Here is a 69,877-nt window from a genome sequence, read left to right on the forward strand (position 1 = left end):
AAATGTAAAACCAAGGTTGGGCCTTGCCGGAAGAGTTTTATTCAAAGCGAACTATCAAGGGGGTCCCATAAATCACCCAACCGCGTTAGGAAGGCAAAATCAAGGAACATAACACCGGTATGACGGAACTAGGGCGGCAAGAGTGGAACAAAACACCAGGCATAAGGCCGAGCCTTCCACCCTTTACCAAATATATAGATGCATTAATTAAATAAGAGATATTGTGATATCCCAACATAAACATAATCCAACATGGAGCAATCTTCATCTTCACCTGCAACTAGCAACGCTATAAGAGGGGCTGAGCAAAAGCGGTAACATAGCCAAACAACGGTTTGCTAGGAAGGGTGACAAAGGTTAGAGGTTCATGGCAATATGGGAGGCATGAAATAGCAAGTGGTAGGTAGCGCTGCATAGCAAAAGAGTGAACAACTAGCAAGCAAAGATAGAAGTGATTTCGCGGGTATGGTCGTCTTGCCTGAAATCCCGCTAGGAAGAAGAACGAGTCCATGAAGAAGACAAACAGACGAAGTCGAACGAATCCTCACAACTCCGGAACGAAACCGAAGCTAACGAGAGAAGCAACCCGGAAAGAAACAAACAACATAGTAAACACACAATCATAAACATGGCATGATGCACAAACAAGTATGATGCATGTCCGGTTTAAAGAGGCATGGCATGGCAAAGTGCACAAACGAAACTACAAGTTAAGTGGAGCTCAATATGCAACGAGTTGCATATTGACGAAACACCACATCAATTGTTTAGTTCTCTCCCGTTTATGTACCCAACAATATTAAATGTTGATTAACATGGCAAGAGGTGAAGCATAAATAAACTAACTATCTAGGCAATTTAAATGAAGCCGGAACAAAACAACAATTCCGGAAAAATCCTCAGTCAAAAAGCAATTTAAAGCAAACAACAATTTTAAACATTTAAATGTTGTTATCATGATGCGGATGACAATGCAAGTTTTTAGCAATTTTATGAAAATGTTGACATGAGCATGATATGAAGCATTTATCGCCGTGGTGGAAGAAAAAGGGTGCCACGGCGGTGAAACGGAAATGGTGCCACGGCAACATTTCGATGATCCGATAACTCACGGAGATACCGGTGCAAAAGAAGTGGGCGTGAGCGTGTCAAGCTAGAGATGGTGGGGTGCTCCCGGATTCCGGGTTCCCACGGTACGGCGGCATGGCAAACGAGGAACGTGCAAAGACCTCTCTCGGACACGGTAAATGTTTATTATTCATGCTAGAATTGTATTAACCAGAAACATAATACATGTGTGAATACATAGACAAACAAAGTGTCACTAGTATGCCTCTACTTGACTAGCTCGTTAATCAAAGATGGTTATGTTTCCTAGCCATAGACATGAGTTGTCATTTGATTAACGGGATCACCTCATTAGGAGAATGACGTGATTGACTTGACCCATTCCGTTAGCTTAGCACCCGATCGTTTAGTATGTTGCTATTGCTTTCTTCATGACTTATACATGTTCCTATGACTATGAGATTATGCAACTCCCGTTTACCGGAGGAACACTTTGTGTGCTACCAAACGTCACAACGTAAATGGGTGATTATAAAGGTGCTCTACAGGTGTCACCAAAGGTACTTGTTGGGTTGGCGTATTTCGAGATTAGGATTTGTCACTCCAATTGTCGGAGAGGTATCTCTGGGCCCACTCGGTAATGCACATCACTATAAGCCTTGCAAGCATTGTGACTAATGAGTTAGTTGCGGGATGATGTATTACGGAACGAGTAAAGAGACTTGCAAGTAACGAGATTGAACTAGGTATCGAGATACCGACGATCGAATCTCGGGCAAGTAACATACCGATGACAAAGGGAACAACGTATGTTGTTATGCGGTCTCCGATAAAGATCTTCGTAGAATATGTGGGAGCCAATATGGGCATCTAGGTCCCGCTATTGGTTATTGACCGGAGACGTGTCTCGGTCATGTCTACATAGTTCTCGAACCCGTAGGGTCCGCACGCTTAACGTTACGATGACAGTTTTATTGAGTTTTGATGTACTGAAGGAGGTCGGAGTCCCGGATGATATCGGGGATATGACGAGGAGTCTCGAAATGGTCGATACGTAAAGATCGATATATTGGACGACTATATTCGGACTTCGGAAAGGTTCCGAGTGATTCGGGTATTTTTCGGAGTACCGGAGAGTTACGGGAATACGTATTGGGCCTTATTGGGCCATACGGGAAAGAAGGAAAAGGGCCTCAAGGGTGGCCGCACCCCTCCCCTTGGTCTAGTCCGAATTGGACTAGGGAAGGGGGGCGCTGTTGGGGAACGTAGCAGAAATTCAAAATTTTCTACGCATCACCAAGATCAATCTATGGAGTAATCTAGCAACGAGGGGAAGGGGAGTGCATCTACATACCATTGTAGATCGCGATGCGGAAGCGTTGCAAGAACGCGGATGAAGGAGTCGTACTCGTAGCGATTCAGATCGCGGTTGATTCCGATCTAAGCGCCGAACCACGGCGCCTCCGCGTTCAACACACGTGCAGCCCGGTGACGTCTCCCACGCCTTGATCCAGCAAGGAGAGAGGGAGAGGTTGGGGAAGACTCCATCCAGCAGCAGCACGACGGCGTGGTGGTGATGGAGGAGCGTGGCAATCCCGCAGGGCTTCGCCATGCACCGCGGGAGAGGAGGAGGAGGAGGTAGGGCTGCGCCAGGGAGAGGAAAACTCATGTGTTTGCAGCCCCCAATACCTCAACTATATATAGGGGAGAGGGAGGGGGCTGCGCCCCCTCTAGGGTTTCCACCCCAAGGGGTGCGGCAGCCCCAAAACCCATCTAGGGTGGCGGCCAAGTGGGGGGGAGAGGGAGGCGCACCAGGCATGGGCCTTTAGGGCCCATCTGCCCTAGGGTTTGCCCCCTCTTCTCTCCAGGCGCATGGGCCTTGGTGGGGAGGCGCCCCAGCCCACCTAGGGGCTGGTCCCTTCTCACACTTGGCCCATGTATGCCTCCGGGGCCCCGTGGCCCCTCCCGGTGGACCCCCGGACACCTCCGGTGGTCCCGGTACACTACCGGTGATGCCCGGAACACTTCCGGTGGCCAAAACCATACTTCCTATATATAAATCTTTACCTCCGAACCATTTCGGAACTCCTCGTGACGTCCGGGATCTCATCCGGGACTCCGAACAACATTCGGTAACCACGTACATACTTTCCCTTTAACCCTAGCGTCATCGAACCTTAAGTGTGTAGACCCTACGGGTTCGGGAACCATGCAGACATGACCAAGACGTTCTCCGGTCAATAACCAACAGCGGGATCTGGATACCCATGTTGGATCCCACATGTTCCACGATGATCTCATCGGATGAACCACGATGTCGGGGATTCAATCCATCCCGTATACAATTCCCTTTGTCTATCGATATGTTACTTGCCCGAGATTCGATCGTCGGTATCCCTATACCTTGTTCAATCTCGTTACCGGCAAGTCTCTTTACTCGTTCCGTAACTCACATCATCCCGTGATCAACTCCTTGGTCACATTGTGCACATTATGATGATGTCCTACCGAGTGGGCCCAGAGATACCTCTCCGTTTACACGGAGTGACAAATCCCAGTCTCGATTCGTGCCAACCCAACAGACACTTTCGGAGATACCTGTAGTGCACCTTTATAGCCACCCAGTTACGTTGTGACGTTTGGTACACCCAAAGCATTCCTACGGTATCCGGGAGTTGCACAATCTCATGGTCTAAGGAAATGATACTTGACATTAGAAAAGCTCTGAGCAAACGAACTACACGATCTTGTGCTAGGCTTAGGATTGGGTCTTGTCCATCACATCATTCTCCTAATGATGTGATCCCGTTATCAACGACATCCAATGTCCATGGTCAGGAAACCGTAACCATCTATTGATCAACGAGCTAGTCAACTAGAGGCTTACTAGGGACATGGTGTTGTCTATGTATCCACACATGTATCTGAGTTTCCTATCAATACAATTCTAGCATGGATAATAAACGATTATCATGAACAAGGAAATATAATAATAACCTATTTATTATTGCCTCTAGGGCATATTTCCAACAGTCTCCCACTTGCACTAGAGTCAATAATCTAGTTCACATCACCATGTGATTAACACTCACTGGTCACATCACCATGTGACCAACATCTAAAGAGTTTACTAGAGTCAACAATCTAGTTTACATCACTATGTGATTAACACTCAATGTGTTCTGGTTTGATCATGTTATGCTTGTGAGAGAGGTCATTAGTCAACGGGTCTGAACCTTTCAGAACCGTGTGCTTTACGAATATCTATGTCATCTTGTGGATGCTACCACGCGCTATTTGGAGCCAGTTCAAATAATTGCTCGACTATACGAATCCGGTTTACTACTCAGAGTCATCCGGATTAGTGTCAAAGTTCACATCGACGTAACCCTTTACGAAGAACTCCTTTTCACCTCCATAATTGAGAAAATTCCTTAGTCCACTAGGTACTAAGGATAAGTTCGACCGCTGTCATGTGATCCATTCCCGGATCACTATTGTACCCCTTGACCAACTCATGGCAAGGCACACTACATGTGCGGTACACAACATAGCATACTATAGAGCCTACGTCTAAAGCATAGGGGACGACCTTCGTCCTTTCTCTCTCTTCTGCTGTGGTCAGGTCTTGAGTCTTACTCAATACTCACACCTTGTAACACAGCCAAGAACTCCTTCTTTGCTGATCTATTTTGAACTCTTTCAAAATCATGTCAAGGTGTGCGTTCTTTGAAAGTATCATCAGGCGTCTTGATCTATCTCTATAGATCTTGATGCCCAATATGTAAGCAGCTTTATCCAGGTCTTCCTTTGAAAAACTCCTTTCAAACAACCCTTTATGCTTTCCAGAAATTCTACATCATTTCGGATCAACAATATGTCATTCACATATACTTATCAGAAATGTTGTAGTGCTCCCACTCACTTTATTGGAAATACAAGTTTCTAACAAACTTTGTATAAACCCAAAAACATTGATCACTCCATCAAAGTGTATATTCTGACTCCGAGATGCTTGCTCTAATCCATGGAAGGATCGCTGGAGCTAGCATACCTTTTAGCATCCTTAGGATAGACAAAACCTTTCTGATTGTATCACATACAACCTTTCCTTACGAAAACTGGTAAGGAAACTTGTTTTGACATCCGTCTGCCAGATTTCATAAATGCAGCTAATGCTAACATGATTCCGACGGACTTAAGCATCGCTACGGATGAGAAAAATCTCATCGTAGTCAACTCCTTGAACTTGTGGAAATACTCTTAGCCACAAGTCGAGCTTCATAGATGGTAACATTACCGTCCACGTCCGTCTTCTTCTTAAAGATCCATTTATCTCGGATTTCATGGCTTCTAACCATTTGTCGGAATATGGGCCCACCATCGCTTCTCCATAGCTCGTAGGTTCAGTATTGACCAACAACATGATATCTCAGACAGGATTACGTACCACTTTGAAGTAGCACGCATCCTCGTCGTCCTACGAGGTTTGGTGGTGACTTGATCCGAAGTTTCATGATCACTATCATAAGCTTCCACTTCAATTGGTGTAGGTGCCACAGGAACAACTTCCTGTGCCTGCTACACACTAGTTGAAGTGACGGTTCAATAACCTTATCAAGTCTCCACCATCCTCCCACTCAATTCTTTCGAGAGAAACTTTTCCTCGAGAAAGGACCCGTTTCTAGAAGCAATTACTTTTGCTTCCAGATCTGAAATAGGAGGTATACCCAACTGTTTTGGGTTTTCTATGAAGATGCATTTATCCGCTTTGGGTTCGAGCTTATCAGCCTGAAACTTTTTCACATAAGCATCGCAGCCCCAAACTTTTAAGAAACGACAACTCAGGTTTCTCTAAACGGTGTTGTCTCAACGGAATTGCGTGGTGCCCCTTTTAAAGTGAATGCGGTTGTCTCTAATGCCTAACCCATAAACGATAGTAGTAATTCGATAAGAGACATCATGGTATGCACCATATCCAATAGGGTGCAGTTATGATGTTCGGACACACCATCACACTATGGTGTTCCAAGCGGTATTACTTGTGAAACACTTTCCACAATGTCTTAATTGTGTGCCAAACTCGTAACTCAGATACTCATCTCTATGATCATATCACAGACATTTTATCCTCTTGTCACGACGATCTTCAACTTCACTCTGAAATTACTTGAACCTTTCAATAATTCAAACTTGTGTTTCATCAAGTAAATACACTCAGCATCTACTCAAATCATCTGTGAAGTAAGAACATAACGATATCCACTGCTTGCCTCAGCACTCATTGGACTGCATACATCAAAATGTATTACTTCCAATAAGTTGCTCTCTTGTTCCATCTTACTGAAAACGAGGCCTTTCAGTCATCTTGCCCATGTGGTATGATTTGCATGTCTCAAGTGATTCAAAATCAAGTGAGTCCAAACGATCCATCTGCATGGAGTTTCTTCATGCATATATACCAATAGACATGGTTCGCATGTCTCAATCTTTTCAAAAACGACTGAGTCCAAAGATCCATCTACATGGAGCTTCTTCATGCGTTCTATACTAATATGACTCAAATAGCAGTGCCACAAGTATGTGGTACTATCATTACTATTTTGGCATGAACATGTGTATCACTACGATCGAGATTCATTTTAGGTGCAAGACCATTGAAGGTATTATTCAAATAAACAGAGTAACAATTATTCTCCTTAAATGAATAACCGTATTGCGATAAACATAATCCAATCATGTTTGTGCTCAATGCAAACACCAATCTCGATGGTAGAGGGAGCATGCGATGCTTGATCACATCAACCTTGGAAATACTTCCGACACATATCGTCATCTCACCTTTAGCTAGTCTCCGTTTATTCCACAGCTTTTATTTCGAGTTACCAACACTTAGCAACCGAACCGGTATCTAATACCCTGGTGCTGCTAGGAGTACTAGTAAAGTACACATTCATATAATGTATATCCAATATAATTCTGTCGACCTTGCCCGCCTTCTCATCTACCAAGTATCTAGGGTAGTTCCGCTTTAGTGACCGTTCCCCTCATTACAGAAGCACTTAGTCTCGGGTTTGGGTTCAACCTTGGGATTCTTCACTAGAGCAGCAAACGACTTACTGTTTCATGAAGTATCCCTTTTGCCCTTGCCCTTCTAGAAACTAGTGGTCTTACTAACCATCAACAATTGATGCTCCTTATTGATTTCTACTTTTGCGGTGTCAAACATCGCGAATAGCTCAAGGATCATCATAACTATCCCTGATATGTTATAGTTCATCACGAAGCTCTACTAGCTTGGTGGCAGTGACTATGGAGAGCTATCACTATCTCATCTGGGAGATTAACTCCCACTCGATTCAAGCGATTGTGGTACTCAGACAATCTGAGCACATGCTCAACGATTGAGCTTTTCTCCCTTTAGTTTGCAGGCTTAAGAAACTTGTCAGAGGTCTCATACCTCTTGACGTGGGCACTAGTCTGAAATCCCAATTTCAGTTTTCGGAACATCTCATATGTTCTGCGACGTTTCAAAAACGTCTTTGGTGCCACAATTCTAAACCGTCAGCATTACGCACTGAACTATCACGTAGTCATCAAAACATGTATGTCAGATGTTCCGCAACATCTACAGACGACGCTGAGGTTCAGCACACCGAGCGGTGCATTAAGGACATAAGCCTTCTGTGCAGCAATGAGGACAATCCTCAGTTAACGGACCCAGTCCACATAATTGCTACTACCAGCTTTCAACTAAATTTTCTCTAGGAACGTATTTTAAACAGTAGAACTAAAGCGCAAGCTATGACATAATTTGTAAAGACCTTTTGACTATGTTCATAATAATGAAGTTCATCTGATTATTGAACTCCCACTCACATAGACATCCCTCTAGTCATCTAAGTGATACATGATCCGAGTCAAACTAGGCCGTGTCCGGTCATCACGTGAGACGGACTAGTCATCATCGGTGAACATCTCCATGTTGATCGTATCTGCTATACGACTCATGTTCGACCTTTCGGTCTCTTGTGTTCTGAGGCCATGTCTGTACATGCTAGGCTTGTCAAGTCAACCTAAGTGTTTTGCATGTGTTCCGAGGCCATGTCTGTACATGCTAGGCTCGTCAACACCCGTTGTATTCGAACGTTAGAATCTATCACACCCGATCATCACGTGGTGCTTCGAAACAACGAACCTTCGCAACGGTGCACAATTAGGGGGAACACGTCTCTTGAAATTTTAGTGAGGGATCATCTTACTTACTACCGTCGTTCTAAGAAAATAAGATGCATAACATGATAAACATCACATGCAATCAAATAGTGACATGATATGGCCAATATCATTTTGCTCCTTTGATCTCCATCTTCGGGGCACCATGATCATCTTTGTCACCGGCATGACACCATGATCTCCATCATAATGATCTCCATCATTGTGTCTTCATGAAGTTGTCACGCCAACGATTACTTCCACTTCTATGGCTAACGCGCTTAGCAATAAAGTAAAGTAATTTACATGGCGTTATTCAATGACACGCAGGTCATACAAAAAAATAAAGACAACTCCTATGGCTCCTGCCGGTTGTCATACTCATCGACATGCAAGTCGTGATTCCTATTACAAGAATATGATCAATCTCATACATCACATATATCATTCATCACATCTTCTGGCCATATCACATCACAAGGCACATGCTGCAAAAACAAGTTAGACGTCCTCTAATTGTTGTTGCAAGTTTTTACGTGGTTTGTATAGGTTTCTCGTAAGAACGTTTCTTACCTACGTAAGACCACAACGTGATATGCCAATTTCTATTTACCCTTCATAAGGACCCTTTTCATCGAATCCGTTCCGACTAAAGTGGGAGAGACAGACACCCGCTAGCCACCTTATGCATCTAGTGCATGTCAGTCGGTGGAACCTGTCTCACGTAAGCGTACGTGTAAGGTCGGTCCGTGCCGCTTCATCCCACAATGCCGCCGAAACAAGATAAGACTAGTAGCGGCAAGAAGAATTGGCAACATCTACGCCCACAACTTCTTTGTGTTCTACTCGTGCATAGAAACTACGCATAAACCTAGCTCATGATGCCACTGTTGGAGAACGTAGCAGAAATTCAAAATTTTCTACGCATCACCAAGATCAATCTATGGAGTAATCTAGCAACGAGGGGAAGGGGAGTGCATCTACATACCATTGTAGATCGCGATGCGGAAGCTTTGCAAGAACGCGGATGAAGGAGTCGTACTCGTAGCGATTCAGATCGCGGTTGATTCCGATCTAAGCGCCGAACCACGGCGCCTCCGCGTTCAACACACGTGCAGCCCGGTGACGTCTCCCACGCCTTGATCCAGCAAGGAGAGAGGGAGAGGTTGGGGAAGACTCCATCCAGCAGCAGCACGACGACGTGGTGGTGATGGAGGAGCGTGGCAATCCCGCAGGGCTTCGCCATGCACCGCGGGAGAGGAGGAGGAGGAGGTAGGGCTGCGCCAGGGAGAGGAAAACTCATGTGTTTGCAGCCCCCAATACCTCAACTATATATAGGGGAGAGGGAGGGGGCTGCGCCCCCTCTAGGGTTTCCCCCCAAGGGGTGCGGCAGCCCCAAAACCCATCTAGGGTGGCGGCCAAGTGGGGGGAGAGGGAGGCGCACCAGGCATGGGCCTTTAGGGCCCATCTGCCCTAGGGTTTGCCCCCTCTTCTCTCCAGGCGCATGGGCCTTGGTGGGGAGGCGCCCCAGCCCACCTAGGGGCTGGTCCCTTCTCACACTTGGCCCATGTATGCCTCCGGGGCCCCGTGGCCCCTCCCGGTGGACCCCCGGACCCCTCCGGTGGTCCCGGTACACTACCGGTGATGCCCGGAACACTTCCGGAGGCCAAAACCATACTTCCTATATATAAATATTTACCTCCGAACCATTCGGGAACTCCTCGTGACGTCCGGGATCTCATCCGGGACTCTGAACAACATTCGGTAACCACGTACATACTTTCCCTATATCCCTAGCGTCATCGAACCTTAAGTGTGTAGACCCTACGGGTTCGGGAACCATGCAGACATGACCAAGACGTTCTCCGGTCAATAACCAACAGCGGGATCTGGATACCCATGTTGGCTCCCACATGTTCCACGATGATCTCATCGGATGAACCACGATGTCGGGGATTCAATCAATCCCGTATACAATTCCCTTTGTCTATCGATATGTTACTTGCCCGAGATTCGATCGTCGGTATCCCTATACCTTGTTCAATCTCGTTACCGGCAAGTCTCTTTACTCGTTCCGTAACAAACATCATCCCGTGATAAACTCCTTGGTCACATTGTGCACATTATGATGATGTCCTACCGAGTGGGCCCAGAGATACCTCTCCGTTTACACGGAGTGACAAATCCCAGTCTCGATTCGTGCCAACCCAACAGACACATTCGGAGATACCTGTAGTGCACCTTTATAGCCACCCAGTTACGTTGTGACGTTTGGTACACCCAAAGCATTCCTACGGTATCTGGGAGTTGCACAATCTCATGGTCTAAGGAAATGATACTTGACATTAGAAAAGCTTTGAGCAAACGAACTACACGATATTGTGCTAGGCTTAGGATTGGGTCTTGTCCATCACATCATTCTCCTAATGATGTGATCCCGTTATCAACGACATCCAATGTCCATGGTCAGGAAACCGTAACCATCTATTGATCAACGAGCTAGTCAACTAGAGGCTTACTAGGGACATGGTGTTGTCTATGTATCCACACATGTATCTGAGTTTCCTATCAATACAATTCTAGCATGGATAATAAACGATTATCACGAACAAGGAAATATAATAATAACCTATTTATTATTGCCTCTAGGGCATATTTCCAACAGGCGCCCCCTTCCTTCCTTCTCTTTTTCCCTTCCTCTTTTCCTATTCCATATGGGAGGTGGAATCCTACTAGGACTAGGGAGTCCTAGTAGGACTCCACACTTGGTGCGCCCCCTCCTAGGGCCGGCCTCCTCCTCCCTTGCTCCTTTATATACGGGGGCAGGGGGGCACCCCAGAGAGACAACAATTGATCCTTGAGATCTCTTAGCCGTGTGCGGTGCCCCCCTCCACCATATTACACCTCGATAATACCGTTGCGGAGCTTAGGCGAAGCCCTGCGTCGGTGGAACATCATCATCGTCACGACGCCGTCGTGCTGACGAAACTCTCCCTCAACACTCGGCTGGATCGGAGTTCGAGGGACGTCATCGAGCTGAACGTGTGTAGAACTCGGAGGTGCCGTACGTTCGGTACTTGATCGGTCGGATCGTGAAGACGTACGACTACATCAACCGCGTTGTGATAACGCTTCCGCTGTCGGTCTACGAGGGTACGTGGACAACACTCTCCCCTCTCGTTGCTATGCATCACCATGATCTTGCGTGTGCGTAGGAATTTTTTTGAAATTACTACGTTCCCCAACAACAACACATGCATTCGTACACGAGCGTCGCCTCGGAGTTATACCTTCGAAGCGTGCGTTTTCGGGGCGGATCGAGTCGGTGCGATGTAGAGGAAGTAGTTGTTTATGGGGTCATCGTGGAAGTAGTGGTTCTCGCGACGGTAGTGGTACACGGTCGTCGTGGAAGTAGTGGTTCTCGTGACGGTAGTGGTACACGGTCGTCGTGGAAGTAGTGGTACACATTGTCTTGTCGAATCCACGGCGACGGTAGTGGTTCACTCGACGGTCTTTGGCAATGTTCGTCGTACACGGTTCATAGACGTTCGTGTCTTCCGTAGAGGTACTGGACGCATCCCGGATGTGTAGTCGTACACGCACGTAGATGAACTTGACGGGTCCCGTGAGTAGTCGTACTCGGTGTCCTCGGGGCATCGGCTGTAGTCGAAGTACTTGGCGTGCATCAACTGTTGACCAACAGTGTACAAGAGGCAGCAAGGCATGGCCGACTTGGTGTGCAACCAAAGATGTACTCCGGGCGTCTGGGTTGACTTGGCCACGACAAAGGCAGCAGGGCCAACGGGGCAGCCAGCTCGTCTTGGAAGGGAGCCCTATCGGACAGAGCAGCTCGCGAGGACATCGGCGGCTCGCGAGGCACCCACAGCAGCAGGACGAGGCATAAAAAACCGACAGCACGGCAACCATGAAGGAGGCGCACGTGGTCGTGGTGGTTCGGGCAGAAGGCCATGGAGGTGAGGCGCGGGGCGTGTGTGTGCGGCGCAGGAGGAGGGCGGAGAGGACGGCTCGGGCAGCGGGGCATTGCGAGGTCGTGGGGGAGGCGAGCGACGGAGCAAGGTGGTGGTGGTGGCAGCAGCAGCGGCTTGTCCTTGCAGAGGAGGTCGATGCAGTCGGTCACCAGGGAGACGAAGGCGAGCTTGATGACGAGGCAGCCATGGTCGCGGGCGCGCGAGGAAGAGAAGAAGGAGGCGAGCGGGAGGGAGCGGCCGATGGCGGCCGGACCAGTAGTCGAGGCGGCGGAGCTCCTGCTCGGCGACAGACGAAGCAGCAAGGAGGAGGAGCTCGGGGACGGCTCGGGCTCTAGGAGCTCGGGTGCGGGACGAGGAAGGGAGACGCCAGGACGACGGACGCGGACGCAGGTGCTCGAGGAGCTCCTCTCCTCGAGCGCTCGGACGACGGGGACTGGGTGAGGAGGAGGCGCGGGAGCATCGGTTCCCTCCGGGAATGAGGCGGGGCGAGCTGGGCGGCCTGGACTCGCCGGCCGGAGTGGCGACGGGGCATGGCTTCTGGCGCCGTAGGAGGCAAGGCGTGGGCGAGAGAGGGATGGCGGCGCGCGTGGGAAAGGGGAGGAGGAGGAGATGGATCGGGGTGAGGCTAGGGTTACTGGGAGGAAGGATGGGCCTTAGAGGCCGGCCCAGTAGAGAGGGAAGTGGCCAGAGGCCTGGCGGCTGGGCTCTCTCTTCTCTCTCTCTCTCTTTTTCTTTAACAGAAAAGAATTAGAGAGAAGAAAAGAAAGAGAGGGTTAGGGAAAAAAGTTGGACATGGGGATTATTTTCCCGGACTCACAAAAAATGCGCTTGATCCAGGAAAAATAGAAGTGGCCTGATTGGACGATATAAATTCAAATGCATTTGAATTAATTCAAATGATTTGAATAGGAAGTGAGGGTTGGGAAGGTCCAAAAATGTTCGGATTTTTGGTGGAGCTCCGGAATAAGATGAAAAATATAATGCGAGGTTGGAGACCAAGAATTAAGATAACAAAGGCATTGGGATATTTGCAAGTGTGTTATGGTGAACTCCAACTAATGGAATATTTTAATATAGTTCCTAATAATATTGGGAGGATATATGTTATAAAGAGAAAGCACCATGTGCATTTCCCTCGATTTAAATGGATCGAAGATCCATGCAATTTACTTAGTTGAGTTTTTTTAAAATTAATGACATGATGGCATGATGACATGATGCAATGAAAAATAAAAGAGCAAGCACAAAAGAAACACACGGCGATCACAAAAATAAGGAAGTCTTCTGAAGCGTCGGTCTCGGGGCGTTACAACACTCCACCACTACAAGAGGATCTCGTCCCGAGATCTAGGATGGCACCGGAGATAAACGGAAGGGGAAGATAAGAGGTAAAACTAATTGCTTCTTTGACAAATGAGTGAAACCAAAGAACCTTGAGAGGTCGCAAAGCTTGAGGAAATGACACAACGGAGATGAACAAAATTTAAAACACTCCGTTCAGCAAGAGGAACAAGGGACATTGCAAGAACCTTTGTAGGTTGAAGAATATGAAACAAGAGCTTAACGGATCAAAAGGAATATGAAAACACACCGGTAGAAAAGAGAAACAAGGAACACCATGTGAACCTTGAGGTTAATTGACACGATAGATATTTAAACCACTCCGGTTAAAACAAGATAGGGAAGGAATAAGAATGATATAATTTGGGCAGCACTCCGACTGTAAATGGAAGGAATTGAACATGATCTTGACAAGATGAGAGGATACTCGATGAATTTAACAACACACTGCCTCCGGAACTGATGAAAGAATGGCACAAGGGGTAAGAAAGATTTCAGACCGCACTCCGGTTGAGGAAGGATACAAAACTTGATAAGATGAGAGAACTCGAATGAAAAGACGACACTCCGGCTAAACGGATAAGAAAGGAAAAATTACATGATCTTGACAAAACAAGATGATTGGTCGAAGAGAGCAACATCACAAAGCCTCCGGAAACAATGCATGATAGTTAGATAGTTGGAGTGAATAGAACGAAGAATGAAACCAACATCTCCTACCATAAATGAATTTTAAAGAGCATCCTTACGAAGTAGGATTGAACAGAGTTGTTGGAAAACCAACAACGAAAAGAATAAGCTTGTAGTGGGCTTATGGAAACATCTCAACATTAAGAGGTGACAAACGTCCACTAAAGGAAGCCATTGGTTTGAGTGAGAGCACCAAGGCAATGAAAAACTTCTTTCACCAAGAGGATAGGAGAAAACTTGGATCATTTATAAGCACCATAATAACAACATTCCTTAGGGAAGGCTTTAGGTGAATTATAACCCAATATAACTCCAACAAAAGATTGATTGGTTGAAAAGATCTCTTGAACGAAGATAAAATGATGGATTTAAATATGTCACTCTTGAAAGTTTGTGAATCATGAAACCCGAAGGAAAATTATCGAGAATAGCGTAACACCACCTAAAAAGATAAGGTAGGAAGAATTGCACTACGGAATGCAAGATGAAGAATGCTTGAACTCCTCAAAACAAAACATGTGTTGAACACCATGTTTATGGTGAACTCCAACTAATGGAATATTTTAATATAGTTCCCTAATAATATTGGGAGGATATATGTTATAAAGAGAAATCACCATGTGCATTTCCCTCGATTTAAATGGATCGAAGATCCATGCAATTTACTTAGTTGAGTTTTTTAAAAAAATTAATGACATGATGGCATGATGACATGATGCAATGAGAAATAAAAGAGCAAGCACAAAAGAAACACACGGCGATCACGAAAATAAGGAAGTCTTCTGAAGCGTCGGTCTCGGGGCGTTACACCTTATGAAGGGTAAATAGAAATTGGCATATCACCGTTGTGTTGGAAACATGCCCTAGAGGCAATAATAAAATGGTTATTATTGTATTTCCTTGTTCATGATAATTGTCTATTGTTCATGCTATAATTGTATTAACTGGAAACCGTAATACATGTGTGAATACATAGACCACAACATGTCCCTAGTAAGCCTCTAGTTGACTAGCTCGTTGATCAATAGATGGTTATGGTTTCCTGACCATGGACATTGGATGTCATTGATAACGGGATCACATCATTAGGAGAATGATGTGATGGACAAGACCCAATCCTAAGCATAGTACAAGATCGTGTAGTTCGTTTGCTAAGAGTTTTTCTAATGTCAAGTATCGTTTCCTTAGACCATGAGATTGTGCAACTCCCGGATACCGTAGGAATGCTTTGGGTGTACCAAACATCACAACGTAACTGGGTGGCTATAAAGGTGCACTACAGGTATCTCCGAAAGTGTCTGTTGGGTTGGTACGAATCGAGACTGGGATTTGTCACTCCGTATGACGGAGAGGTATCTCTGGGCCCACTCGGTAATGCATCATCATAATGAGCTCAATGTGACTAAGTAGTTAGTCATGGGATCATGCATTACGGAACGAGTAAAGTGACTTGCCGGTAACGAGATTGAACGAGGTATTGGGATATCGACAATCGAATCTCGGGCAAGTAACATACCGATTGACAAAGGGAATTGTATACGGGATTGATTGAATCCCCGACATCGTGGTTCATCCGATGAGATCATCGTGGAACATGTGGGAGCCAATATGGGTATCCATACCCCGCTATTGGTTATTGGCCGGAGAGGTGTCTCGGTCATGTCTGCATGGTTCCCGAACCAGTAGGGTCTACACACTTAAGGTTCGGTGACGCTAGAGTTGTTATGGGAAATAGTATGTGGTTACCGAAGGTTGTTCGGAGTCCCGGATAAGATCCCGGACGTCACGAGGAGTTCCGGAATGGTCCGGAGGTAAAGATTTATATATGGGAAGTCATCATACGGTCACCGGAAGTGTTCGGGGGTATGCCGGTATTGTACCGGGGCCACCGAAGGGGTTCCGGGGGTCCACCTGCCCCGGAGGGCCTTATGGGCTGTAGGTGGAAGGGAACCAGCCCCTAAGTGGGCTGGGCACCAACCTCCCCCTAGGGCCCATGCGCCTAGGGTTGGGGGAAACCCTGGAGGGGGCGCCCCCCTTGACTTGGGGGGCAAGCCACCCTCCCTGGCCGCCGCCCCTCCCACCAGATGGGATCTAAGGGGCCGGCCCCCCTCTCCCTTGCCCCTATATATAGTGGAGGGGTGGGAGGGCAGCCGCACACCCCTGGCCTAGCGCAGCCCTCTCCTCCTCCAACTCCTCCTCCTCCTCCTCCGTAGTGCTTAGCGAAACTCTACCAGAGAACCACGAGCTCCATTGCCACCACGGCGTCGTGCTGCTGGAGTTCTCCCTCAACTTCTCCTCTCCCCTTGCTGGATCAAGAAGGAGGAGACGCCCCCGGGTTGTACGTGTGTTGAACGCGGAGGCGCCGTCCATTCGGCACTAGATCGGATCTTCCGCGATTTGAATCGCCGCAATTACAACCCCATCAACCGTGTTCTTGTAACGCTTCCGCTTAGCGATCTTCAAGGGTATGAAGATGCACTCCCTCTCTCTTGTTGCTAGCATCTCCTAGATTGATCTTGGTGACACGTAGGAAAATTTTGAATTATTGCTACGTTCCCCAACAGTGGCATCATGAGCTAGGTCTATGCGTAGATTCTATGCACGAGTAGAACACAAAGTAGTTGTGGGGGATGATTTGTTCAATTTGCTTACCGTTACTAGTCTTATCTTGATTCGGCGGCATTGTGGGATGAAGCGGCCCGGACCGACCTTACATGTACACTTACGTGAGACAGGTTCCACCGACTGACATGCACTTGATGCATAAGGTGGCTAGCGGGTGTCAGTCTCTCTCACTTTAGTCGGATCGGATTCGATGAAGAGGGTCCTTATGAAGGGTAAATAGCAATTGGGATATCACCGTTGTGGCTTTTGTGTAGGTAAGAAACGTTCTTGCTAGAAACCCATAGCAACCACGTAAAACATGCAACAACAATTAGAGGGCGTCTAACTTGTTTTTGCAGGGTATGCTATGTGATGTGATATGGCCAAAATGATGTGATGAATTATATATGTGATGTATAAGATTGATCATGTTTTTGTAATAGGAATCACGACTTGCATGTCGATGAGTATGACAACCGGCAGGAGCCATAGGAGTTGTCTTAATTTATTGTATGACCCGCGTGTCAATGAAAACGCCATGTAATTACTTTACTTTATTGCTAACCGTTAGCCATAGTAGTAGAAGTAATAGTTGGCGAGACAACTTCATGAAGACACGATGATGGAGATCATGGTGTCATGCCGGTGACGAAGGTGATCATGCCGCGCCTCGAAGATGGAGATCAAAGGCGCAAGATGATATTGGCCATATCATGTCACTTTATGATTTGCATGTGATGTCTGTCATGTTTACATCTTATTTGCTTAGAACGACGGTAGCATAAATAAGATGATCCCTCACTAAAATTTCAAGAGATGTGTTCCCCCTAACTGTGCACCGTTGCGAAGGTTCGTTGTTTCGAAGCACCACGTGATGATCGGGTGTGATAGATTCTAACGTTCGCATACAACGGGTGTAAGCCAGATTTACACATGCGAAACACTTAGGTTGACTTGACGAGCCTAGCATGTACAGACATGGCCTTGGAACACAAGAGACCGAAAGGTCGAACATGAGTCGTATAGTAGATACGATCAACATGGAGATGTTCACCGTTGATGACTAGTCCGTCTCACGTGATGATCGGACACGGCCTAGTTGACTCGGATCATGTATCACTTAGATGACTAGAGGGATGTCTATCTAAGTGGGAGTTCATTAAATAATCAGATGAACTTAATTGTCATGAACATAGTCAAAAGGTCTTTGCAAATTATGTCATAGCTTACGCTTTAGTTCTACTGTTTAAGATATGTTCCTAGAGAAAATTTAGTTGAAAGTTGACAGTAGCAATTATGCGGACTGGGTCCGTATACTGAGGATTGTCCTCATTGCTGCACAGAAGGCTTATGTCCTTAATGCACCGCTCGGTGTGCTGAACCTCGAGCGTCGTCTGTAGATGTTGCGAAACATCTGACATACACGTTTTGATGACTACGTGATAGTTCAGTGCGTAATGCTAACGGTTTAGAATTGAGGCGCCAAAGACGTTTTTGAAACGTCGCGGAACATATGAGATGTTCCAAGAGCTGAAATTGGGATTTTAGGCTCGTGCCCACGTCAAGAGGTATGAGACCTCTGACAAGTTTCTTAAGCCTGCAAACTAAAGGGAGAAAAGCTCAATCGTTGAGCATGTGCTCAGATTGTCTGAGTACCACAATCGCTTGAATCGAGTGGGAGTTAATCTCCCAGATGAGATAGTGATAGCTCTCCATAGTCACTGCCACCAAGCTAGTAGAGCTTCGTGATGAACTATAACATATCAGGGATAGTTATGATGATCCTTGAGCTATTCGCGATGTTTGACACCGCGAAAGTAGAAATCAAGAAGGAGCATCAATTGTTGATGGTTAGTAAGACTACTAGTTTCTAGAAGGGCAAGCTTAAAAGGGATACTTCATGAAACGGCAAATCAGTTGCTGCTCTAGTGAAGAAACCCAAGGTTGAACCCAAACCCGAGACTAAGTGCTTCTGTAATGAGGGGAACGGTCACTGAAGCAGAACTACCCTAGATACTTAGTAGATGAGAAGGTAGGCAAGGTCGACAGAAGTATATTGGATATACATTATATTAATGTGTACTTTACTAGTACTCCTAGTAGCACCAGGGTATTAGATACCGGTTCGGTTGCTAAGTGTTGGTAACTCAAAATAAAAGGCTACGGAATAAACGGAGACTAGCTAAAGGTGAGATGACGATATGTGTTGGAAGTGTTTCCAAGGTTGATGTGATCAAGCATCGCATGCTCCCTCTACCATCAAGATTGGTGTTAAACCTAAATAATTGTTATTTGGTGTTTGCGTTGAGCATAGACATGATTGGATTATGTTTATCGAAATACGGTTATTCATTTAAGGAGAATAATGGTTACTCTGTCTATTTGAATAATACCTTCAATGGTCTTGTACCTAAAATGAATGGTTTATTGAATCTCGATCGTAGTGATACACATGTTCATGCCAAAAGATATAAGATAGTAATGATAGTACCACATACTTGTGGCACTGCCACTTGAGTCATATTGGTATAAAACGCATGAAGAAGCTCCATGTTGATGGATCTTTGGACTCACTCATTTTTGAAAAGATTGAGACATGCGAACCATGTCTATTAGTATATATGCATGAAGAAAGTCCATACAGATGGATCGTTTGGACTCACTTGATTTTGAATCACTTGAGACATGCAAATCATACCACATGGGCAAGATGACTGAAAGGCCTCGTTTTCAGTAAGATGGAACAAGAAAGCAACTTGTTGGAAGTAATACATTTTGATGTGCGCAGTCCAATGAGTGCTGAGGCATGCAGTGGATATCGTTATGTTCTTACTTCACAGATGATTTGAGTAGATGCTGAGTATATTTACTTGATGAAACACAAGTCTGAATTATTGAAAGGTTCAAGTAATTTCAGAGTGAAGTTGAAGATCATCGTGACAAGAGGATAAAATGTCTGTGATATGATCATAGAGATGAATATCTGAGTTACGAGTTTGGCACACAATTAAGAAATTGTGGAAATTGTTTCATGACTAATACCGCCTTGAACACTATAGTGTGATGGTGTGTCCGAACATCATAACTGCACCCTATTGGATATAGTGCATACCATGATGTCTCTTATCGAATTACACTATCGTTTATGGGTTAGGCATTAGAGACAACCGCATTCACTTTAAATAGGGCACCACGCAATTCCGTTGAGACGACACCATATGAACTATGGTTTAGAGAAACCTAAGCCGTCGTTTCTTAAAAGTTTGGGGCTGCGACGCTTATGTGAAAAAGTTTCAGGCTGATAAGCTCGAACCCAAAGCGGATAAATGCATCTTCATAGAATACCCAAAACACTTGGGTATACCTCCTATTTCAGATCTGGAAGCAAAAGTGATTGTTTCTAGAAACGGGTCCTTTCTCGAGGAAAAGTTTCTCCCGAAAGTATTGAGTGGGAGGATGGTGGAGACTTGATGAGGTTATTGAACCATGACTTCAACTAGTGTGTAGCAGGGCACAGGAAGTTGTTCCTGTGGCACCTACACCAATTGAAGTGGAAGCTTATGATAGTGATCATGAAACTTCGGATCAAGTCACTACCAAACCTCGTAGGACGACAAGGATGCGTACTACTTCAGAGTGGTACGTAATCCTGTCTTGGAAGTCATGTTGCTAGACAACAATGAACCTACGAGCTATGGAGAAGCGATGGTGGGCCCGGATTCCGACGAATGACTCGAGGCCATAAAATCTGAGAGAGGATCCATGTATAAAAACAAAGTGTAGACTTTGGAAGAACTACTTGATGGTCGTAAGGCTGTTGGGTGCAGATGGATTTTAAAAGGAAGACAGTCAATGATGGTAAGTGTCACCATTAAGAAAGCTCGACTTGTCGTTAAGATGTTTTCCGACAAGTTCAAGGAGTTGACTGCGATGAGACTTTCTCACTCGTAGCGATGCTAAGAGTCTGTTGGAATTATATTAGCAGTTACTGCATTATTTATGAAATCTTGCAGATAGGATGTCAAAACATTGTTTCCTCGACGATTTTCTTGAGGAAAGGTTGTATGTGATACAACCAGAAGGTTTTGTCAATCCTGAAAGATGCTAACAAGTATGCAAAGCTCCAGCAATCCTTCTAAGGATTGGAGTAAGCATCTCGGAGTTGGAATGTACACTTTGATGAGATGATCAAAGATTTTGGGTTTTTACAAAGTTTATGAGAAACTTGTATTTCCAAAGAAGTGAGTGGGAGCACTATAGAATTTCTGATGAGTATATGTTGTTGACATATTGTTGATCAGAAATGATGTAGAATTTCTGGAAAGCATACAGGGTTATTTGAAAAGTGTTTTTCAATGGAAAACCTGGATTAAGCTACTTGAACATTGAGCATCAAGATCTATAAGGATAGATCAAAAACTCTTAATAGTACTTTCAAATGAATACATACCGTGACAAGATTTTGAAGGAGTTCAAAATAGATCAGCAAAGAAGGAGTTCTTGGCTGTGTTACAAGGTGTGAGTATTGAGTAAGACTCAAGACCTGACCACGGCAGAAGAGAGAGAAAGGATGAAGGTCATCCCCTATGCTTTATACGTAGGCTCTACAGTATGCTATGCTGTGTACCGCACCTGAAGTGTGCCTTGCCATGAGTTAGTCAAGGGGTACAATAGTGATCCAGGAATGGATCACATGACAGCGGTCGAACTTATCCTTAGTAACTAGTGGACTAAGGAATTTTCTCGATTATGGAGGTGGTAAAAGAGTTCGTCGTAAAGGGTTACGTCGATGCAAACTTTGACACTAATCCGGATGACTCTGAGTAGTAAACCGGATTTGTATAGTAGAGCAGTTATTTGGAATAGCTCCAAGTAGCGCGTGGTAGGTACATCTACAAGATGACATAGAGATTTGTAAAGCACACACGGATCTGAAAGGTTCAGACCCGTTGACTAATAACCTCTCTCACAAGCGAGATATGAACAAACCCCATGGGTGTTGGATTCATTACAATCACATAGTGATGTGAACTAGATTATTGACTCTAGTGCAAGTGGGAGACTATTGGAAATATGCCCTAGAGGTAATAATAAAATGGTTATTATTGTATTTCCTTGTTCATGATGATTGTCTATTGTTCATGCTATAATTGTATTAATTGGAAACCGTAATACATGTGTGAATACATAGACCACAACATGTCCCTAGTAAGCCTCTAGTTGACTAGCTCGTTGATCAATAGATGGTTATGGTTTCCTGACCATGGACATTGGATGTCATTGATAACGGGATCACATCATTAGGAGAATGATGTGATGGACAAGACCCAATCCTAAGCATAGCACAAGATCGTGTAGTTCGTTTGCTAAGAGCTTTTCTAATGTCAAGTATCGTTTCCTTAGACCATGAGATTGTGCAACTCCCGGATACCGTAGGAATGCTTTGGGTGTACCAAACGTCACAACGTAACTGGGTGGCTATAAAGGTACACTACAGGTATCTCCGAAAGTGTCTGTTGGGTTGGTACGAATCGAGACTGGGATTTGTCACTCCGTATGACGGAGAGGTATCTCTGGGCCCACTCGGTAATGCATCATCATAATGAGCTCAATGTGACTAAGTAGTTAGTCACGGGATCATGCATTACGGAACGAGTAAAGTGACTTGCCGGTAACGAGATTGAACGAGGTATTGGGATACCGACGATCGAATCTCGGGCAAGTAACATACCGATTGACAAAGGGAATTGTATACGGGATTGATTGAATCCCCGACATCGTGGTTCATCCGATGAGATCATCGTGGAACATGTGGGAGCCAATATGGGTATCCAGATCCCGCTATTGGTTATTGGCCGGAGAGGTGTCTCGGTCATGTCTGCATGGTTCCCGAACCCGTAGGGTCTACACACTTAAGGTTCGGTGACGCTAGAGTTGTTATGGGAAATAGTATGTGGTTACCGAAGGTTGTTCGGAGTCCCGGATGAGATCCCGGACATCACGAGGAGTTCCGGAATGGTCCGGCGGTGAAGATCGATATATTGGACGAAGGGTATTGGAGTCCGGAAGTGTTCCGGGGGTACCAGGCTATGGCCAGCATGACCGAAAGGTGTTTCGGGAGCCCCGGCAAGTATTGGAGGGCCTCATGGGCCAAAGGGGAAGGGGCAAACCAGCCCACTAAGGGGTGGTGCGCCCCCCACACCCTTTCCCACGTTACTTGGCTAGGTGGGGCGCCTCCACCTGGCTTGGGAGGCAAGCCTCCACCTGCTTGGCTTGGGGGGCAAGTCTCCCTAGGATTTTCCCTAGGGAGATCCAATCTGCTTGGCTGCCGCCCCCTAGGGGAAACCCTAGGGAGCCTCCCCTCTCCCCTTGCCCCTATATATAGTGGAGGGGTGGGAGGGCAGTTGCACCTCTTCCCTGGCGCAGCCCTCCCTCCTCATACACCTCCTCCTCCGTAGTGCTTAGCGAAGCTCTGTCGGAGAACCACGAGCTCCATTGCCACCACGCCGTCGTGCTGCTAGAGTTCTCCCTCAACTTATCCTCTCCCCTTGCTGGATCAAGAAGGAGGAGACGTCCCCGGACTGTACGTGTGTTGAACGCGGAGGCGCCGTCCGTTCGGCGCTAGATCGGATCTTCCGCGATTTGAATCGTCGCGAGTACGACTCCATCAACCGCGTTCTTGTAACGCTTCCGCTTAGCGATCTTCAAGGGTATGAAGATGCACTCCCTCTCTCTCGTTGCTAGCATCTCCTAGATTGGTCTTGGTGACACGTAGGAAAATTTTAATTTCTGCTACGATACCCAACAGCTCCGTCTTCACCGGCGCGAGCCCCGACTCCGTCTTTGGCTTGACGAAACGCGGAGGAGGAGCCGACGAGGAGGCGCGCCGGCCGCCCTCGTTGATGACGATGCCGGCGCTGCGAGTGCGCCGGCCGAGCGGCGTCTCCGCCGCGGGCTCGGCCTTGACGCCGAGCAGCGCCGGAGAGCCGGAGGAGTGGGAGGAAGAGCGCGAGGAGGAAGAAGAGGAGGAGCCGAACCTCCTTGGCATCCTTTGCCCGTCGCGTCGGCGATGCGCCAGGGCGGCCGCCCTCGCCGGGGGGTATGCCAACGGCGGGTTGTTGCCTCCCTCGAGGTGCGTCAGCACGCCCTCGAGCGTGCGGCCGGGGACGCCCCACCACAGGTGGCACCCCTCGCTGTTCTTCAGGCCGCCCACCACCGGCGAGCCGTTCGTCGACGCCAGCCTCTGCTGCTGACGGCTCTGGAAGTACGCCGCCCAAGCCGCGTGTTTGTCGGCGGCGTACTGGGGGAGGGCGAGCTGGGCGTCGGTGAGGGAGGCGCGCACGATCTCTACCTCGTCGGCGAAGTAGGAGGGGCGCGCCACGGCGTCGGGCAACGGGGGAGCCCATTCCCCCGTTGCTGAGCCTCCACCCCGTCGGCCCGGCGCGCATGTCCGGCGGCGCCGGGATGTTCGCCTGGAACAGGAGCCACGATTCCTGTTCGCGGAGCGTGCGGCGGCCGAAGCCGTTGGCCGCCGCCTCGTCTCCGGGGAAACGCTCGGCCATGGGGAGAGGGGAAGGGAGAGGGAGGGCTCGACGGCGGCTCACGGGAGAGGGAGAGGGAGGGCTCGGCGGCGGCGCTTGGGAGAGATAGAGCTCGGCGGCTAGGGCGGGGCTGGTGTGGCCAGAGGCGAGCGAGGCCACCGGCTTATATAGCCGCGCCGCACCCGTGTGTACGCGTGCGAGGGAGGGGAGACGTCGGCGCGCCGCCCCGTGACGCGCCGCCCGTGAGAAATCAATGGCAAGGCTGACCGGCGGCAGCCTTGCCATTGATTCCCCGCGGGAAACCGAGGCGCGGTGTCGCTAACGCGGCTGGCCCGCGGCTCTTTCGCGCCAAAACCGCTCGCCCCGGGCGCCCCCCAACGCGCCGGGTTCGGCCTGGGTCCGCCGGCGCTGATTTCGGCCCAGGCCGGCGAAAATTGGGCTTCTGAGGGCGCGACTGGGCCGTTTTTTCGGCGCCGGCGTGAAAAAATCGCCTGGGGAGGCCTTTCTGGGGATGCGGCTGGAGATGCTCTTAGATGATCCGAGTTGGTGTTGCCCTTACCTTCTTTTTGAGAGAGATAAGATTAATCAAACCGTTCGAAGGCGCAAATGAGCTTAAAACGTGCGAGAAGGAGGAGGTGGCAAAGGGGAATCTGCTTGCCTGCCCGTGTCTGCAGCTGTGTTCACATTGCCTGGACTGAAGTCAAATTCAACAGCCCTAATCCTCATCTTTTCCGGACAAAAGATCCTGTGATGATCCTGGTACCCGCACGAAGCAAATTGGGTAATTGCTTGCCACAAGTAGGCAGTACACTGTTTTCCATCTACAGAAGTGATATAAACTGATAATACGTGTGCTTGTTTCTTCTCCCAATCATGTGGATATATCATGCAAACTCAGATGTGCGGTCAGCAATGGCGTCACTGTCTGAAGAATCTCGAGCCATTCACACATGGTTCCATACTCCCATGCTCCTATTAAGTGCACTACTCAGTACTCAGAGACAGCAATATGTACTTATCGAACGAGCTCAAGCTCAGCTCAGCTCAGTTCAGCTAATCAGCTTCACAGGTACGTGGCTGCAGTGCAGAGACGGAAGAGCTCACCCGTCACTCGCTAGCTATCTCCTTTCAGTCGAGTCACCGGCTCACTGCCATGGCGCTCAGCCTTCGGGCCGCCGCGTCCCTCGCCTCTCCGCCGTCAGGCGCACGTCCCGGCCGACGCCCCGCCTCGGTGGTCCGCGCCGCCGCGTCCCCTGCGGCGCTCGACAAACGGAACCGGCGGCGAGAGCAGAACGTCTCCGGCGAGTTCTTCGTCGGTGAGCTCCCTTGTCCGACCTCAGATTCAGTATAACTGTGTTATGTAGTACTGTACTACTTTGCGCCTGATCTAGCTTGACGCGCGTGCGTGAGCAGACCACCGGTGCATCGACTGCGCCACCTGCCGGTGGATGGCGCCGGAGGTGTTCAAGAGGGTGGACGGCATGTCCGCCGTGGCGGCGCAGCCCAGCTCCGAGGAGGAGAGGACCAAGGCACTGCAGGTAACATCATTACTACCGCTAGCTGCAACTAACCAGTAAAATTTAGACGCGCAACACTGAAGGCTGACAAAATTTCCGTTTTGCTTTCAAGAATAGTTACTGAACAATGGAGTTCATGTTATCTCTGTACATTTTTGCAGGCTTTGCTCTCTTGCCCAACAGCCTCGATCCACACCGACAAGCCCGCGAAGGACATTCTCCAAGTGCAGAACACGTTCCCGCTCCCCATCGACGACGATCTTCCTGTATGAACAATTTCATATATGCTCCCTCTTTAACTTCCTCCAGTAAATACGAAATTCAGCACCAAAAAGTTGTGTGCTTGTTTTTTACCGTGTTGGTTAATCATTTTTTACCCTATATACGTGATGTGTTTCAGGGTGTTTACCTTTGCGGTTACCATTCCGAGTCCTCATATGGAGCAACATCTTATCTCATAGTTCACCCAGAAGGAAACATAATGGTTGACAGGTAACTGAATGCCGAGCAACCTATGAAGTCTCCCCTCGGCTGCAATGCTGCATATGTTTCTGATAAAAGTTCAGTTTAAGCACAAAGTAGTACTACCTCTGCACTAAAATATAAGACGTTTTTGCAGTTCAATTTAAACTGAAAAAACGTCTTATATTTTGGTACGGAGGGAGTAGTATTGAAACAATTTGCATAGCAATGTGACATGAAGGAAGTAAGTAATAGGTCCCTGTAACACATATGTGTAGTTTACCGTTGTTCGTTAATTGATTTTTGGTCGGAACCTTGAATCCTTGATGGATATATAGTGATATATTTACCTGTTATAGTACTCTGTTTTTCCCCGTAGATGGACAAATAGCAACCGAATATATTGCTGTAGTTGTTCTGATAACCTCTTAATGTTTAAGTCCAAGGTATACGCCGAGACTGGTGGACAAGATTGAGAAGCTCGGTGGAGCGCGCTACATGTTTTTGACCCACATGTATGTTCAGACTTGCACAGTTCTACATTTATCTATTCATTTGTGCATTTGTGGACCTTTTTATTAAGGAGATTGAAGAGTATCTAACCAATTACCAAACAGTGATGATGTAGCGGATCATCGGAAGTGGGCCGAGCGGTTGAAATGCGAGAGAATCATCCATTCAGGAGATGTAAGAACACCCGTAGAAAGAAACTTACTGGAATATCTTACATGATGTTTAGAAGGATATTCGAAGTCGTATTACAATTCATATATTCTAAAATTGTAATTTGCTTTATGATGTTTGCCCTGACTATCTGCTGCAATAACCTTGCTGACACAGGTAGTGGACATTACTGCTGATGTCGAGTGGAAACTTACTGGAAGTGGTCCCTGGAACATTGGGAGTGATTTTGAACTTATCCATACTCCAGGCCATACCGAAGTAAGAAACTCAACTCATTGAATAGAATTACATTGAATATACTTCTAGACTTTTGTTATGGAGAAGTTTATGGATTAAAGAGGAGTTGGGCTTCTGGCTAGCTGGCTGCACTATAAGGTTATAAATATAGTATAAGATTATCAACCCCATCCTCTCCAGTTTTTCTTAAACTTCAGAGAACTATGCTTGTATATTGTTCTTTGGATAGACAAGATGGATGGATGGATGGTAATGATGTCATTAATGCGTGGTCATTTTAGCAATAATTATGTTGCACCATACTGATCTTCTCCTACACATCTAAGGTAAGATTCACTCATGAAAATGAAAACATTTTATGTAGGGCTCGGTCTGCTTGTTGTACAAACCGCTAAAGGCGCTATTCACTGGCGACCATGTCGCAAAATCAGAATATTCAGACGAACTGAATCTCTTTCGGATGTACAGCAAGCAATCAGGTAGTACAATCCACCCTTCTCCATAGATTTCCTATCTCAAGTGATCGAGACCAATATTCAACTGTACCAGAGTTAAATTTAAATCCTGATCAATGTATATATATCTGTTGCGCAGTGAATTTGCAACTGGATAGTATGAGGAAGTTACTGGACCTAGATTTTGAGTGGTATTTACCTGGTGAGCATCCCTTCATTATTGCATACAAAATATATATATATTACCCAAATTCAGTTTGATACCTGGATTTGCAACCCATCCCATAAGATATTCGGTTCAATTGCGTTTCTGTAACTTGAACTAATTTGTGAGTTATCTTTCCCCAGGGCATGGCTATCGAATCCGGTATGAAGATGTACAGGCCAAAAATGCAGCTATTGAGTCTCTCCTAGCTAACTACAAAAACTAAGGCGCATCTTGTGATCACATGCTCCCCAAATAAGGATTCCAGAATAAAGGGACCAGGTTGATATGAAGTCCCAGTGTCCAACGAAATAATGATCGATGCTTTTACATTTTGTCCAAACATCATGTATTGTGGTACTTTATATATCTCTCTCCAAGATGTACAAGGCATGTGTATCCTTATATCAAATTAGAAATATTATTGGATCATCCCGCAAAAGAAAATATTTCTGCTTGCAGCAGATTGTACAAGCAAGGAAATCATTTAGTCAGTTTAGTAGACCAAGCATACGTAGCAATACCTTTGTGTTTTTTTTTTTGAAAAAGAGGATAACCCCCGGCCTCTGCATCACGACCATGCATGCAACCATAAATTATTATGAATGCAAAATCTAGCAGCCGAAAAACATCAACCCAGAGTAAAGCGAAAAGAAAATCCGAGGCCCTATGCCTCGCGATAGTAACTCGATCAAATAACCACTAACCTTATGTTACAACACGATATCAAAGCGAAAAATACACAACTCCTAGACTATGGCGAGTCAACACAAGGTTTAACTTTGGATTCTCATCCCCAAAGTTAAGCTTCAATCCATCACCTTCAGCAAGGACATGGCGCAGGCGCGCGTCAACATGGCTTGATCATAGATCTCGTGTTTTCACCGGAGCGCAAGCCGTCATTGAAGTCGTGGAAAAGGCAACCTATGACAAAAGCAATCACCCCGAAGGTGTTGCCTGCTACGGCACGTGCAGCACAGTGGCTCTGGCGGAGGTCTCATGTCTAGCCTACTGCTACTGGATCGAAGATGGTGCAACAGTGGTGGGAGGCAGGCAAAAATATACTACTTTACTATAAACTAATTAGAGGGAGAAAGGTTGGAGACCATGACGCCACAGTTCATGGGCGTGCCTTTTTTTTTAGATCCTCATGGGCGTGCCTATGTCTCGCTTGACAGGAGACGCAGGACAGCCTCGCGTGAGGGAGCGCGAGACCGGGCCGGCCCAGCTCGTGGGAGGCCACAACCTCATTTAATTCCTTTTCTTCCCTTTTTTTGTTTTTGTTTATACTTCCAAATATTTTAAATATTCATATTACAAAAAGCACTCTACATAAAACATTTCAAACTGTTAATCTAGCATTTGTAAAATGTTAAATGTGTATAAAAATGTTTCTTATGTAATGTGTATGAAAAAACAAGTTGATCATGTATTTAAGAATGTTAATCAAGCATTTGGAAAAATGTAATCATCTTTAAAAAAGTTAAATGTGTATAAATTGTTTTCATGATGTATACAAAAAAATGTAGAACATGTAATAAGAAAGTTGAACATAAACACATAAATTTTGAATAGTGATGTTTACTGCTCGACACGATTCAATGATGAATTTTGTTTTTTCATACTTCATAAGTTCGGCAAGGTTGGAAAAAATGCAACGAAAGAAGCACTTTGCTAGTTCCATTCAGAAGTTTGCATGCACCTCATAAAAAGAAGCTCAGGGTTCCTCTACCTCTTGCCGCCGTTGCTGGCGGCGGTCCGCCTCATCTCCGGTGGCTTTAGAGCCAGGAGGCGTGATGGATTCCCGCACATGCCGGCGAGAGGGCTCCCTTTTTTAGCTGTCTCTTTGAGTTTTGTTAGGCTTTATGTCCTGCTTAGGAAGGTGAGACAACGGCGGCTCTCTGAAGATCAAATAACATTCTTCCCACCTAGCTAGTAGCACCCGTCCAGGTGGTGCGTTTAGCATCATCGGTGAAAGCGTGGAGATGTGTCTTCGGTGGATCTGTCTTTGGTGGATCTGTTTCGATTTGGTCGTCATTCGTCTACATTCATGTGTCTTAAAGTTGGATCTTTCCGATCTATGCTACGCTTTATTGACGGCGGTTGTTGTTCTGGTGCGCTGGTCCTATGGGCGATTTCCCGACTTTCTACTACAACAAGTTTTGCCTAGCTCCGGCGAGGGAGGGGCGATGACGGCGGTGCGCCTTCGACTCACTTCAGTACTTGTAGTCGTCGCTAGGTGGTCTACAGATCTGGAGTATTTTTTATTATTATTTCTGGCCTAAGAGAAAGAAAAGGAAAAAAAAAGGTTGGTCTAAGCTTGCAACCTTGCTGTCCTTGCTTAATAACGGGCCTTTGTTCTTATCCTGGGCCACAAACCTGAAGCCTCTTCCCATCCAGCTCTTCCCACTTGTCAACTCCCCTCCGACTCCGAGGGCACGGGCGGCGAGGATGGCGGCGGGGCCGGCGGCAGCCCTGAAATCCTTCGAGGAGAGAGCTTCCGATGCCGAGGTTCGCTCCGTCTGTCTCCTCCCCTGCCCCCCTGACCATCTCTGCTCCGTTCGAGAACTGTAGCCCTAGTTTAGAAGTCCGGTGCGCTAAGGCTATCGATTTGTTCATGGATTATCGAATTAGGGCATAGCGGTGTAGGTTTGTGTGCGCGTGGTGGGCTTGATTTCGAGCAGATCCAACTCAGTACGACCTCAGCAGCTTCTAGACGACTACTTTTGTTACTTGCCTGCAAGAATTGTATGTAGTCCGCGAGACCACCCGGCTGCTGGAACAGAACTTCAGTTATGCAATTCCCAGACAGATGTTCCAGAATCCGTTGCTTTTCTGTAGCCAAGGCGCTGGCTCATCAACGCATTTACCTTTTCGAAAAAAAATTTGTCGTACTGATTATTGGGGAAGGGATGGTATAATTTTTGCCACATTTGAAGCTCTGAATTTTAGTTTGTTATTACAGAGCAGATAATTTAATTCCACAAATTCACAGATGGAGGTTCACTGCATTGTGCTTTCTACCGATACTGTATTCTCAAATAACTAATCCAAGTAACTTGTCATGCTGCTCTATTGTCTGCCACTGGTTATGATGCATGTATAACTGTTTTTAGCTGTTCTTTGAGCAATGAGGCCTGTTATGTTTGTTTTGTTGACACTTGACGTTCAAAATGATCTGCCACATGGAAGCAATGGAAAACTTACTGGAGTCGGTTTGTGCATGTGTTATGTTGTGCTTGATTTGGAGCAAATTGAAATCTATGTCGGTCAGCGAGCAACCAACTGCTGCAACAGATTTTAGATTCATATTATTTGTTGCCGGTCTAGCTGCCTTCAGAAATACGACCCATTGAACCACTGGTGTCCTAACATATTGATTTGACAGGGTGGGTATAGACGCATTTTTTTAAACGGGTTATACCGTGTAACGCTACAACATTTTTAACATACAAGTTTCAATCTCTTTTAGGAGACACGGTCTTATTTGGCAGTTCCACACATTTAAAAGCTGTTCTTGCCTAATTGAACTAATCTTGGGGTGTCACTCTACTATCTGTACCAACGGCTATGCTGTATGAATAAGCAGTACTCCCTCCGTCCCATAATATAACAACGTTTTTCAAACTGTTTTAGCTTCAAAAACGTATTTATATTATGGGACGGAGTAGTACTATTTTTAGCAATCCTGCAGCGGTGCTGCCTGTTTTGTTTCTTTATTGATGGTGAACAACTCAAAGTGTATTGATGTATTTATCCATCCACATGGAATGCGAAGACACACTTATCATGCTTAGTTAAGATGTATTGCACGGATGTCTAGTACATGCGTACTCATACTACACCCATACATGTGTCCCCTAAATGTTTTCTGTCTATTTTATGGTGGGATCCTTCATATTTTGCAGGCACGGTTGGCAAAGCTGGAAGCCCTGCTGCTGAACAAAGGTAATTTTATATATGGTTTTGGGTATTTAGGAGGAGCATGTTTGTGAAAGAGACACCTCATTCCCTCCTTGTTCACTAGATGGCGCATCCGAGGCAAGTTCATCTGCCATGAGAAATCTTGAGTCAAAGCTTGACGCAGCCACCAAAGAATGTCTTGCTGAGAAGGAACAGGTATCTGATTTATTACCTGAAACTAACCGTCACCACCATACCACTGTCTGATCCTAGTGTAACCACATCACTTAATTGTCGAACCTTGCAGAACCGGAAGCTGACCGTGGAGAACGAGAAGCTCCAGTATCGTGTCTCCCATCTCATCCGGACAATCAAAGAGGCGGAGTCAAGGTAGAGAAGCCTCTGATAAGCTGGATCCCGTAAAACTAATCCTATTTTGGCTTCGAGAGAAACGTTCATCTCGCAAACCTGTCTATGTGCTCGATGTTGACATCATTGTCGGAGTTGGCTTAAACTGCTGTCCTGAGATTGATGAAATGTGTCTGGTACGTGTAAGCTAGCAGTAATGTATTGATCAGGTCGATTATTCGTATCGACGAACATTGAGCAGCGTGTTGCTATCGCAGCAAAAGATGAAGATGAAAGATATTCCACATGTGCAAGTATGTTCCCGGGTAGGGTGGTGCTATTTGCTGGGTGCTAGGGTGGAACGCGTGGGGATGGATTTGAATTCAGGAGTTGTGGTTCGACAAAGAGACAGAGAGATAGGGGTGTTCTCTGGTTGGTTAGCGTAGGGTACCCTCCCGTCCCTTCCGAGTCCCTCTCAAAATCGGAACCAGCCTCCTGGCTGGTGGTGTATGTAGGACGCGCCACGGCCATCGAGCCACCAGCCCCTCTCAAAATCAGGATCGCGTTCTCAGGTCGGAGCCGAGCGAGACGGCGACGCGCTAGTCGAAACACGGCACGCTCTGGGAGGGTGAGATGGCGACGGCAGAGCCGGAGACGGAGACGGAGTCTGTGACGGAAACGACGGCGACGGACACGGACACATCGGGGGCAGGGACGGAGTCAGACACGACGGACACGGACAGCAGCGTGCCGGAGCTGACACGGGAGGAGATGCTGCGGCTGCTGGAGCCGGACCCGGAGCTGACGGACGAGGAGAAGGCGCTGCGGGCGCTCCACATCGTCTGCTGCCGAGAGCTCACCGAGCACGACCCCAAGTCCAACGCCGACGTCTGCACCCGCTTCTCCAGCTTCAACATAGCCCTCTTCGACCTCGACCAAGAGTGTCAGTATACCCTTGCGGAACTAACTAACAATCTCGTTTAGCCGATTTGCTGACATGAATGAATTCTTTTACAGCCGAGGCTATCCACGGGCCGCGCCTTCAGGAGCTCACCTCTTCTCAGCAGAGCTCGGCCGTGCAATCATCGGTCAACGTCATTTCCCTCAAGGTGGCCGACTCCGACGTGGGCTACCCGATCAGTGTCTTTGGCACCGTGCTCGCGAGGGACGACGCCGACTACAGATGCGTCTACTTGTTCCGCCGCGACAGGGATGATCCCCAGTTCATCGAGTCGCCGGTATCTATCTGTTCCTCCATAATAAACCCTAAAAACGATATCCACGTTAACCTCTCGTGTATTTGAAATTTTCAGACCAGTTATGCTTGGTTCCAACCGCAATTAATTGGATATATATACTAGCTTAGCTAACTATCTGAAGACATTTTGACGTTGATCATCTTTTCCTAAACCCTTGTGCAGGAGGACATGCTGACTTTGACAGGCCCAAACCGAGGGCTCGTCGTGCCAGACACCATCTTCTTCGAGTTCAACCTGAAGATCAAGGGCGACGGAACCACCGGCGACAGAGATTTCAGCAAAGGTGTCATAGAACACTACCCTGTTCCCTTGGAGAAGGGACCCAAGGCTGAGCTGCTATCTAGCTGGCTGAGCACGGTAGAACTGGTACTAGCGCCCGTTCCATATTCGGTGGCAGCTACCGTCAAAATCAGTATTCTGAATGGACCCTGCGACGCCCCTTTCAGTAGCAAGATAACCGCCTGGACCGCCGGAGACACCGAGAGCCATGTCATTCTATATGATGAACACGAAAGCAGAGCGATGGGCGGCCGTAGATTGATCGGAGACGGCGGTTCAATCGCGTTAAGCCGTGATCTGGTGGCCGTCCATGTGCCTAGTGCCTTGTATGATGATGAGTATGAAGAAATCGCGCTCAGTGTTTGTTTTACTTCCCGTGATGGTGATGGTGAGTGCACCTGTGTCACTCTACAATACCCTCAGGAGGGAGAAGGTTTGCAATCATGGTTCCTATGAGCTTCAGGTGGAGGTTACCTGGACAGCCATTCTGGAAGGGCCGTTTGGCACGGATGTTGACAAAAGATGGAGCTCTGTTCCTCTGAAGCCATTGCTTTTCTGATGATCTGTGCCTCAACAGGTGAAGGATGCTTGTTAGGATATTACAGCTATATGTTGCTCTGTTTTCCTCTTGGGATGTAACGAAGGCATGGCAGCCTCTGCTCGAGTACTTGCTTGACGTTTTGTGTTGAAATAATAATTTCAATTTTACTAAATGTATAATTCCATTCAGCTTGTGTAGTTTTTCTTTTTCAAGAAGAGGAAAATACCCTGAGTTTCTGCACCGAGTGATGCAGACAACCATATAAACCAAAATTAATTACACAAAGCGAGGACAGGCTCCTTAGAGCATTTCTAATCGATCCCCTAAAAGTTGAGGGAGTATATACCTTACTGGAGTATATATACTTCGGGACTAACTACTAGGCAGTCGCCTGAATTTGCTAATTGGGTCAGTCACTTTTTTCTTTTGCATGCAGCCTGCGGTGTGCGTGCGTCCGTTAGCTAGCTAGCTCCCGGCTGAATGCATGCGTGAACTAGCTAGCTCCGGCTGGCCGTGGCGCGCGCAAGCTAGCAAGCTCAGGCTATGCATCCGTGAGTGAGCTAGCGTGTTGCAGCAGTGTGTTGTGCGCATAATGATCGTGGTGAAGATCCAGACTTCCAGAGTCAAAAGTCTGTGTTTCAACTTTCTCTAACCTTTTCATTCCCCTATACTAATACACTAAATAAAAATAAAACAAAATAAAAAATAAAATCTTCTAAGTTAGAATGAATTAGTGGTACTGATATTACCCTAAAAGAAGAAAGGAAATGGAAAACTATTAAAGAAATTAAAATATTTGCACACAATATACACGTTAATTGCATTTTTTTAATAATATGCAAGAATAAACATATAATAGTATGAGGCAATTGGTGCATAGAGACGAGAGAAGGCCCCCGGGTCGCGCTCCTAGGGTTCCCCCCGCTCCGCCGCCGCCGCCGGCCCCCTCCCCCCACCCTCCCGCGCCTCCGGCCGCGCGCGCCGCGCCGCGCCCCGCCTCCCTCCTCCCTCCCGGCCCGCCCCCCGCGTTGCCTCCCCTAGCGAGGCGACCGGGGGCCCATCTCCCCGCCCTCCAGCGCCTCCCCCTCCCGTTCCCCTCCTCCCACCGCCGCCGGGCCCTGCCCGCGTGGTGTTGGCGGCGGCGACGGCCGTCCCTTCCCCGTGCGCGGTGCTCCTCGGTCAACGGTGATTCCGGCAGCGGCGGCTACTCCGGGTGGCCTAGAGGCGGCGGCGCAGCCCCTTGGCGGCGCGCTGGCGCGGTGGATGGTGGCGGCGCCCTCTCGGCCCAGATCTGGGCCCTTTTGGGCCCCATCTGGGTCTGGGCGGGCCTGACTCGGTCTCGCCTGCAGCGGCTCCGGCGGGGGCGGTGGTGGTGCGGCTCGTGCGGGGGGTGGTGGAGACGGCGGCACGTCTACTGCAGCTCGGCGACGGGTGCTTCACGAGCCCCTTTTGGGCTCGGCCGGGCCTCGAGGGCCTGGTACGCTCCCCTTGCCGCGTCCGGTCGGTGACCGCCGATGGCGGTGGAGGTTGTCTCCTCCGGCGTGGCTGCCCTCGCTGCCGTTCCTCGTTCCCGGCTGCTCCCTCTCGTCCTCGTCGGTCTCGCTTCGATGACCACGGTGAGGCGGCGGTGATGATGGCAAGTCCGTGGTGGCGCACGTTCGTGGGTGGCTTGTCTGGTGGTGCGCGTCGGACCGTTCGGGGTTGTGGGTGTTTGGCGGATGGGAGAAATCCGGGCCGGCTTGCCGGCACCGAAGCGGTGACGCCCGTGGGCGCCATCGTTCCTTCCTGAAGGGCGTCGGGTCTCCCCCTTCCCCACGCCCCTCCGCGTACCAGGGGAAACCCTAGGACCTGTCCGGGCAGCAGCGTCGTTGTCGTCGTGTTCCTTCCTGAAGGTGCTGCTTGGTATGCGGAGGTTCGAGGTGCCTGGAGCGAGGTGGTACATCTCCGGTGGGCGCAACGGTTTTGGGTTATCATCGTTTTCGTCGATCCGACGCTGTGGACATTATTTTCTCTCTTCTTTCTCTTTTGTTTCTTTTGGGCATGCTTGTGCTGTTTGCCCCAGCATTGGACTCTTTGTTGTATCGGGCGGTTGCTATATCAATATAGCGGGGCGAAAGCCTTTTTCGTAACATATAATAGTATAATATTTGTAAGAAAAACGTTTCTAACAAGGATCAAATTAGTTGCATTACTGTTACGCCCAAATAAATGAAAATAAAATAAAAACTAAATTAAAATTAGAATAATGAAGTTTTATCTAAGAAATAATGAATTACAACAAATTGAGATAAAAATAAAAGGAGATCAAAATAATGAAGTTTTCTAAGAAAAAATGAGTTAGTGACGTTGTTATTACTCTTCAAGAAGAAAGAAAATGAAAATTGACGAAACAAAAAACGACAAAATTTGCACACAATTTACACAGAAATTACGCTTTTTATAATATACTCCCTCCGTTCCAAATTACTCGTCGTAGAAATGGATGTATCTAGAACTAAAATACATCTATACCTGCGACGAGTAATTCGGAACGGAGGGAGTACAAGATTAAGCGTATAATAGTGGAATTTACACAAAAATGAAGTTTCAATTAGTGACAATGGTATAATCATTAAAGAGGAATGAAGTTTTCTAAGAAATAATGAATTAGTGGCTTTGGCATTACACTTAAAAAAACAAAATGACATAAAAAATAAACCAAAATAATAAATTTGCGTAAGAAAGAATGAATTAATGGTATTGGTATTACCCTTTAAGAAGAAAGAAAATGAAAATTAATAAAACAAATAGTGACAAAATTGGCATGATTTACAAAGAGATTGCATTTCTTTATAATATGCAAGAATAACCATATAATAGTGAAATTTTACAAAAAAAGAGTTTCCTAAGAATGATTGAAAGAGTGGCATTAGTATTACCACTAAAGAAGAAACAAAATGAAATAACACTAAAAATCACAATAATGAAGTTTTCTAGGAAATAATGAATTAGTAACTTTGGTATTACTCTATAAGAAGAAAGAAATAAAGCAAAAACTAAAATAAAATCAAAATAAGAGATTTGTAAGGAAGATTGTATTAGTGGCATTGGTATTAACCTTTAAGAAGAGAGAAAATGACTTTTTTAAAAACTAACAATGACAAAAATTGCAGACAATAAACAAAAAAACAACACCTTCTTCTTATGTGCAATAATAAGTAAACAATAGTGGAATTTTTGTAAATAATAAGTTTCCTAAGAAGGAATGAAGTATTCGCATTGGTATTATCCTTAAATAAAAGATAAAAGAAAATAATACATAAATCAAAATTAAAATAGTGAAGTTTCATAAGGAGCAATGAATTAGTGGCATTTGTACTACCATTTAAGAAACAAAACTTGCACACAGCTTTGCACTGAAATTGAACCTTTTTTATGTTATGCAAAGAATGATCATATAATAGTGAAACTCACCCAACATCCAAAAACAACCCCAAAAAATAAAAACCGACTAATAAAGAAAGAAAACAAATGCAAAAACACCTAAAGAAGAAATCAGAAAAGACACAAAGGAAGAGAGGGAAGGGCAGAGCTACACAGGTAATGAGCCGCAGCCCATCAAGAAATTGACTGACCCAAATTTGTGGTCACAGAACCAGGCCAAAACAACTCAAAACAGTCCAGGGAAAAAAAGCACAGACCTCAAATCTGAAATCAAGGGCTAAAAAATTGACTGGCCCAAAATCGATTTTCAGGCGACTTACGTATAGCTACTATGATATAATTCACTAAAATGGGGCGATGATTATCTTATTGGTGAAGTGTCTGGAACCAAACGCTGTGCCAAAAACCCGTGGGGATCTGCTTTTGGAGGCTTGTGTGAAAGTCATGCGAGTCGGCAATGCTAGTTACAGCTGCAGATATTAGTTTCGAGCACCAGTTGTTTTGAGCGGACAATATGTCTCCGCTTCTTTTTCTGCAACTCCGCTTGTACGTCGTCGCTGACTCGCTGTTGGCTTTGAAAGAATCGACAGATTGATAGAGATCAACTGAGGTATTTTTAGATTATTGGCTTGCTTATGTATTTGGCGAGTGCCATGAGGCCTGACATCTTTTCTTTAAAACTAGATCTCACTAAGATAGATCTCTACAAACTCTTTCTGGGACGCAACTCGTGCTTCCAAAGAAGAAAATAGGATTGTGCTCCATGTCGCAGTTCACTTGCGCTTCATCGACAAGCACGCACCGCGCATCACACGTGCACAGCGCGCGAGCCTCTGGAATAACCACGGCAAGTCGGCGACCAACGACTCTTGGCTAGTTTTCTGTGGAAAACAAAGACCGCCCACCGGTTCGTCGATAAAGACCTGCCCTGACGTGAGCCCACAGTGAGTCAGCGACCGAAATTCAGACATCCTCACAAACTCAGATTTTATCCGCACGACCAGAGTTGCAGAAGAAGAAGGGAGCGAATTCCACCTTTTATCCCTCCCACAATTGTGACTGTATTTTTACCCTACGATGCAGAGAGATATTGGCCGCTCAAAACAACCAACCCGTGCTCAAGACAAATATTTGCAGCTGCAACTAGCATTGCCGACATGCATTGCATGATGACTTCACACAAGCCTCCAAAAGCAGATCCCCACGGGTTTTTGGCACAGCATTTGGTTCCAGACACTTCATAGATAAGATAATCATAGCCTTAAGCGAAGCAGGGCACGTGAGAGTGCAGTGAAACCTTTGCCCCTCTTCCTTCGGAATGAAGCAATGGGCGCAGATGAGACACGAATGAACCACCCACCACAGCATTAATAGAAATATACTACTAGTAGTCAGGATGATGAACTGCAGCGCGTGACGACCAAACCACACGACTCATTTATTAGCGGCACTACAGACACGACGACGAGCAGTTGAGATTAACCAGATCGGACGCGGTCGCCGGCTGCAGATCGACATGCGCCGAACGGATCAGTTGGCCGCCGGCTTCAAGGAGATGAGGTTGCGTTTGAGACGGATTTAGGGCGCCCGGCCGTATACACGAAACTGCAAAGCACCTCCCGAATAATCAGGTGATCAACGGCTGTCCAATGGTTTTTCTACTGAAAGCAGGCTGCCCACTGGTTCATTGACAAAGACTTGCCCATAGACGATAGTGATTGAAATTCAGAACTACTACACGAAAGTAATCTTTCAAGTAGCATCGGCGGCTTGCATGACTTTACACAAGCCTCCAGAATTCTAAGAAATAAAAGAGTAAAGTACACAAGCTTCCAGGGCAAAGCAGATCTCCTCACGGGGTTTTGGCACAACCTTTTGCGTTCCAGAAACTTGACGGACAAGACAATCATCGCCAGAAGCAAAACAGTGCGCGTGAGCGTGCAGTGAAACCACCCCTCTTCCTTCGGAAGCAAGCATCAGCAATGGATGGCAGCCAGGGATCACAACAATCTCAGAGTACTCACGATTTTATTTGCCAAATATACTAGTAGTAGTAGTCAGGATGATGAACTGCAGGAGTGACGGCCAAACCACGCGACTCATTTATTGGCAGCACTAGTGGTACGACTACAAAGGACGGGCGGACGAGATTAACCGGAGCGGACGCGGTCGCCGGCCGCGGATCGACGCGCGCCGGAGGGGGAGCGGATCAGTTGGCCGCCGGCTTGAAGGAGGTGAGCTGGCGGGTCTTGGTCCAGGACTGCTCGTAGACCTCGGCGAGGTAGGGCGCGCTCCTGCCGGAGCCGTCGGCGGCGTCGACGAAGAGGCGGTAGTTCATGCCGGAGACCACCTGCTGCTCGCCGCGCGTGACACGGCGGAACCGCAGCCCGTCGCTGGCCAGCCTCGCGTGCTGCTCCACCGCCCACCCGCCCAGCTCCTGGATGTGCGCGTCCCTCACGTCCGGGATGGGGCCCCACCCGCCGACCCGCGCGCCGCGGCCGCCCAGCGCCGCCGCCGGGGTGGCCGCGGCGAGGGCCGCGGCGAGGAGGGCGAGCAGGAGGAGGACGGGTGCCCGCGCCATGGAGGAGATGGCTGGTGTTGGGGGTTGGGAATTGGGAGCGGTGGTGGATCTGCTCGAAGCGTCGACGGAAGTGATTGCGTGAAGGCGGTTTGGTTTGGGTGCGCATGGGTTGTGATGGCGAATTTATTGGACGGTCTCGGAGCCAAAGGGCCCATGCGAAGTGGCGATAGGAGAACGAATGACTTTTTTGACCCAAACAATGCACGTGAACGTGAACGCTGCTGTGTGCGGTGAAGACTTCCAAAGCATCTCATTCGGCCTCAGTAGCCTCATAGGGCCCCTCGGCACATTCCAGAGTGCGCCAACGGTTTTTTCGGCGGTTTTCAGTTTCTTTATTATTACTAGAAGAACGCACGTGCGTTGCAACGGGGCCACATTAATTTTAAAAGTTTAATATGAATTATGTTAATATTATATTGAATATTCTCATACATGTTAAGTGACATTAATGACTTTTTTTACCATCAAATTCTCACACACACACCCTCTCCCTCCCTCTTCCTCACTCTCTCTCCCCCTCTCCCTCACTCGGGAGGTGGGACGAAAATAAACCCGGAACGGAGACTACCAACTAAGACATTAGGAGTAGAGATCATTTAGTTGATAAGAATAAATAGAAAACGGTGTTAAAAAGGAGAAACATATTAGAATACATTGAAAAACCAAAAGAACGATGTAAAAGGGGATTCGCCCTGCCCCCCGGGCCTTGCCACCGAACCGGCTCAGCGGTCCAGTCCCCGCGCGGTCGTCTTCTCCTGTTCCCCGAACCGCGTCGCTACAGAGCCGGACTCCCGCCCGACCACCTCCCTGGCATCGAAGGGGAATGGATAAGGGTGACGCCCTGCCTTCCCTGCCCCCATGGCCTCACTCCTCCTCGACGCCCCCTCCCAAATCCACTTCTCCTCCTCGCTCGCTCGATCCCGTCGATCTGGACGAAGTCAGACGCCACGGCCACCATGACCGACCCCGTCCACATGGCCACTGCCCTCCATGCGGGCTAGGAGCTTGTCGAGGAGCTCCGAACGCCCTCGCTACTTCGTTTGTGCCAACGAGATCAAGTCCAGCACCCCCGCATCGACGTCGCTGCCGTCTTCCTCATCCTTGGGCCACCGCGACATTGCCGTTCGATCCGCGCCGCCCCGAGCTCCCATGCCTTCTCCTAGGGCGCCATTGACACCGCCATGATCTCCTCTTGCCTTTCTCCTGTTTCCCCTCTCGTTTGCTCTCGTTAGGTATTTCGCCGTGGCCGAGAACCGCCGTCCGCCATGGCCATTGCAGGGGTAGCCACCGAGCTCCTCGGATTGACCCCGTGGCACATGCCCGCTCCTATGCACGCCCATGCCCGAGCCTGCCGCTCTTCTTCCGCGCCTGCGGGGCCACTCCCTCTCCATGCCCACGCCTGTGCTACACCGCGTCGGTCACGCTCGCCGCAGCCACCGCACCACTGTGCCCCGCGCGACACACACCCTGGCCGCGCGCCACACTCTCGCTGGCTGCGCTCGCCCCGTCTGCTGCCGCCTATCCCTTCGCTCGCCCCGCTGTCGCGCCCCTGCCTCGCGCCGCCTCCAGTCGTGGCCATCTTCTGCCGGCCGCCCCCTCAGCCACGCCAGCCGCATCTCTGCCCTCCACCGTCGGCCGCTCGCCTCGCCTGCTGTGTGTTGCTTCCTGCTGCTATGCGCTGCTCTACCGCTCGTACGCTGCTGCGCCATGCCCTCGACACCGCCGTGGACAAATGTGGCGGAGGGATTGTTAATGGAGTACGAGAAGGAGGTGGCGGAGAAGGTGTGGAGAGGCAGGAGGTCTGGGGCGGTGTCACCTGGCTGTGGTGGAGGTGTTTATGCGAGAAGGAGTCGGAGTGGAAGGAGAGGTCACGATTGGAAAGAATCGCAAAAAAAAAATCATAACCCGAAGATCTCATTAAAAAATATGCTAATATCGATGGAAAACATAGTAAATATTTGTTGTTATCAAGGAAAGGTAAAAATTTAGGGAAGTTAGGATTTTTGAATTGATTTCTATGCAAATGGGGGTTTATTGTTTGGTAACGTGATATCAGTACCTGCCCGTTTGTGACGTGTCTGATTAGGAAAGTTTGCAAATGTTAAGAAACTATTTATTGGGAGGAAAGTTGTGACGTGTCTGTTATTTGTTTCGTAAAACAAATTTCACTAATAAGTTAGGAAAGTTAGATTAAAATGTATTATTTGTTTCCTGAAAATCTGTTATTTGTTTCCTAAGACAAATTGAACCAATAAAAGGAACCGATTGATTTGCATAATTTAAGGAAGTTAGATTAAAATGTATTATTTGTTTCCTGAAAATCTGATATTTATTTCCTAAGACAAATTGAACCAATAAAAGGAATCGATTGATTTAAATAAGTTAGGAAAGTTAGTTTAAAATGTATTGTTTGTTTCCTGAAAATCTGTTATTTGTTTCCTAAGACAAATTGAACCAATAAAAGGAATCGATTAATTTGCATAATTTAAGGAAGTTAGATTAAAATGTATTATTTGTTTCCTGAAAATTTGTTATTTGTTTCCTAAGACAAATTGAACCAATAAAAGGAATCGATTGATTTGCATAATTTAAGAAAGTTAGATCCGTGATTTGTTATTCGTTAGGAAAGTTCTGGTTGTAATAAAGAGTGGAGAGAAAAATAAACCGATGGACCAGGGTGGGAGGGGGTGGTGGGAGGAGAGACGAAAAAACCCAGCGAAAATAAATCGCGGACCAGGGTGGGAGGGGGTGGTGGGAGGAGAGACGAAAAAACCCAGCGAAAATAAACCATGGAGACGATTCACCAACTCGTCCATTAGGAGTAGAGATTATTTTTCTGTTGGCAAGAAGAGCCAATATTGGACGCCCGCGTGCCTCCAATTGCATACTTATTTCGGAAAAATTCTAATATATTCATCTTCAATCATGATAATACAACGATTATAAAAAATAATAATAACTATATCCAGATTCATAGACCACCTAGAGATGACTACAAGGATTGAAGCGAGCCGAAGGACCGTCATCGCCGGAGTCGGGCACAATTTGTTGTAGTAGAGACAGTCGAAAAGTCATCGTGCTAAGGTTTCATAAGATCAACGCACCAGAAAATCAACCGCCGCCGACGAAGAATAACGTAGATAGGAAGGATCCAACCCAAAGACTCACAAATGTAGACGAACAACGACGAGATCCAAGCAAATCCACCAAAAATAGATCCGCCGGAGACACGCCTCCACACGTCCACCAACGATGCTAGACGCATCGCCGGAACGGGGGCTAGGCGGAGAGACCTTTATTCCATCTTCAGGGTGCCGCCGCCGTCTAGTCTTCCTGAGCAGTACACATACCCTAACAATACGCAAAGAAACGACAAAAATGGGAGCCTGCCCGATGGCCCTTGCCAGGATCCACTGCGCCCCCATGACCCTAAGGCTACCAGGGACGAGGCAACCCTAGTTTTTTTTCATGGAGGAGGAGGAGGAAGCGGCCACTGTATGTACGGTCCAGAAATCGTAGTGGAGCTTTCCGTGAAGGGCACGCAAACGGGCTGGCCCATTTGCAGACGGCGAATGTAAATCTTCACGAAAAAAACAAGACACGCGGAGTAGAACTCCGAAACTTAGGATGCAGAACACAGTTGATAGCGAGTCAAGCTAGCAAGTCTGCCGTGGTAAAACGCGGCGCTAAATTTTAAGTACTAGTCACAGTGGCAGATTCTTATAAAAAAGAACTACAATGGCAGATATGTTGTTTTTCTCGAAATTTTCAACATTTATTGGAGAAACTATGAAACAAAAATCTTAAAGAATTCGAATAATGTTTGAAAATGTGAACAGATTTAAAAATTCTAATAAAACATTTCAAACAGGATTTTTTTTGAAAATGTGATGTTTATTGCGAAACATGAGCATTTTTTATATACACTGAATTTTTTTGTAATATACGCTGAACAACTTTCACATACATAATAAACATTTTTTAAGATAAGTTGAACATTTATTAATATATGGTGAATATTTTTTAATATATATAATGATTTTTTAATACACAATGAACTTTTTTATAATACAAAAAAAGAGAGAATAAAAATAAAAGGTAAAAAGAAAAATAAAAAAACCGAAAGAAAGAACTATAAGAAAAATCAAAGAAAATAAATAAATAAATAACATATTGTGGATAAAGAACAAAACATGAAGAAAACAAAAAAAGAAAAGAGAAAAAAACCAAAAAGGAAATTAAAAATAAATAAATAAAGGAAAACCCGGTTTGGAAACCTTCTAGAAGTTTCCAAAATCTGGGTAGGAACCTTCCAGATGGTTCCTAGATCCCTCAGCGAATAAAAAAACATCGAAGTCGTGGGCTAGCCCATGTGGACGCTACAGATGGCTCGCTTCAGCAAAAGCGCATCTGTTTGCCGCTAATGGGCATCAAATAGGTATTGTCGTCGGCAAGAGGACCCAACGTCTTCTCTACTATCTCTATCTCTACTAACTTAAAAATCTCTATATCTATACTTCTCTATATCTCTATATCAATACATACTAATATATGAAGGAAGATTCATAAGTACGTCCATCTGCATGGCCGCACGCGATCGAGCAGCCACCCGTTTACACGTTGGCCTCGCTCATCTTCGGGTGCGGCTATGTCCCATCTGTTCCGAGGAAGAAGCCTACTTCGCCTACATAGCACCGCTGGTGGACTGACCAAGTAGGACGTGCATGTCATGCTGACGACAATCAAATTTATTTATTTTTTCTTTTTAATTTCTTTATATTTTAAATGCATATACTGCATAAAATTAAATTTACATAATAACTTTAAAACCACAAATTTGAAAAAAGTGTTAACATGGTATAAAAAATTTGTTAGTGCAGTTTTTTTCTAAATTATAAGCTTAAAAAAGGTGCCTATGTTCATCTGCACCCGGTGAACAATAAAATTAAAAAATAGCAAAAATATTAAAAAAATATTTTTTAAATCCAAGATGCTCAAGTGCATGATGTTCGTGGGTGTTTCGACATTTGAGGTGCCGATAGCAAAAAAATACAAATTGACACCCCAAAATTTTGTGGAGACGTCCCGCACAGAAGCGACTTGTACGTCCAAAAAAATTAGTTTTTTTTTTAATTTTTGTTTTTGCTATTTTTTGCCAATTCACTTGTTCACTTGTTCATGTATGCTACTCCCTCCGTTCCAAAATAGATGACTCAACTTTATATAAAGTTAGTACAAAGTTGAGTCATCTATTTTAAAACGGAGGGAGTACTTAAGAAGAAGAGGGGCGTTGTCACGAGCAGCTACGTGGGCTAGGCGTTCGAGGTCCTCCTCCCTTCCATGGACTCGGAGTACCAGTGATCGACTGAATTATCCTCAGCGTTGAATTTTATCATCAGTGGCCGACTCGAGTATCCTGACTGTTCTCCTCCAAAAATGCAGCAGTAAGTGGTTCATGGGTGACGCCAACCCACTAGAAAGTTAATTTCCATGGAAGTTTAGATGGGAACCCCAGAATTCATGAGATACTGCTAGTCCTCGCTGTAAAATGGCTGGACCTGGATGAACTAGGTACGAGCCACTGTCAGAACTGCCCAAGAATTAGTCCATGGATTCCGTGGAAAGATGAAACAGAGATCATTTTCTTGCTCCGCCCGCACGACACGGTGCGGATGATACTATTCAAGGAAGCAGTACTACTCACGATCGTTCTCCGTGTAGTTTTCTGCCCGGCGTCTCCACGCCGCCAGAAGAAAAATCGTAGCAATGGCGAGTTTTTATGGGCTGTGCGTGTGCTTCTTCAACGCAAACACTACGAGTGTGGCAGAGGAACCATGCAGTCCATGCTAGCCCTTGGTCTGCTCCTGCTGCTGAGCCTCGACGGAGGTGTGGCCATGCTAGCCCACGGCGAACCTTACGCTGGATGGCCTCGCCAGTGTAACGCGCGCCCAACGGCCTCCTTCTGCTCACCAACACGGAGACCCTGGGAAAGGGCCATGCCTTCCACCCTGCTCCACTCCGCTTCCTCGAAACTTCGACGAGCAGGAGCAACACCGCCATGGCGCGATCCTTCTCCACGTCCTTCGTGTTCGCCATTACTTCCAACTACGACGGGCTGACCAGCTATGGGCTTGCGTTCGTGGTCGCTCCGAGCGGCGAGCAGTACCTGGGCCTCCTCAACGCAACCAACGGCACGGCGAGCGACACCATCTTTGCGGTCGAGCTCGACACCATCATGAACGTCGAGCTCGGCGACATCGACAGCAATCACGTCGGCATCGACGTCAAGAGCCTCATCTCACAGCAGGCCAGGCCGGCTGGGTACTACAACAACGAGAACGGCGCCTTTCAAGAGCTGAGGCTCAATAGCCGCCGACCGATGCAGGTCATGGTTTTTCACTTTCACTATGATTTCATTAGTTCAATTGTTCAACGATCACAGTACTAGACATAAGTTCAAATTATTTTGTTGACTTTTGTAAATATTTGGTTGGATCTCTGAAAATTTTGGTCCTTTGTCCAAAATGAAAATTGAAACCAGCGGTTTTGGCTATGGATGAAATATTTCTAAAAATGAAATTCAAAACCATGTGCAGGTGTGGGTAGACTATGATGCCCAGTCTAGCCGACTCAACGTGACATTAGCACTTGTCCAAGTACCAAAGCCCAGGAATCCTTTACTCTCTCAAGTCATTGATCTCTCCACTGTCATGGCGGACAAGATGTACGTTGGTTTTTCGGCTTCTGGAGGTTATGGCGTAGGCACACGCCACTATGTCCTTGGATGGAGCTTCAGCATGGACGGGGTTGCCCCGCTGCTAGACATCTCCAAGCTGCCCACCCTGCCACGCATGGGTCCCAAGTCTCGCTCCAAGATGATGGATGTCGTGTTGCCACTGGTCGCGGCTTTGCTTGTCATTGCAGTGCTAGCCATGGTCTTCTTCTTGTGGCGTCGGCGCCGATTTGCGGAGGTGTGAGAAGATTGGGAGGACGAGTTCAGCCCACATCGTTTTGCATACAAGGATCTATTTCATGCCACTGAGGGGTTTTCAGGTAGGAATTTACTTGGTGTAGGAGGATTTGGAAGAGTGTACAATGGAGTGCTTTCTGCCTCCAATCTGGAGGTTGCACTGAAGAGAGCGGCACATGATTCGAAACAAGGACTAAGAGAGTTCATTGCTGAGGTGGTGAGCATTGGTCGTCTCCGCCACCGGAATCTTGCGCAGTTACTAGGCTATTGCCAGCGAAAGGGTGAACTTCTCTTGGTTTATGACTACATGGAAAATGGTAGTCTTAACAAATACTTGTACAATAGAAATATGCCAACTCTACAATGGTCTGAGAGGTACCGGATCATCAAAGGTGTTGCATCAAGTTTGTTGTATCTTCATGAAGAATGGGAGCAAATCGTCATCCATAGAGATATAAAGGCTAGCAATTAATGTGCTCTTGGACAGTCAGTTGAATGGACGGCTAGGTGATTTTGGTCTAGCAAGGTTGTACGACCATGGCACGGTTGCTAAAACAACACATGTGGTGGGCACCATGGGATACCTTGCACCCTAACTTATACGCACCGGGAAGGCAACACCCTTAACCGATGTGTTCGCATTTGGCGTGTTTCTCCTAAAGGTCGCATGTGGGCGTAGGCCAATTAACATCAGTAAGGATGTCACACAAATAGTGTTGGTCGACTGAGTGCATGAACGTCACCGCAACAGCTCAATTCTCGACGTGGTAGATCCACGACTCGTGGGGAATTTCAACATAGAGGAAGTCACTCTCGTGCTTAAATTATAGGTTTATTATGCTCCTACCCATCATCCAGTGCAAGGCCTAGCATGCGGAAGATCGTGCAATACCTGGACCGTGGCCGATCAGTTCCTGACCTGTCTCCAACCTACGTGAGTTACAACACGTTAGCAATGATGCAGCATGAAGGGTTCGATTCGTACATAATACCGTCCAATTCGTCGAATAGCACTGTGTGTGGTCAGTCTTCAGTGACAATTCTGCAGGAGGGGAGGTGAAGGCTTGCAATTGACGCCTCTTTTTTTTTTGTTTCTTGTCTCATTGTTCCTTTAAGTGCTTGTAATCCACTTCTGATGTGAGCTTTCCTTTGAATATCTTGTGAACCAGGTATGCTGGGGGACCTCTTTTACTAATGTACGAAACCGAGTTTTCATAGTGATATTTCTATTTTGTACATCAGTTTAGTGGTCATTAGTGATATTACCTCAACTTTCCAGTGACAGTCTCTAGCAAGTCGATCTGCACCCATGCACAGTTCTCCCAAATTAAATGGTTCACCTAGGTACGCTTACTCTATGCTAGTTAGAGCATTTCTAACCGATCCCCTAAAATTTAGCGGAGTAAAAGGCTTAATGAAGGGCTTAGTGGAGTATATATACTTCACTAAGTTTTGGCTGGACCTAGCCGATCCTCTAAATATAACGGAGTAAATTTTTGTTTTTCTAAACTTTGCAATTCTAGTATAAATTGCAACTACATATGGCACACATATATAAACTAAACATAAATTTAAATGTTCAACCAAATTACGAATATAGTTTACAAACCGAATTTAAACACGCTAAATGGTTGAATGTAGCAAATAGCATTTCATAGAACAACTAGGACTCGCTTAGACGTTGCCAATGATGCTCAACAAGATCTTGTTGGGGTTGAGTTTGAACTTGACAGTTCTCGATCTTGCGATGCCCCTCAAGGAATGTCAAGATCTTGTTTGTATCATACTGTGGCTCAACCGGAGTCCGATTGGTGATGTACCGAAAGTTCTAAGGCATATCTCTCTCGTCTTCAAGGATTATGTTATGCAATATGATGCAACAAGTCATGATTCACCATAGAACCTTGGAGTTCCAGTACTCGGCAGGGTCACGAACAATTGCAAAGCGCTTTTGAAGCACATTGAAGGCTCTTTCCACATTTTTCCTTGCAGGTTCTTGATATTGGGCAAAGTGAGTGTTTTTGTTATCTTTTGAATACATAGACGACGAGCTCGAGACCGTGGACTCCATGTCTCCATGTGAGCAGATAGCCACTAACTCTAGCGGGCCTATCATTCCTAGTACGAGGCAGACGTATTACGCAGAATTCAACGTTTCAGCACACTGAAAATCATTCCCCTTATTTTCCTGCTTCCTTCCACATGCAACGACGAACGCTCCTTGCCTTGCCCTGCGCGGCACGGTGCTTGATTACCCAGCTAACCAGTCACTCCGAAAACAGATCGAGACTCCAAATTCATATGCTAACAATGAGAAAACAAAGAAAACCAATGTAATATGAGGATAAAATGAAAAAAAACCGTGAAAGACAATAAAAACAACAAATAAGAGATAACAAATAAGGAAAAATGGACTGAACGAACCTGCAGCGACCGCTATGAGTGCCAGCGACTACCGCGCTAAAAGCGCCAGCCCACTAGTGGTAGCCCGTAGGCGATTCCTGTTATGAGTCGGTTCGGGCGATCGATAGCTGTTGCGCGGGAGCAACTAGTTAACGAGCGCTCCTTCGGGAGCCTCGCAACGATCAGCGCCACTTGGCGCGCTCTCAGCCATTCGCCACGTGTCGCGCTCTAGACGCTTCCTTCAGATTTTGTTTTTTTTTTTTAATTTTTCCGCACGCGTTTTCGACTTTTTAAACGGTTTTTTCCCGGATTTTTTCGACGTTTTGGTTTTTCCCCGGTCTTCCTTAGCGCTTCGACAAAAAAAAATTTGAAAAAAAAATTTTTTTGCGCGAAAAAACGCGTTTACTTTTTTTTCCGTGAAAAGTCACGTTTTTTTTTCGCGAGAGTCACGGCCGTGCCTTTCGGAAATGAAAAAAACGCGTTTTCTGTTTTTTTTTCGCGGGAGTCACGGTTGTGCTTTCGTGAGAGTCACGGCTGTGCCTCTTGGAAAGGAAAAAACAAAACGCGTTTTCTGTTTTTCTTTTCTTTCGCGAGAGTCACGGTTTTGCTTCCGCGAGAGGCACAGTTGTGCTTTTACGAGAGTCACGGCCGTGCCTCTCGGAAAGGGAAAAAAATACGCGTTTTCTTTTTTTTTCTTTCGCGAGAGTCACGGTTTTGCTTTTACCAGAGGCACGGTTGTGCTTTCGCGAGAGTCACGGGCGTGCCTCTTTCGGAAAGGAAAAAAACGCGTTTTCTGTTTTTTTTTTCTTTCCACGAGAGTCAAGGTTTTGCTTCCATGAGAGGCACAGTTGTGATTTCGCGAGAGGCACGGGCGTGCCCCTTTCGGAAAGGGAAAAAACCGTGTTCCCCGTTTGGTTTTTTCGTCCGGTTTTTTTCGTGAAAAAAAAGTTCGTCAAAACCTATCAACATGGGATCTAGTTTTGAAGATCTCGACGCGAGGAATCCAATGGTGAAAACGGTTTGAGATTTGGACGCACGGTTTAAGAGATAAAACGTTTTGAATAAACGAATCTATGAAAAAAGGGAAAACTCCCAGGTTGCGACAAGTGGCGTGCTGCATGTGCGCCACTTGTCGTGACCTGGGAAGATGGAGTGTTCTTTGCAACGCGTACTCCTTAATTAGTGATTTCGCTGTTGCGCTCATCTTCGTACGTGGTTTGATTTGGATCGAGACTCCAAACTTATATGTTTCTATTATGGCCCGCTAAAATACCAAACTAATCTTTTCGGCCCCTCGATTTTCACCGGGGTGGGCCCCTTCCCTCCTAGTGATCCAATAATAATCCTCCAGGGTACTGCTTACGTAAATCACGTAACAAACTTTACATAGGTCTAGCATTACTCCCCGTTTCCCTCCTCCCGACTATACCTGGGCATAACTTGGGTCGGACCGAGTTTCAGGCCAGGCCTAACAAAGACCGAAGCAGAAAACCTAGGCCCGTCCCGGCTGTGTGGCCTAGTTTTCAGGCCCAAGCCCGGCCTATCAGATAAAAAGCCCATTGGGCCTCGGGCTAGGCCTCTTCCTTAAATTGTAAATACGACAAGCTCGAGCCTGGCCAAGCCCAGCCATCAGGCTCAAAATCTAGGCCTAGGCCTAGCCCATGGGCAAGGTCGGGTCGGCCTCTTTTGGTCCGCGTCGGGTCAGCGGGCCGGGCTGCCCATGGCTAGGTATACTCCCAACTATTGCTAGCACCAACTTCCACCTGACACGCGCTTTAGCCTATTGAGGTAGAAGACATACATAGACGACGAGGTCGAGAACAAGGACTCCATGGGAGCAGATAGCCATTAACTGTAGCAGGCCTATCTATCATTCGTAGTAGTACGAGGCAGACGTATTGCGTTGAAATTCATAGTAGTACGAGGCAGACGTATTGCGTTGAATTCAACGTTTCAGCACACAGAAAATCATTTCCGGTATCGGCCACAGGAGGTACCCTCCCCCTCATTTTCCTGCTTTCTTCCACGTGCAACGACGCTCCTTGCCTTGCCCCGCGAAAGGGTCACTGCGAAAGATACTCAAGAAAAATGGTATTCCTTGTCAAAATACGTCCTCCTCAGTGTAGTTTCCACAGCCCAAAGCTAGAAAACCAAGCCTGCAAGGCTCCAATCACCCATCCACAACGTCAGAAGAAGAACCTTGGTCTGCTAGCTCCTCCTTGCAAGTGTGACAAGGCGCCATGCTTTCTCAGTCTCTGCTCGCGCTTGGTTTGCTCCTCCTGCTGAGCCTGAGCCTCGACGGAGAGGTGGCTCTAGCGGCGGAAGACGGCGAGTTCGCCTACCAAGGATTCGCCACGGCGAACCTTACGCTGGATGGCCTCGCCACCGTCATGCCCAACGGCCTCCTGCTGCTCACCGACACGGAGTCCTCGAACACGGGCCATGCCTTCCACCCCGCGCCACTCCAGTTCCTCCTCGAAAGTTCCACCACGACGACGAGCAGCACCACCATGGCGCGGTCCTTCTCCACGACCTTCGTGTTTGCCATTTCGTCCAGGTACGATGGCCTGACCAGCTACGGGCTTGCGTTCGTGGTCGCTCCGACCTCGAACCTCTCGACTGCGAACGGCGGGCGGTACATGGGCCTCCTCAACGCGACAAACGGCACGGCGAGCCACCGCATCCTGGCGGTCGAGCTCGACACCATCATGGACGTCGCGTTCCGCGACATCGACAGCAACCACGTCGGCATCGACGTCAACAGCCTAGTCTCACGGCAGGCCAAGCCGGCTGGGTACTACAGCAACGAGAACGGCGCCTTCCAAGATCTGAGGTTGAACAGCCGCAAACCGATGCAGGTGTGGGTGGACTATGACGCCCAAGCCAGGCGAATCAATGTGACATTAGCACCTGTGCAGGTACCAAAGCCCAGGAATCCTCTACTCTCCGAGGTTATTGATCTCTCCACGGTCATGGTGGACGAAATGTACGTCGGCTTTTCTGCTTCTAGCGGTACTCCCGGTGACAATCACCACTCTGTCCTTGGATGGAGTTTCAGCTTCGACGGACCTGCCCCGGCGCTAGACTTCTTCAAGCTTCCCGCCCTGCCACGCCTAGGTCCCAAGCCTCGGTCCAAGATCTTGGACGTCGTGTTGCCACCGGCCACGGTATCGCTTGTCATTGCCGTGCTAGCTGCCGTGTTCTTCTTCTTGTGGCATCGGCGCCGATTTGCCGAGGTGAGAGAAGATTGGGAGGATGAGTTCGGCCCACACCGTTTCGCATACAAGGATTTATTTCATGCCACTGAGGGGTTTTCGGGTAGGAATTTACTTGGAGTGGGAGGATTTGGAAGAGTGTACAGAGGATTGCTTTCTGCGTTCAACTTGGAGGTTGCGGTGAAGAGGGTGTCACATGATTCTAAACAAGGACTAAGGGAGTTCATTGCGGAGGTGGTGAGCATTGGCCGTCTCCAACACCGGAATCTCGCACGGTTACTAGGCTACTGCCGTCGGAAGGGTGAACTTCTCTTGGTTTATGAGTACATGGAAAATGGTAGTCTTGACAAGTACTTGCATACTCAAAATAAGCCAGCTCTACATTGGCCTGAGAGGTTTCGGATCATCAAAGGTGTCGCATCAAGCTTGTTGTATCTTCATGAGGAATGGGAGCAAATTGTCATCCATCGAGATATAAAGGCTAGCAATGTGCTCTTGGACAGTCAGATGAATGGACGGCTCGGTGATTTTGGTCTAGCAAGGTTATACGACCATGTCACAGTTTCTAAAACAACACATGTGGTGGGCACCATGGGGTACCTTGCACTGGAACTTATACGCACCGGGAAGGCAACACCCTTAACCGATGTGTTCGCATTTGGTGTGTTTATCCTTGAGGTCGCATGTGGGCGTAGGCCAATCAACAGTAGCAAGGATATCACAGAGTTAGTGTTGGTCGATTGGGTGCTTGAACATCACCGCAACGGCTCAATTCTCGACGTGGTCGATCCACGTCTTATGGGGAATTTCAACACAGAGGAAGGCACCCTGCTGCTCAAATTAGGTTTGTTATGCTCCTACCCATCGGCCAATGCAAGACCTAGCATGCGAAAGGTCATGCAATACCTGAACCGCGACCAGTCAATTCCTGACCTGTCCGCCTACATGAGTTACAACAGGATAGCAATGATGCAGAATGAAGGGTTCGATTCATACGTAATGTCGTACCCTTCATCGAATACGAATATTTGTGTTGTATCTGGTGAGTCTTCGGTGTCGATTCTTGAAGAGGGAAGGTGAATGCTTTTAATTTACACCTCTTTTTTTATTCTTCTCTCAATGTTCCTTTAAGAACCTGTAATCCATATTGGATCTGAGTTTGTCTAAGTGAACTAGTTCTATCTCATGCATGAGTTTCAGTAATCAGTAACACTTTTGGTAAGGAAATAGAGGTAACCGCCATTTGCCGAGACTCCGGAGTCCACTAGTAGTCCCTGGCGAGGTGTAAGCTTAGTTATGGATTTGCTTATCGATATCCTAAGAGCATCTCAAACAGATGATGAAAAATTGGTGTCGTGAAAACAATATAGGGCAGAAGAGAGAGAAAAATCATCACCGCCACGGTTGTTGCTTTAACAGATGTGGTAAAAGTGATGCCCAAAATTTTTGCCCTCCTCAGCCGCTGTTCTCCACTCCAACATTGCATACATAATTCAAACAAAAACCTGTGATTACGGGGAATTTGGCTACGGTCTCCCCTAATCTCTCCGCTAAACCTCCCCTAATCCCCCCCTAAAATATGGGGAATTTGTGCTGCCTAGGAACCAATCAATAATTTTGTGTATGGTTTGGACCGAAACCAGTTTCTGTTGAATTTGTACGAGCATATGGCGATGTAGCTATAAACTGTTGCAGTTTGGACCGAAGCGAGTTTCAGGAGAATTAGCAACTTAATAATCTAGCACAAAGTACGTGCACAACATGAACTGTTGCGGTTTGGTTAAGTTTCAGTTGACTGAGACCTATTCACACCCTTTAAGTATCCGGTTCTTTCTACCAACTTTCACCTGACACGCGCTTCAGCCTATTGAGGTAGAAGACATACATAGACAACGAGTTTGAGACCATGGACTCTGTGGAAGCATATAGCCATTAGTGTCACGGGCCTATCATATTCGTAGTTGTACGAGGCAGGCGTATTACTTTGAATTCAACATTTCAGCACACTGAAAATCATTTTCAGCATCAGTCGTCGTTGTGTCCATGAGGTACCCTCCCCCTTACTACCTCTGTCCTGATTTATTGTCCTTTTTTGTATTTTATGTCAAACTTTGACCGTAAATTTAAGTAACAAAAACTTAATGCATGTCAAAACAAACTATATCGTTGAATTCATATTTAAACATAGTTTTCGATAATATTACTTTTACTATATATAATATATATTTATTAGCTCAAATCATAGTCAAAATATGAACCTAAGTATGAGAAGGACTAATAAACAAGGACGGGGGCACTACTTTCCTGCTTCCTTCCACGTGCAACGACTACGCTCTCTGCCTTGCCCCGCACGGCACGGTGCTTAATTACCCAGCTAACGAGTCACACTGCGAAAGATACTCCAGATCCGAAAAATGGTATTCCTTGTCAACACACGTCCTTCTTCGTGTAGTTTCCACAGCCCGGCGTCTCCTCTTCACCGTCAAAGCAATCACCCATCCACAACGTCAAAAGGAGAGGCTTGGTCTGCTCCTTGCAAGTGTGACGAGGCGCCATGCTTTCTGAGTCTGTGCTTGCGCTCGGTCTGCTCCTCCTGCTGAGCGTGAGCCTCGACGGAGAGGTGGCTCTGGCGGCGGAAGACGGCGAGTTCGCCTACCACGGCGAACCTTGCGCGGGATGGCCTCGCCACCGTCACGCCCGGCGGCCTCCTCCGTGGCGAAGCCAGGAGTTTAAAGTTGTGATGTTAATTCAAAATTATGATGTCAAGTAGTTGTACTTAGATTAATTCTATATTATTTTTGGGACGTTTTCTACTGATTTGGCCTTAATCCTGTGTAGTCAACGACTACCCAGAACACCCCTAGCACCGCCACTCTCACCAACTCGGATCACCCGACGAAAGACCACGCCTTCCACCCTTCGCCGCTCCGCTTCCGCACAGGTTCCACGACGACGACGACGACGACGGTGAAAAACACCACCGCCATGGCGCGGTCCTTCTCTACGTCCTTCGTCTTTACCATCATGTCCAGCCACGGGCTTGCTTTCGTGGTAGCTCCGACCTCCAACCTCTCAACGGCGAACGGCCAGCAATACCGGCCTCCTCAACGCGACAAACGGCACGGCGAGCGACCCCATTTTGGCGGTCGAGCTCGACACCATCATGGACGCCAAGTTCCACGACGTCGACAGCAACCACGTGGGCATCGACGTAAACAGCCTCATCTCACGGCAGGCCAAGCGGGCTGGGTACTACCGCGACGAGGACGGCGCCTTTCAAGATCTGAGGCTGAACAGCCGCAGGCCGATGCAGGTGTGGGTTGACTACGACGCCATGGCCAGGCGACTCGACGTACCAAAGCCCAAGAATCCTTTGCTCTCCCAAGTCATTGATCTCTCCACGGTCATGGCGGACAAGATGTACGTTGCCTTCTCGTCTTCGTCAGGAATCGACTCCACGCACCACTATGTCCTTGGATGGAGCTTCAGCTTGGACGGGCCTGCCCCGCCTCTCGACTTCTCCAAACTCCCTGCTCTGCCACATGTGGGTCCCAAGCCTCTGTCTAAGATCTTGAACGTCGTGCTGCCACTGGCTTCGTCATTGCTTGTCATCGCAGTGCTAGGTGTTGTCTTCTTCATTTTGTGGTATCGACGCTGATTTGCCGAGGTGAGAGAAGATTGGGAGGATGAGTTTGGCCCACATTGTTTCCGATACAAGGATTTGTTTCATGCCACCGAGGGGTTTTCAAGTAGGAATTTACTTGGTGTAGGAGGATTTGGAAGAGTGTACAGAGGATTGCTTTCTCCGTCCAATCTGGAGGTTGCGGTGAAGAGGGTGTCACATGATTCTAAACAAGGAATAAGGGAATTCATTGGCCGTCTCCACCACCGGAATCTCGCACGGTTACTAGGCTACTGCCATCGAAAGGGTGAACTTCTCTTAGTTTATGAGTACATGGAAAATGGTAGTCTTGACAGGTACTTGTACGATAAAAATAAGCCAACACTACACTGGCCTCAGAGGTATAAGATCATCAAAGGTGTTGCATCAAGTTTGTTGTATCTTCATGAGGAGTGGGAACAAATCGTCATCCATCGAGATATAAAGGCGAGCAATGTGCTCTTGGACGGTCAGATGAATGGACGGCTGGATGATTTTGGTCTAGCAAGGTTATACGACCATGGCACGGTTGCTAAAACAACACATGTGATGGGAACCATGGGATACCTTGCACCGGAACTTATACGCACCGGGAAGGCCCTTGACCGATGTGTTCGCATTTGGCGTGTTTCTCCTAGAGGTTGCATGTGGGTGTAGACCAATCAGCTGCAGGAAGGACAACACACAAACAATGTTGATCAAATGGGTGCTTGAACATCACCGCAATGGATTAGTTATCGATGTGGTAGATCCACGGCTCATGGGCAATTTCAACATAGAGGAAGCCACCCTCGTGCTCAACTTAGGATTATTGTGCTCCTACCCATCACCAAGTGCAAGGCCTAGCATGCGAAAGGTCGTGCAATACCTGGACCGTGGTCAGTTAATTCCTGACATGTCTCCAACCTATGTGAGTTACAACATGATAGCGATGATGCATAACGAAGGGTCCGGTTCGTACAAAATGGCATGCACTTTGTCGAATACTTAGCATTTGCTCTGTATCTGGTGAGTCTTCAGTGACCGTTCTACAAGAGGGGAGATGAATGCTTGCAATTGAATCTTCTCGTTTTATTCTCCTTTAGCTATTTCAAGCGCTTATAATCAAGCCGTGACATGAGTTTCCCTTTTAATATCATGTGATCCGAGTATGCTGGTGGAAGCTCTTTTACTTATGTATGTATGAAACCATGTTTTCATAGTGAAATAATTATGTCTCGAGCATCAATTTTAGTAACCAGTAACACTACGGATGTAAAGTAATCAATTGTACTCCCTTCATTTCATATTAATTGTTGCCGATTTAATACAACTTTGTACTAAATCAACGACAATTAATATGGATCGAAGGGAGTATCAATCTCTAGTGCTGGTGCTTTGTTGCTACTAGACTTGCACATTTCCATAGTGGGCCAAAGAGGCCCCTCAGTGCACGACTATATGACATGTTAATTGGCACCTTGGGTCAGGACAGAGCATCAGCTGTCGGCACAGAGTACATCCCAAGGGAGCACGCGGCGGTACATAGGGTGAGGGTACATGGTCGCATGGTTGTAGGTCTGGACAGGAAGTTCGGGATCGAGGTTTGGTTGGGTTCGACTCGGGTCGAAGGTCCAACAAGCCAAGTCCAAACCTTCAGTCAAGCTCGTGAAGCTCGACAAGCCGGCTAGAGACTCGATGAACAAAAAATCCGCACGGCCTTTGCTAAAAAAAATAGCAATATACTTTCTCCGTTCACTATTATAAGATGTTCTAACTTTTTTCTGATTTGGATGTATATAGACGCAATTTTATGTGTTTGTTCACTCATTTTGGTCCGTATGTAGTCCATATTAAAATACCGAAAATATCTTATACTATCTGTGAAGAGTATTAATTAAGACCAATAGTTCACAATTATATAACATGATATAGACATTGCACCCACTCATAACATAGTCTATCAAGTAGACATAAAGTCCCAGCGAAACTAGTAAGACTACTCGATGCATTATTGTCCGTCAATTGAACAGGTCTAAATGTGGACAAATTTGAACATGTGCGAGGACCCGCAGTCCGGCACATGTAGTAGTACGTAGCAATCTTTACAGTTGTGATTTAGCTTAGTTCTCGTCCCAAAGCGCAGGCGCAGGCACCACATGTACAATTTTCCTTACAGACATGTGCAGAGGATGATGGATCATGGATGCTCAGAGGAAGACAAATCAGCAATGTTCCTAATGTCCCATCCCCGGCCCGAAGCAAGCGGTGAATAAATTTACAAGTACTCACTGAAGCAAACATTCACATGGCGGTACCAAACTATAACTGTGACGCCAACCAACTAGTGAAAAAGAAGTCATTTTGCATCGAAGGGTCGATCGGAATCAAAGAGTTCATGAGACACTGTCATGGCTGGTCCGGGATGAACTAGATATGCGACAGTACTGTCAGAGATGCCCAAGAAGTCCATGGATATCTCATTCAGACATGCTTATTTTCCTGCCTTCTTCCACGTGCAATGACAAATTAACGTTCTTGCACAGCTTACCCAGCCAACGAGTGACTAGACTACTGCGAAAGATACTCTACTCGCAAAAAGAAAGCAGCGCTACTCACTGCAAGGCTCGGATTGTTACTTGCCGGACACGCCCGTTATCCGTGTAGTTTTCTGCCCGGCGTCTTGCTTGTATGAGCTTGGAGCTATGTGCGTGTCCGAGTCTTCGTGAGATATTTTGCTTGCTTGAGCTGTGAGCTGTGTGTGGGTGCCTCGCAGCTTCCTGTGAGCAAGCTCCTAATGCAGGCCTGGGTGGTGTGTGGTTTGCTTCATTCGTTCACGGTCTACCTAGAGTTCCCAGCCGCTGAATCTTTGCTCTATATAAATGTGGAGAAGGAAGCGCTGCGCAAGCTTGTCAAGGAACCATGCAGTCTCTGCTAGCCCTTGGTCTGCTCCTGCTGCTGAGGCTCGATGGAGGTGTGGCCGTGGCGGCGGAAGACGGCCGGTTCGCCTACCAAGGCTTCGCCGCCGCGAACCTCACGCTAGACGGCGTCGCCGCCGTCACGCCCAACGGCCTCCTGCTGCTCACCGACACGGAGTACCAGACAACAGGCCATGCCTTCCACCCTGCACCACTCCGCTTCCTCGAGAGCTCCACCACGACGACGAACAGCGCCGCCGCCATGGCGCGGTCCTTCTCCGTGTCCTTCGTGTTCGCCATTAGGTCCAGATACGACGGCCTGACCAGCTACGGGCTTGCGTTCGTCGTCGCGCCGACCTCGAACCTCTCAGCTGCCGAGAGTGGGCGGTACCTGGGCCTCCTCAACGGGACAAATGGCACGGCGAGCGATCCCATCTTGGCGGTCGAGCTCGACACCATCATGGACGTCGAGTTCCGCGACATCAGCAGCAACCACGTCGGCATCGACGTCAACAGCCTCATCTCACGCCAGGCCAAGCAGGCTGGGTACTACAGCGACGAGAACAGCGCCTTTCAAGAGCTGAGGCTGAACAGCCGCCAACCGATGCAGGTCATGGTTTTCACTTTCACTGTAATTTCATCATGTCAGCAGTTATAGTAGTACACATAAATTCAAATTATTTTCAAACTAACCTTTTGGATTTGAAAAATATCTGGTTGGATCTCAATCAAATTCAAGTGAAAATTTCGGTCCTCTGTCCGAAATGAAAACCTAAATCACTGATTTCAGATATGGCTTAAATATTTCTAAAACTGAAATTCAAAACCATGTGCAGGTGTGGGTAGACTATGATGCACAGGTCAGACGACTCAATGTGACTTTAGCGCCCGTGCAGCTACCAAAGCCCAAGATTCCTCTACTCTCCGAACTCATTGATCTCTCCTTAATCATGGCGGACAAGATGTATGTCGGCTTTTCGGCTTCCGGAGGTTGGGGCGTAGGTACGCACCACTATGTCCTTGGATGGAGCTTCAGCTTGGACGGACCTGCCCCGCCGCTAGACTTCTCCAAGCTTCCTGTCCTACCACGCCTGGGTCCCAAGCCTCAGTCGAAGATCTTGGATGTCGTGTTGCCACTAGCCGCGACATTGCTTGTCATTGCAATGCTAGCTGTCATCTTCTTCTTCTTGTGGCATCGGCGTCGATTTGCTGAGGTTCGAGAAGATTGGGAGGACGAGTTCGGCCCACACCGTTTCGCGTACAAGGATCTATTTCATGCCACTGAGGGGTTTTCCGGTATGAATTTACTTGGTGTGGGAGGATTTGGAAGAGTGTATAGAGGAGTGCTTTATGCGTCCAATTTGGAGGTTGCGGTGAAGAGAGTGTCACATGATTCAAAACAAGGAATAAGGGAGTTCATCGCAGAGGTGGTGAGCATTGGTCGTCTCCGCCACCGTAATCTCGCTCAGTTACTGGGCTACTGTCGGCGAAAGGGTGAACTTCTATTGGTTTATGAGTACATGGAAAATGGTAGTCTTGACAAGTACTTGTACAATAAAAATAAGCCAGCTCTACATTTATCCGAGAGGTATCGGATCATCAGAGATGTTGCATCAAGTTTGTTGTATCTTCATGAGGAATGGGAGCAAATCGTCATCCATCGAGATATAAAGGCTAGTAATGTGCTCTTGGACAGTCGAATGATTGGACGGCTTGGTGATTTTGGTCTAGCAAGGTTATATGACCATGGGACGGTTACTACAACAACACATGTGGTGGGCACCATGGGATACCTTGCACCAGAACTTATACGCACAGGAAAGGCAACACCCTTAACCGACGTGTTCGCATTTGGCATGTTTCTCCTAGAGGTCGCCTGTGGGCGTAGGCCAATTGGAAGCAGCAAGGACATCACACAAGTAGTGTTGGTTGACTGGGTGCTTGAACATCACCGCAGTGGCTCAATTCTCGATGCGGTGGATCCACGTCTCATGGGGAATTTTAACACAGAGGAAGCCAGCATCCTTCTCAAATTAGGTTTATTATGTGCCTACCCATCGCCCACTGGAAGGCCTAGCATGCGGAAGGTCATGCAATACCTAGACCGTGACCAGTCAATTCCTGACCTATCTCCAACATACGCGAGTTACAGCACGATAGCAATGATGCAGAATGAGGGGTTCGATTCGTACATAATGTCGTGTCCTCCGTCGAACACGAGTATCAGCATTGTACCTGTCGAGTCTTCAGTGGAGATTCTGCAAGAGGGGAGGTGAAAGCTTGTAACTGAATCCTCTCTGTTTTATTCTTCTGGCAATGTTCCTGTAAGTGCCATGTTTGATCTGCGTTTGTCCAAGTATCCCAAGGGGAGCTCTTTTGCTATTGTATGACACCGAGTTTTCGTAGTGAAAATTCTCTCTCGTGCATGAATTTCAGTAATCAGCAACACTTCTGGTAAGGAAAAATAGTGGTAACCGCCATTTCCAGGTGATCTTTAGCCAATATAGGTTGCGTTTTTAAGCAATTAGGTTGATATTTAAGCCAATATATAAACGGAATCGACAAAATCAACCATGGAGAATTAACAACTTCATCCAGCACGGAGTATGGGCGCAACATATAACTAGCAGCAAGCCCATTGCCAGCAGCAGTACCAACAAGCACAAGTTGCTTCCTTCCATCGGTAGCAGCAGCAAGGAGGAAATGCAGCAGAATGTCAAGCAAAATCCCAACGTTAGGTAAATAAAAGTGCTTGTACACGACTGACTACCCTCAACTTAGGAGGGTCTTGTGAGTTGTGACTCTTGGACCACTTGCGCCACTCACCACATTTCAAGAACAAGTACCAAGTTTGAGTGCCCCCGTGATGGCTGCAAGCCCGTAAGTATAATCCCTGACCATACAAGCTGAATAAACCCCAATCTTGGCTGACCAACCAAATCAATCAAGCTGTTGCTACTATGCTTCTTTTCTCACTTGAACATGGAGACGTCGAAGACGCGTGCTGATTTATCAGTGGAGACCGAGACTATGGAGTTGCCGTCGGCAGAGACAGCCAGCGACTGCACGACGTCCCTGTGCCCGCTGAAGGTGTGAGCCAAGTCCCCGGAGAGGCTGTCCCAGATGCGCACCATGCCGTCGATGCACCCCGACGCCACATACCTCGACGAACCCAGCCACGCCAGGCATGTCACGCCTTCCTGCTTGTCAAACACCACCAATAACGGTAAGTTCACAGAAACATGGAGATATTATAAAGCAAAAATGTAGATTGATTTCTACACTCACATCATGCTCGCAAGTAGATCGAATTGCTTGACGGGCGAGGTCCCAGATAATCAGAGTTCTATCAATGCTCCCTGTAGCCACCCAGTTGTACCTGCAGATAACAGGGGCACCAGCTAGCTTAGGTCAATAGCAAGGCAATGTGCATTGTCAACAGATTTACCATACAGACTCCAACGATCCAAGGACATATCACCAAACAGTACCTCGATGAGATGCCAATGCACTCGATGGAATTGGTGTGGCCAACTAATGAACCAACAACCTGCAGAACAACCGACACTTCTTACACAAAGATCCACCAGCACATATTTCTAAAAGCTCAAGAACTACCAACAGAGTACAAGTAAATTTCCTAAGAAAACAAAACCAGGAGTTTATCTTAGGAACAAAAACCCTACAGAAGTTGCTACAACCAAAACAAGGTAATCAGTAATCAAAATATTCTTACATAATCTACCATACAAAACAAACCAATAGTCAGAACCACAAGTTGCATCAAGTAAGCCAACTTGCATTAGAAGATTTATCAACCTTTTTCCTGTTTGAAGGGAGAAAGACTATGGAAAGAAAAGGAAACACTTGAACCATAAAATGCACCCACCTGGCCTGAGTTTATGCTCACAATGTGCACAGAATTATCCTCCGAGCCACTAACAATTGATTGGGAGTCCGGAGTAATGGCTAAGCATGTCAATCCTTGAGTATGATAGCCATGACCTAGAATAAGGTAAAGGATTGGATGGTAAAGTTCAGGGTTGACAGAGAACGTACAGAAACAACCATATGAATATATGATAATTACAACATAGAAAATTATTTACCCCGAACAACATGTCTGCATTGTGCGCTTTTGGGTTCCCATATCCTCAATGTTGCATCATCAGATCCACTACATATAAGCTTACCTTCATAATGAAACACGTGAATTAGCTAAAAATGAATATACTACATCGGAGATATGAACTTCTAAAGTAAGCAAGTAAAAATGAACTAAAATGTTAAAGCATCATACAGGTCATTCTGTTATTTGCCCTTGCTATTTTTTTTATCATCACTTCTAGTTCAACAGAAATTAGCTTAGAACACAACTTAGCAGAAGAAATGTTAAATACACCATGATCCATATGTTTCTCTGAAGTCTGAACTGATATGAAGAAGCTCTGTGTTGATAACTAAAAACAGATTGTCACAAACAAGGGTACATTTTCATGCCGGGGCATTCCAGAAGCAGGACAAATAAAGTCCAGATTTGGGTGGTATATTAAACCTTATTCAGAGGTTGCTTAACAACATTAACAATGCATGATATAAATAAAACTGGAAGAAATTGCTCAGTACCATCAGGGGTAAAATCACCACATGTCACTGTGCTACTGTGACCAGCAAATGTATTCAGAAAGGCATTGTGGTCAGCATTCCACATCCATACGTTACAGTCTTCTGATCCTGCAATTATCAAATTACCACGTGGATGCCATCTGAGCCACTACAAAACAAAAGACATATAGTTACACCGCGTAACTAATCATCGATTACCGCAATGGAAACGGCTATGGATATATAGTCAGCCAAATGAAATAGACCAGGATCATCTCACCTCAAAGCCTGATCCTGAGGAACCCTCGAGGGTTCCCTGAAGTGTCCGTGTAGCTGTATTCCATACATTTATCTGTCCATCCATACTTCCACAAGCCACCAATTTCCCATCTGAACTAAAAGCCACAGTGCACACCGTGTCTCCATGTCCTGTATCGGCAATAGGTATTGTAAGCTTGGTAGACAATTCTAGGCATATACTGACACATTAAGGTACATATCGATGCGAAGTAAACAGAAAAATAAAGCTTTGCCGCAAAAAAATCATGAAAAGATTGCTAAGAGATATCAAATATACTTTTGTATTTATATAGATATCAGAAATAGAAACAGGCATTTTAAGCGCAGTGATAGGTGATGAAGCATAGAGAAAGTTCCAAGAAACGTTTGCACAGAAAAATCAAGTACGGAAACCTCACTAGACTACTGAAGATGAGCTAACCGTACCAGTCAGCTCCTGAAAATCCTGTGCAGATCCAATCCTCCAAAGAAACCCTCTGTCATCTTTACCTCCAGAGATAACAAGTGATGCATCTGTAGGACTGCACGCAGCAGCAAAGACCTCATCTGTATACAAGATATGAAGACCAACTATTACCAGAATTGTTTTTCAGTGCACGCGTACTCTGCATGGTGAATCTAAGTAACTTATAGTGGAAAGCAACGAATCATCACAAGATGTAGTAAGTTAATTTGCTCGATGAGGTCTTGCCTGTATGCCCATGAAATGCATAAGTTGAATGATCCTCCACCTCATCTGAAACAACAAAGAACAAAATGAAACTTGAATTACTAGCACATTTTGAATTACTGGCACATTTAAATCTCACAGTGCAAGTATTTCAGATTATTCGGAGTGAGCTTAATGTAAAGTAAGCAAATAACTAGTAGCATGGCACCAACGTTTATCAAAATGAAAATGTGAGGTACTCCTGGAAGAAGAGTCATGGCTGAGCTCACTTACAAAAAGATTTAGTGAAAAGGACATATCCTTTCGTCATTGCTAAAAGACATTATCTTATTCCAGTAAGAACAAACGCAATCGAAATATGTTAGCCTTGTGAACAGTATGACAATACTAAACCAGGTGAATCCTGAATAAGGTACTACAGAGGGTGAAGTTTGGTACGGTGTATAATTTTCTAGGCCAGAAGTAGCAGGGAAATAGTCTAATTAATATCATTGTTTTGTGGAGGATCAAAACCCCATGACCCATGAGCGAAGGCTAACAATTGGGCTAGCACGCCCTGAACATAACCAGTCCTAGCAAGTTCAACGGTAGACAGAAACGCCAGTATCAGCTGCCACATACCCATCTCTTGGTCTTCCTCATCGTCATCATCATCGTCATGGTCGGGGAGATCTGAACAAGGACAGCAGTAAGCACAGAGCAAGCAAAAGGGAGGAAGAGCCTGCTAGCCGCTAGGCAGGATGAGGAGAATTGCTGACCTTCCTCGTCGAGGTGTATCTCCTGGATGATGTCCTGCTCGTCGATGAAGACCTCCTCGCCGTCAGAGCCTTCGTCGGGGACCTCGCCTGAGATACTCATGGCCGCCGGTGGTGCCGCGGGCGTCTTGGCTGCTGCGAGCGTGGCCGGAGAGAACGGTAGCGGGTCCTCACTTCCTGCCGCGCTTCTCTGCGGCGCGGAGGCGTTCGAGATTAAGAGGGTGTTCGGTTGGGCTGCGTAAACAGATGAAAACATTCGTGTAAACAGATGCATGCTGCTCAACATCTCACTCACATACACAAGCACGTACGACGACATGAATCAATTCATATGCATAAACATGGCACCCATCAGCAATTGCATCTAAACATACACAGCGATGGCGTCAATTCATAAACACCACAAGCAAACATCTTATCAATTTCTTCTTCTATATACACAAGCAAGCATCCATATCAAGCGAAACATGGCATCAGTTCATGTAAAGAATTTTTTTTAAAAAAAAAGAGAAAGATGGAGATTACCTTGCTGCGTGGTGCAGAGGGGGAGCGAGGAGGTGTTGCTGCGCTCAAATCTGTCGTCGCCGTAGGACAGGAGGTCGGTAGCCGGACCCGCTGTAGGCCGATACGTTGCGAGGAGGAGCCGACGGCGAGATAGGAGGGCGCGGGTGGAGGTGCGGGGAGAGGGGCGATAGGACGGCGGTGGCCGGAATCAAGCGACGGAGACGTGCGGGTGGCTGCGGGTCGTTGGTGGGTGGCGAGGGGGTGAGCGGCGGCAGGCCGGTGAGAGGGGGAGAGAGGAAGTGGAGGAGGATGGAGGGGAAGATATGTCGCGTGGCCGCGTGGGGATGGAGGCGTGTGCGTGTGCTGTGACGAGGAGGAGGAGAGGAGGGCGGCGGCGGCTGTCTAGGGACAGGGAGGGAGTTCGTATTCTTTTTGCTCTGGACGAAGAATCGCACGTCGCGATCGCCCTAGCTCTGCTGGACCGGCCCACGGGTACTTTCAGCTAAGCCCTGTTTTTGCTCCTGCGTGAAAAAGGCCCGTATAAGCCCGTTAGCGTGAAAGCATTGCTCTGTGGAATACGGAATTTTTTCTTCCTATACTTGTCTAAAAAAAAGTTTTTTCTTCCTACGGTAGCTTTGTAGAGAGTATGTTTCTTCTTTTTTTTTTGTGGCTGGAAGAAGAAATGCCTGGCGAACAGATTTTTTCCAGTTCAGCATTCCTTGTGTTGAAGCCTGTGTGCCTTTATTGTTCTTTGTTGAGTTATCCCGGGTCAAGCTTCAACCTGTTGCCCTTGTTCACTAATTTGGGATCTCAGATTGGTGGATCTCTGGAAAATGAACAATTGCTACACTCCTTTGCCTGACTTCTGCTGCTCCACAAGTCTTGATTGTATTATTTCTTTGGCTTCGTCCATGAACTTCACACTGTTAGGGTCTGTACTACAAGCATCGCGGACCTCTTTGATTCGTAGGATTCTCAAAACACAAGAATAGAAGAAAAATGATTGGAGCGCCATGCCCACTTGAATCTCATAGAAATTAGCACAGCGTGTTTGATGCCACAGAAAAACAAAGGAAGTGAAAAAAAAAGATTGGAGTGGATGCTACATTTCTAATAAAATCTAGTACACATGATTTCACAGGAAAAATTCTTATATGATTCAATCCTATGAATCAAACGACCAATGTAGGAAAAAACCCTAAAGATTCTAACCCTTCAAAAATTCTATGGAATTCCTTTGAATCAAAGAAGCCCTAAGAAACCCCTTTTCCCCGATAAAGGTATTAGGAGAGTTGTGCTTAAAACTATTTCAACAGAATCCTTCTCTCCTAAAAAAAGTATTGGAACGTCACAATAATTCACCTCAAAACCACAATATCTGGGAAAATACACACATATATTAACCCTTATGAACGAATACATGCACACTTTATCATATGATCACCTCCAAAAAACTAAGTTGACAACTCTTTAAATACACGAAGTCGTCTCATGCGCCTTCTAGTCAGTGGGAATGTCGTGTCCTACTAAATGGACATCGCGGAAAAACATATAATAAATCTAAGGAAACACGAGCACCCATCTCAAGTTTAGGACAATATTTTCACCTTGTAAACTGTTTTTATCCAACTTGATACCTTGGCAGCCATTGACACTATGCAGTTGAGGGGGCTCTCTGGACTTATTGAGCGGACATCTCTGAAGGTTGCAGGATGACATCATCTGTACGAAGGAATGCTACATTTGAACATTGCAAATGAAAGCCGGTACAACAAAAAGAAATAGAAGGTGAGCAAGCACCAGCAAAGGAGACATCCCAAAAGTGGAAGGCGCCACCAGCAGGAGTCCTAAAAAAATACTGATGGGGCCTTCATTGAAGCAAACAATCTGCAAGTAAAAAAACAGCGAGTCAAAAAAGAAGCAAACAATCCGGTGAATGGGGCTTCACCCTCAAGAATGACCTGGGCGTGCTGCTGGCAACAGGATCAGGTAACCTGGAGCATGTTTCAAACCCATTATATGCTGAACTTTTATCTTTTCAACAAGTTGTGCATACTGCTATTCAAAAGGGTTGTCAAAAAGGGATGTTTGAAACAGATTGCATGGTGCTGATGCAAGCTATATTGTTAGTGATAAATATGACCTGTCAATTCTAGGCACTTTGTTTTAGGAGGTTAAATTTCTTATACATGCGGTCTCACATGATGTATCAATCGTGAACTATAAGTGTGAATGTAATATAGCAGCTCGCACTTTTAGCAACCCAGGGCGTGTATATGGAAGGTTGTCCTGAAAATTGGCTAGCCCAATTTCCGAAGTTTGTATCAGGTATTGTTTTTGGTGATATGTCCAGCGTTTTACTATATTAATGGAATGCATTGTGTTCTTTAAAAAAATGGAAGCCAGTAGAGTGGCCAAGAGCTAGCTAGGCATAGCTTTTCAAATCGTCTAGATTTTCAGTGGGATCTTGATCCCCGGATATCTTGTGACGTACTTTAAAACATGTAATAATCGAGTTGGGCAAACAAAATGTGATAATGGCGTCATCTCCCCTAATACGACCTCCGGTCCAAACAACTAGGGACAACTAACAAAATGCGGGAATGGCATAAATGCTAACTGAAGGAAATATGCCCTAGAGGCAAAAATAAAGCTATTATTTATATTTCCTTATATCATGATAAATGTTTATTATTCATGCTAGAATTGTATTAACCGGAAACTTGATACATGTGTGAATAGATAGACAAAACAAAGTGTCCCTAGTATTCCTCTACTAGACTAGCTCGTTAATCAAAGATGGTTGAGTTTCCTGACCATAGACATGTGTTGTCATTTGATGAACGGGATCACATCATTAGAGAATGATGTGATGGACAAGACCCATCCGTTAGCTTAGCATAATGATCGTATAGTTTTATTGCTAATGCTTTCGTCATGACTTATACATGTTCCTCTGACTATGAGATTATGCAACTCCCGAATACCGGAGGAACACCTTGTGTGCTATCAAACGTCACAACATAACTGGGTGATTATAAAGATGCTCTACAGGTGTCTTCGATGGTGTTTGTTGAGTTGGCATAGATCGAGATTAGGATTTGTCACTCCGTGTATCGGAGAGGTATCTCTGGGCCCACTCGGTAATGATCATCACTATAAGCCTTGCAAGCAATGTGACTAATGAGTTAGTTACGGGATGATGCATTACGGAACAAGTAAAGAGACTTGCCGGTAATGAGATTGAACTAGGTATGATGATACCGACGATCGAATCTTGGGCAAGTAACATACCGATGACAAAGGGAACAACGTATGTTGTTATGCGGTTTGACCGATAAAGATCTTCGTAGAATATGTAGGAGCCAATATGAGCATCCAGGTTCCAGTGTTGGTTATTGACCGGAGATGTGTCTCGGTCATATCTACATAGTTCTCGAACCCGTAGGGTCCGCACGCTTTACTTTTGATGACGATTTGTATTATATGAGTTATGTGATTTGGTGACCGAATGTTGTTCGGAGTCCCGTATGAGACCACAGACATGACGAGGAG

The 69,877-nt window shown here is 46.7% G+C and overlaps 7 protein-coding genes and 2 pseudogenes across 7 annotated transcripts; 7 read left to right on the forward strand and 2 right to left on the reverse strand.

Moving 5' to 3' along the window:
* The first annotated feature begins 25,448 nt into the window (after window positions 1-25,448).
* Window positions 25,449-28,491, forward strand: LOC109743166 (uncharacterized). Its single transcript, XM_020302238.3, has 10 exons — window positions 25,449-25,764; window positions 25,862-25,986; window positions 26,127-26,231; window positions 26,366-26,457; window positions 26,868-26,942; window positions 27,045-27,114; window positions 27,268-27,369; window positions 27,713-27,827; window positions 27,943-28,005; window positions 28,152-28,491. Exons 1-10 carry the CDS (start codon window positions 25,602-25,604, stop codon window positions 28,232-28,234), a joined length of 993 nt encoding a protein of 330 aa, XP_020157827.1. The 5' UTR covers window positions 25,449-25,601; the 3' UTR covers window positions 28,235-28,491.
* Window positions 28,492-30,362: 1,871 nt separating this feature from the next.
* LOC109743165 (uncharacterized) lies at window positions 30,363-32,566 on the forward strand. The gene is made up of 4 exons (XM_020302237.4): window positions 30,363-30,519; window positions 31,917-31,956; window positions 32,036-32,127; window positions 32,219-32,566. Exons 1-4 carry the CDS (start codon window positions 30,460-30,462, stop codon window positions 32,303-32,305), a joined length of 279 nt encoding a protein of 92 aa, XP_020157826.1. The 5' UTR covers window positions 30,363-30,459; the 3' UTR covers window positions 32,306-32,566.
* Window positions 32,567-32,672: 106 nt separating this feature from the next.
* LOC109743148 (uncharacterized) lies at window positions 32,673-34,510 on the forward strand. The gene is made up of 2 exons (XM_040401668.3): window positions 32,673-33,497; window positions 33,681-34,510. Exons 1-2 carry the CDS (start codon window positions 33,261-33,263, stop codon window positions 34,251-34,253), a joined length of 810 nt encoding a protein of 269 aa, XP_040257602.2. The 5' UTR covers window positions 32,673-33,260; the 3' UTR covers window positions 34,254-34,510.
* Window positions 34,511-39,772: 5,262 nt separating this feature from the next.
* LOC109743164 (cysteine proteinase inhibitor 8) lies at window positions 39,773-40,453 on the reverse strand. The gene has a single exon (XM_020302236.4). The coding sequence runs from the start codon at window positions 40,340-40,342 to the stop codon at window positions 39,971-39,973; it is 372 nt and encodes a 123-aa protein (XP_020157825.1). The 5' UTR covers window positions 40,343-40,453; the 3' UTR covers window positions 39,773-39,970.
* A 5,723-nt stretch (window positions 40,454-46,176) lies between these two features.
* Window positions 46,177-48,392, forward strand: LOC109743162 (L-type lectin-domain containing receptor kinase SIT2-like; annotated as a pseudogene).
* A 3,505-nt stretch (window positions 48,393-51,897) lies between these two features.
* LOC109743161 (L-type lectin-domain containing receptor kinase SIT2-like) lies at window positions 51,898-54,114 on the forward strand. Its single transcript, XM_040399281.3, has one exon. It carries the CDS (start codon window positions 51,956-51,958, stop codon window positions 54,008-54,010), a length of 2,055 nt encoding a protein of 684 aa, XP_040255215.1. The 5' UTR covers window positions 51,898-51,955; the 3' UTR covers window positions 54,011-54,114.
* A 1,586-nt stretch (window positions 54,115-55,700) lies between these two features.
* Window positions 55,701-57,637, forward strand: LOC109743160 (L-type lectin-domain containing receptor kinase SIT2-like; annotated as a pseudogene).
* Window positions 57,638-59,345: 1,708 nt separating this feature from the next.
* LOC109743167 (L-type lectin-domain containing receptor kinase SIT2) lies at window positions 59,346-61,884 on the forward strand. Its single transcript, XM_020302240.4, has 2 exons — window positions 59,346-60,098; window positions 60,325-61,884. Exons 1-2 carry the CDS (start codon window positions 59,493-59,495, stop codon window positions 61,762-61,764), a joined length of 2,046 nt encoding a protein of 681 aa, XP_020157829.1. The 5' UTR covers window positions 59,346-59,492; the 3' UTR covers window positions 61,765-61,884.
* A 320-nt stretch (window positions 61,885-62,204) lies between these two features.
* Window positions 62,205-66,732, reverse strand: LOC109743154 (uncharacterized). The gene is made up of 12 exons (XM_020302230.4): window positions 66,344-66,732; window positions 65,822-66,052; window positions 65,685-65,735; window positions 65,085-65,129; window positions 64,820-64,939; window positions 64,374-64,522; window positions 64,115-64,262; window positions 63,598-63,681; window positions 63,378-63,493; window positions 62,980-63,038; window positions 62,777-62,867; window positions 62,205-62,688 (listed from the first exon to the last, which is right to left on the reverse strand). Exons 2-12 carry the CDS (start codon window positions 65,919-65,921, stop codon window positions 62,461-62,463), a joined length of 1,191 nt encoding a protein of 396 aa, XP_020157819.1. The 5' UTR covers window positions 65,922-66,052; window positions 66,344-66,732; the 3' UTR covers window positions 62,205-62,460.
* Between the last annotated feature and the right edge of the window lie 3,145 nt (window positions 66,733-69,877).

This window comes from Aegilops tauschii, chromosome 2 (assembly GCF_002575655.3).
Source record: "Aegilops tauschii subsp. strangulata cultivar AL8/78 chromosome 2, Aet v6.0, whole genome shotgun sequence".
Lineage (NCBI taxonomy): Eukaryota > Viridiplantae > Streptophyta > Magnoliopsida > Poales > Poaceae > Aegilops > Aegilops tauschii.

Coding starts and splice junctions, on each gene's coding strand:
- LOC109743166 (XM_020302238.3), top strand. CDS start 25,602: ATGGCGCTCAGCCTTCGGGCCGCCGCGTCCCTCGCCTCTCCGCCGTCA. Junction 27,370..27,712: donor ATACTCCAGGCCATACCGAA/GTAAGAAACTCA, acceptor CATTTTATGTAG/GGCTCGGTCTGCTTGTTGTA. Junction 27,828..27,942: donor GATGTACAGCAAGCAATCAG/GTAGTACAATCC, acceptor TCTGTTGCGCAG/TGAATTTGCAACTGGATAGT.
- LOC109743165 (XM_020302237.4), top strand. CDS start 30,460: ATGGCGGCGGGGCCGGCGGCAGCCCTGAAATCCTTCGAGGAGAGAGCT. Junction 30,520..31,916: donor AGAGAGCTTCCGATGCCGAG/GTTCGCTCCGTC, acceptor CATATTTTGCAG/GCACGGTTGGCAAAGCTGGA. Junction 31,957..32,035: donor AGCCCTGCTGCTGAACAAAG/GTAATTTTATAT, acceptor CTTGTTCACTAG/ATGGCGCATCCGAGGCAAGT.
- LOC109743148 (XM_040401668.3), top strand. CDS start 33,261: ATGAATTCTTTTACAGCCGAGGCTATCCACGGGCCGCGCCTTCAGGAG. Junction 33,498..33,680: donor CCCAGTTCATCGAGTCGCCG/GTATCTATCTGT, acceptor ACCCTTGTGCAG/GAGGACATGCTGACTTTGAC.
- LOC109743164 (XM_020302236.4), bottom strand. CDS start 40,342: ATGGCGCGGGCACCCGTCCTCCTCCTGCTCGCCCTCCTCGCCGCGGCC.
- LOC109743161 (XM_040399281.3), top strand. CDS start 51,956: ATGCTTTCTCAGTCTCTGCTCGCGCTTGGTTTGCTCCTCCTGCTGAGC.
- LOC109743167 (XM_020302240.4), top strand. CDS start 59,493: ATGCAGTCTCTGCTAGCCCTTGGTCTGCTCCTGCTGCTGAGGCTCGAT. Junction 60,099..60,324: donor ACAGCCGCCAACCGATGCAG/GTCATGGTTTTC, acceptor AACCATGTGCAG/GTGTGGGTAGACTATGATGC.
- LOC109743154 (XM_020302230.4), bottom strand. CDS start 65,921: ATGAGTATCTCAGGCGAGGTCCCCGACGAAGGCTCTGACGGCGAGGAG. Junction 63,682..64,114: donor TGGTGATTTTACCCCTGATG/GTACTGAGCAAT, acceptor TTCATTATGAAG/GTAAGCTTATATGTAGTGGA. Junction 63,494..63,597: donor ATGCAGACATGTTGTTCGGG/GTAAATAATTTT, acceptor ACCTTATTCTAG/GTCATGGCTATCATACTCAA.